The 62,237-nt window shown below is 41.7% G+C and overlaps 5 protein-coding genes and 1 long non-coding RNA gene across 6 annotated transcripts in view; 3 read left to right on the plus strand and 3 right to left on the minus strand.

Moving 5' to 3' along the window:
- The first annotated feature begins 3,608 nt into the window (after positions 1-3,608).
- On the plus strand, positions 3,609-7,431 carry vasna (vasorin a). Its single transcript, XM_062989572.1, has one exon. It carries the CDS (start codon positions 3,609-3,611, stop codon positions 5,649-5,651), a length of 2,043 nt encoding a protein of 680 aa, XP_062845642.1. The 3' UTR covers positions 5,652-7,431.
- A 16,250-nt stretch (positions 7,432-23,681) lies between these two features.
- dnaja3b (DnaJ heat shock protein family (Hsp40) member A3b) lies at positions 23,682-29,622 on the plus strand. The gene is made up of 12 exons (XM_062989489.1): positions 23,682-23,885; positions 24,711-24,850; positions 25,041-25,124; positions 25,287-25,490; positions 25,655-25,807; positions 26,159-26,306; positions 26,438-26,502; positions 26,578-26,706; positions 27,183-27,298; positions 28,084-28,181; positions 28,712-28,832; positions 29,265-29,622. The coding sequence occupies exons 1-11, from the start codon at positions 23,684-23,686 to the stop codon at positions 28,819-28,821; spliced, it is 1,449 nt and encodes a 482-aa protein (XP_062845559.1). The 5' UTR covers positions 23,682-23,683; the 3' UTR covers positions 28,822-28,832; positions 29,265-29,622.
- A 4,282-nt stretch (positions 29,623-33,904) lies between these two features.
- Positions 33,905-35,386, minus strand: LOC134303889 (beta-1,3-galactosyltransferase 2-like). The gene is made up of 2 exons (XM_062989344.1): positions 35,361-35,386; positions 33,905-34,907 (listed from the first exon to the last, which is right to left on the minus strand). The coding sequence occupies exons 1-2, from the start codon at positions 35,384-35,386 to the stop codon at positions 33,905-33,907; spliced, it is 1,029 nt and encodes a 342-aa protein (XP_062845414.1).
- A 597-nt stretch (positions 35,387-35,983) lies between these two features.
- Positions 35,984-58,228, plus strand: LOC134304367 (uncharacterized). The gene is made up of 6 exons (XR_010007834.1): positions 35,984-36,034; positions 37,066-37,151; positions 39,073-39,168; positions 56,450-56,620; positions 56,796-56,857; positions 58,013-58,228. It is a non-coding gene; the product is annotated as an uncharacterized LOC134304367 (long non-coding RNA).
- LOC134303821 (beta-1,3-galactosyltransferase 2-like) lies at positions 46,290-47,414 on the minus strand. The gene has a single exon (XM_062989244.1). The coding sequence runs from the start codon at positions 47,412-47,414 to the stop codon at positions 46,290-46,292; it is 1,125 nt and encodes a 374-aa protein (XP_062845314.1).
- A 3,186-nt stretch (positions 58,229-61,414) lies between the features above and the next one.
- glis2a (GLIS family zinc finger 2a) overlaps positions 61,415-62,237 on the minus strand; it is an 11,443-nt gene continuing 10,620 nt past the window's right edge. Inside the window, exon 7 of the mRNA XM_062989358.1 lies at positions 61,415-62,049. Coding sequence (XP_062845428.1) covers positions 61,553-62,049 — 497 coding nt within the window. The 3' untranslated portion in view covers positions 61,415-61,552. The remainder of the gene's footprint in view (positions 62,050-62,237) is intronic.

The raw sequence follows: 62,237 nt of genomic DNA on the forward strand, positions 1-62,237 counted from the left end.
TCACACATTATTTACATACACTATGTGTGTAGTGTTACTGTATGTGTGTGGTGTTACTGTGACACTGTTACACACTGTGTGTGTGTGTGTGTGTGTGTGTGTAAGAGCATGCACTTGTAATAACCTCTCTGAAGAATTTGGGAGGTTTGGTCAATGGAAGCACTAGAGGACTAAAACCAAGCCAAGAGTAACACTGCACACACACACACACACACACACACACACACACACTACACACTCACTCTCCCTACACACAGTACACACACTACACACACACACACTTACTACACATACTATACACACACTGCATTACACACTAGATATATTACAAGACAAACCCGACACATTCTACAATACACACTACACACATTACACACATTATACATACTACACAATACACACAACACATTTACTATACACGCTGTACTCTGTACACATTACACACACATACACACACACTGTACACAACTTTAAGTTTAGACCCTTGTTTGAGGGATGTAGGGTGTTTTGGTGTGTGAAACCAGGGGGGATCAGAAGCAGTTCTGGGATTTTATTAGCTGTAGGGCCACTAAGGGGCCACAGGTTGGGAAGATATCATGGTTCATCCTAAACAGCTCACCATCACTATTGAGTTCAGGACTGGTTACCCCTAACATACACTGGTCATAATTGAGGTTCATTTGAGGCTGTTAGTGACCCGGCTGGTCTGTATGATGTTTGTAAAAGGTTGTCTGGAGGTTCTTCTCTGGAGCTTCTTCTCTAAAGGTTCCTCTCTGGATGAAATGAGAGTGGGAGGTAAAGCTTGGTGGTGGGTCACCTCTCATTAGGTCTGGTTGATGGAAACAAGCAAACACAAACATTTGAGCGGGGGCCGAGGGGCCCCGAGGGGGGACAGGAGTGTGTTTCAGCTTGTCCACCGAGCGTCTTTTTAACACATCAAACATCTTCCTGTCGTTCCTCGTGTCCTCAGGGCTCGGAGCGGGCGAGTGTGAGTGTGTTTACAGTCGAGTGTGTTGTGTTACACACGTTCTCTTCAGTTTGTTGATGCCAGCACTTGATCAGAACATCAATCATTTCTTCTGCTCAGGTTCTGACTGCTGTGGGTTCTTACCCTGAATGGTTTCTGTGTAAACAAATCCATTCCGATAACACAAATTTCTTTGAGGCATTCACATTATTTAAGAATCGTAGCTGCTTGTATTGTTTGTTTTATGGAACACACTAGTTGTTTATTGTAAATATCTTCTGTGACTCCCTGACCACAAGGTTGAGAGTCGTTGATTTAGTGTGTGTGTGTGTGTGTGTGTGTGTTGGTTGCTCGACATTGTACTGACTGCAGTAGGTTATTATCTAAAGGGCAGAGAGACGAGGTTTAACAGGAAGAGCATAAAGAAAAAATATGTGACTGTATCGGATTCTTAACATACTTAAGTAGTGTGTTTGTGTGTGTGTGTGTGTGTGTGTGTGTGTGTGTGTGTGTGTGTAATCGACTAGGGTGGAGCGGAGTGTGTCGCTTCACAATGAGCTGCATTGTGTTTGGATGTGTCTAAGCCCTGAGGTGCCACCACACACACGCTGAACATACGCCACCTCTGAGTCATGATATGATTAGAACCGGCTCGGACCCCTGAGATCCTCCACAGAACCAGAACCAGAACCTTCTTCTCTTTCAGCTTCTCCTTGTACTGCTGGAGTTTGTACTTTTGCACCACCATCACAATCTAATCATCAGCAGCTCTTTGTACTGTGGGAGGAAACCGGAGCACCCAGAGGAAACCTACACATAAAGGACCCGGAGAATCGAACCCAGGCCCTTCTTACTGGGAGGCATCAGCCCCACCCAGAGTGCCCCCCGTGCCACCTCTTAGAACCTGACCTGGTCCCCCAAATTAATTCCAGGTTGTTAAGTTTGTCTTAATGAAGCTTTAAACCCAGAGCCGCTGAACCATGGTGGGTCCAGATCTGAATAAATCTCCCCAGTCTCAGCCTGACCATGCCCACTTTTATCATGGTGACCAGAACAACAGCAGGTGACCAGAATGCCGAGCGTTTCCCTCCTGCTGTGTGGTGAGATGAGACTTTATTAAACTGAGAGATGAAGGAATAGCTGAGTGTTATGAGAGTCTTATGAGGTTTAGTTCCTGTCAGCGCTGCAGCGCTACAGCTGGCACCGTGCCCACTCACCGAGCTCACAGCCATCATCTGGGTGGGTCAGATTCCACAAACATACCAAACGAACACTGGAACACACACGTGTCAGAAAAAAGGAGTCAGAGAGAGAGAGGAAGAGGGCGAGTCTTTCACCTGAGGAACTGTTTATGGAACCAGACACATACCAGCAACTGGGTTCCGTCCTCGCCTCAGCTCAGGGTCTGTGTGGAGTTTGGTATGTTCTCCACACATCTGCATAGATTTTAGTTGATAGCCCAAAGCTCCACCCACTAGGCTCTTACTGTTCCAGGAGTCTTCGATCTGTGGTGCAGAATCAGGGATGGTTGGTGCTGGACTGATGGTCCTTCTAGTTTCTGGTACTAAAAGTTTCAACACTTGATGTTTGGAGTGATCAGGATGAGCTGTTCTATACTTCAGGTTCAGGTTCTAAATATTAAATGTTCCTATAGATTTAGAATGGATCGGTAACATAACTGTGGGAGCACTAAACATCTAGGTCTCACACATCATCACTGAGTTTCCATGTGGAGGTAGAGCGATACTGCTCATGATACACGCCCCACTGCTAATGGGTTTATTTATCCAGGTCTCTTGGCATTACGGAGCCCAGTTGTGTGTGTTTGGGTGGGCGGTGAGATGGTGGGTGGGCCTGACTGATGCAGTCTCATTGCCAGGGTTCTAAACCTCGCCTCATGTCTTCTGTAAACAAACAGTGAAATCTATGAGACCGTGTGTGTGTGTTACCCGGTCAAGTCAACAGTCCAGCAACAGTCCAGTATTTACCAGAACAGGATAGTATGGGGTGCTGGGGTGCCAGCAAACCCAGAAGGGAAACGTCCAGTCAGGTCTTCCAGCTTTTCTGTCCGACGCCACACAGATCTCCTGCGCTGGACTGGAGAGCTCGAAGCAACTGCAGCTGTAACAATAAGAGCGTGCAGGGTTTTATTGATTATGGTCCGAAGCCAAACGTGTCTCAAAATTCCATTGTGTGTGTTTACATCAGAGGAAGCTTCAGAACGAGCTGTGAAGGTCTGGAAGAAACATTAGTTACTGTCAGTGTGTTTCTTTAGTTTTTAATGATGCTGCCAACTGACGTATTAATTAGTTGCATAAAAAAGTAATTTCATTTATTACTGTTAACAGAACCTGCCCTACCTAACCAATCCTAAGTTTGCTCTAGAGATTATTTCTACATGATTTTTAGGTGATTAACTACATGATTACTAGGTCATCACTATATGATTACTTGGTGATTACTAGGTGGTTCTGTTATGATAACTAGATGATTACTAGGTGATACGTACATGATCACTAGGTGATTACTAGGTGATACCTACATGATTACTGCATGATTACTACGTCATTATCAGGTGTAACGTAGTTCCATGTCACTCACATTGTTGTGTCCCATCCTGCAGGTCTGTGCTGTTGGAACAATGTCTCTGTGGACCTTCTCTTGGAAGCTTGCTCTGCTCTCCTTGCTGTTATTACCGGAGATATTCTGCAGGGTCTGTCCCCAGCACTGCTCCTGCTCCATCACCAACTCCATCTTCTGCACCCAGAGGCGGGCCACCTCCATGCCTCTCAACCTGCCAGTCTCCACCCGCCAGTTGTACGTCTTCCAGAACGGAATTACTTCCCTGCAGCAGCACGACATCCTGGGTCTAGTGGATCTGGTGGATTTGGATCTCAGCCAGAACGAACTCAAGATGGTTCCAGATGGGGTCTTTAGTTCCCTCAGCTCCCTACAAAACCTGGACCTGTCCTCAAACCACATCACCCACATCTCCAAGGACAGCTTTGCTGGACTGCTGAACCTGGAGAGGTTGTACTTGCACAACAACCGCATCCAGAGGATTCACCCGGAGGCTTTCACAGGTTTGGAGCAGCTGCTGGAGCTGAAGCTGCACGGAAACCAGATTGATGTGCTTCCTGCGCTAAAGCTACCAAGATTGCTCCTGCTGGACATTAGCAACAACAGAATGGCTTTACCTGGACCCAAAGACCTGCAGACATCACACCTGGAGTCTCTAAAGGTGGCTGGGCTGGGGCTAACAACCTTGGATGAGGGATTAATAAGAAGTCTGGGGAACCTTCATGATTTAGACGTATCCCAGAACAAGTTAACTGAGCTGCCACCTGTACTGAGATCAGCGAAAGGTTTGATTGGCCTAAACCTTGCAGGTAACCCTCTGGGCCCGCTCTCGCAGGAGGACTTTAAGAACCTGGTGGGACTGCAGAAGCTGGATCTGAGCAGCCTAAATCTGCAGGGCTTTCCTGTGGGGTTTTTACAGATGTTCCCCAGGTTGAATCAGCTAACAGCTGCAGAGAACCCTTTTAACTGCGTTTGTCCGTTAGCATCGTTTCTCAACTGGCTCAAGGACATGAATGTAGAACTTGGTCGAAAAGAGGAGACGCGTTGCCACTTCCCTCCTGTTAATGCAGGCAAGATTCTTGCTGAACTGGAACACAAAGACTTTGGTTGCCCCACCACCATTACCGAACTTTCTGATGTATTTACTACCATCAGAATGGAAATGACCCCAGAGCCCACTACTGCTGTGGGTACCACTCTTTCTACCCCTGTTTTTCTGTCCACTAAGGAACCACTGGTTGACTTTAACCAGTATGTTCCTCAGGAGAAGGATGCTGCTGCATCCTCCAGTACTGTGGAACATGAGGAGCACATGTGCCCAGTAAGCATCTGCCTTAATGGTGGAACATGTAGGTTTGACCAGGGAGGGCAAATAGATTGCCTCTGCCCTCCAGAAACATCTGGAAAATATTGTGAAAACCAGGAGGAGCCTCAACCTTCTCCAGTGGCTCCAAGAAAGGCAGTGATGACAGTTCCAGTGGTACAACCAGACAGCATTAGCTCCCACCATGTGACCAGCACATCCATCTCTCTAGACCTGCACCGTTACATAGAGTCACGTCCCAACATCCGCGGGATTCGTCTGACTTACCGCAATCTGTCTGGTCCTGACCGCAGACCTCTTCAGCTCAACGTCCCGCCCTCGTATCCGGAGTACACGCTCCGAGGCCTGCAGCCAAACTGTACGTACTTTGTATGCGCGAGTCCTTTGGGAGAACCAGTAGAGGAAGAGATGGGTTCCTGCATGGAGGCTCGGACATCTGGAGTCTTTTATCCGCCACCCGAGAACAAGCCGGAACCTTTCTTCCTGCTCGTTCCCATACTGGTGGCGGTGGCTGCCGTCATGGCAGTCATGATAGTCACCTTGGTGGTGGTGGTTTTGTGCAAGCGAATTACTAAAACTCCAAAGCACTTAGACCTAGCTGATCCAACTCCTTTTGAGCTGGAAGGAGTGAAGACATGTTTAGAGAACGGGACTGCGTCTCAGAAACGTCCTGAGCGCTTACCGCTACCTCAGAACCACACGGATTACGAGACCCTACTGATCCAAGAACAGTTTACTTCTAACAACAACACCAACGAGAGGTTACCCTCATATTTCTGAATATGTGCTGCCTTTGTCGGTAGGCGTGTTGTTCTGTCTGACTGACAAAAGTATTTAAACCAAGTGCAATAACCAGACGAGGTATTCCGCGGTACTCTGTAATGAACGCTTCATGGACGGCCAAGTCACTGGGGAACAGGGGCACTAGGGGTGTACAGATCTAGTGGTGCCAAAGACTTCAACTCCAGTCAGACTGTGAACAGACAGAATCTTTAATCGGACTAAACGAAGGTTCTTGCTGAATATCTGTCTTTGCATATCACCTATGAAACCCTGGGACTAACCACAATGTGACTGCTCCTCCAGGACTACCAAGGGCATCTATGCTCCTCAACTTGCACTGACCTTGTTTATGAGTCAGCAAACTATTTCTGCACTGATTTGTCCTTCAAAAGGGCTACGTTAGCGAACACGGAGCGCTTCTTCATCCGCTGTTCCTTCATGCTGCAGCTTCAAACCCACCTCATTCCTTTCTCTTGAACCCGTGTTCATCCCTGCTCCCTCCCTCCCCAACCACATGTCCATGTGTGGAGGATGAAGAGACTGTTTACCTTTCTGTATAGTTTGTATTGTGTATGTGAAGGCTGTCGGACTGATGTGATATTTTATTATTATTTGTAGTTTTTTATACTCTGTCGTACATGAACCTGAGCCATAGATGTTTGTACGTAGGTCACGTTAACCTTGTGTTTCAGAGAATCGGTGTAGATAGAGATGACATTTTTGCACTTCAGGAATCAGTTTGTTGACTCTTTTTGACCAGATTTAGCTGGTAATTTTACCCCCACATAAAGATTGAGTTATTAAGAATAATGTTTTTAACCTGCGGACTCGACACTTCAAATGTGAAACTTCTTGCCTCTTTTTGCAGAATCAGTCTAAACACAAAACAAAAAGCACGTTTTTTACTGATGCCACATTTTCAGTAGCTCAAAATGACATATTTCGGATTTGGAACCCTTGGGTTATTTCCACTAAAGGAACCGGTGCTGCTTGATTTCTGGGCCCAAGGCAACTGCAGCGAACAATACAGAGCATGAAAGTTCAGATTCACACGACATGTTTCAAAAGATTCAAGAGCAAACGAACTGAAAGAATTTATTGCTGAAGTACAAAAACATTACAGTAATTTGTTTACCTCCGGCGTTTACAGAATGGAGGGACCTTGGAGGCGTTTCTGCATTTTGACTGATTTAAACAGAACCACCTGGTACACATTCTATTCAGGGACTCCAAACTTTTTGTGATTAATTTGCAGCCTTAATTTCCAAACCAACTAAAAAACATCAACAGCTCTACAGTAGATGTGAAGGTTTCCAGTTCAGTACTAGTCTTAATCCTTTTCTGGAAAATCCCAGCATGTTTCTTAATCAGTACCAGTTCAGGATCAACACTCATCAAACTGGGTTCATAAAAAAGTAGTCCTGATCCAGTTCAAATCCGCTTACTGCACTGATGCTTCAGCATTAGCTTCAGTCCTGATGGATGTATCGGAACCTCTGCCTGCGCAGATGTTCTTGACACATCCAAACATTTAAACTGGAACGAGGCGTCACACAGCGTACAGGACCCCGAATATTTCAGACCTCCTTTAAACCCCTTTTAGGTCTCTCGTTTGCTTTTTTAGGAGGAGTAGGGAGGATTATTTTTCATTTGCCATGTTTTGTGTATAAACCAGAGCTCTTGTTTTATCAAACCTAAAGAAAACATGCTGGTGTGTGTGTGTGTGTGTGTGTGTGTGTGTGTGTGTGTGTGTGTGTTTAAGAAAATAAAACTGTAAAAACGCTTTTTTTGTGGTTGGCTCTTCTGTAAGCGTTTGTTTGGATTGTATGAACGTGGCAGGACTGTAAATCTTGCCGAGCCAGTCCGTGATTCACACAGATCAACCGCATCGGTTCAGCTGATCCAGGATCAGTTTCAGCTCCTCTAATGAGTCTGAAGGTTTTGCACACGGCTGAGCTCAGATCAGTTGAAAGGACGTGTATTACTGGAAATGTGAAGGATTAGCTGCAGTACGAGCGGTGCAAAGTTCAGTCTAAGCTCAGATGATGATGGATGAATGAGGAACCATCACATTTCTTATTAAGCTCTGAACGCTCCATCTGAATGTGCACAAACAGTCTTATTACATCTTAATCAACAATCAGAAGAGATGAGAACTGTAAGGAACCTTCTGGAAGTGCTCGATCAGGCACGCAGGGATCCTAAAAATAAGTCACGTTTAAAAAATTTGAGTAAAACCTCAAACCCAGCTGAGGACGTACGTTTTCCATACTGCCCAAAACAAACACACTAAATTTAATGTAAAAAGAAGAAAAGCATCAGATCTCATGATTGCACAGGTTTGTTTACTGTATTCTGGTGTAAACACGTCTCTTAAACCCATTCATTCTGACAGCAGAAGCAGCTTGTTTATTTACATATGTCGTCTTTTTGGATTAGGAACATCTGTACATGGTTTGACTGACACGTTGTTGGAAAGCTCAGTTCGAACAATCTGATCCGAGCACGTTTTGGGAGGGGAGCACTGAGAGATCGAAAGAATGAGTCGCCTTTATCGAGTGAAATCTGGTGTTAATAAAAGAGGGGAAGGTTATTCGGGGGTTGGAAGGGGGGTCGAATGGGGCGAGTCATTTGGGGGGTGAAATTTGAGTGGAAACCGATGGATGGTTTGATAATAACTTACAAAACGTCCCCCACAAAGTCCAAGTGCTGGCAGATATATGAGCAACCATCAGCCTCCCCAACCGGAGAGGAACGAGGGAGGAAAACGAGATGGAAAGTACGAGAGGGAACCGAATACAGAAAAAAATAAAAGTGGTTTAAATGTAATAATAATTATAGCAATAATAATCTTTCATTTCAGCTGAACCGTTTTTTCTGCTGTGATCTTTTACCTCGGAAATTCCCAAAAATGTTCTTTCCAACGAAAAGATTGTGGTTAAACTCAGGTAGTGCAAATCTGGCATCACTTCAAACCAGAACACACACACACACACGGTAGAGCCTCAGGGTGTGTACCCCACAGGACCTCTGAACACTGACCTTTAACCCCACAGGAATGGAGTATAATGATGCAGCCTGTCACATGTGTGTCCAGACACAACCGTGTACACGTGCTACACCCACAGCAGTGTGGCGCCGGGGTCCCAGATTCACTCAGTCACTCATTCATAACGTTCGCCAAACCTTTTTTATACAATCAGCGCAACTTATGCTCCAGGTTCCTTCTTAAGGGCCCAAAAATATCATATTCACAATGCTGTGGGCGCCTAAATATAAAAACCTTTTAATTAAAGTAGAAAACAGTGTTGGTGAAGGTTGGTGGTGTGTGGGCATCAGTCTGCAGAGGTTCTGTGATAAGGAGCCCAGTACGAATATTAGTGGTATAATCACTATTAGCTCCTTGCCCAACTGGCCACAGTACAAATGCTTACACCATGACCACCTCTTCCACTATCCAGAAGTATTGGGACGCCCCTTCTAATTATTGAATTCATGTGTTCCAGCCAATAGCAACAATCGCTAATGTATAATAAATCAATCATATAAAGGAAATGATATGCTGTCATCTTTTGACTGAATGAGCACAAATTCCCATACACAGAAACACTTCAAAGTGTTGTGAGAACCATCTCAGAAGCTTTTGGGTTGGATTAGGGTTGGGGGGCAATTATTTTTTTCACAGCAATGTAGTGATAGTAAATACCTGAGATTCTATGATAATGGAGGTTGTGAAGTGAATGGAACTGTGGTGGTGGGTGTAACATCCTCAGGCTTCAGTCATTCATTTGAACTCCACACACACTCTCACACACACACCCTGTAATGAGGGCCTGTCATGTCAAATAAAGAACCAGTTAACACAGACCTGGAGGTGTACCCTCCCCCAAACCTCCAGCCAAAGGTATATAGTTTGACTATAACCAGTTTGGATATGCTCAAATCCCCTGTACGCCCTGGCCTCTGTGTGTTGCTCAGCACATGCCCTCCTTCAACACGTGTGAAGCCGCTGACGACTAAAACGGATTAAAGTGTGAATCTGAGCTGAATCTGCATCAGTGTGGAATAAGCGCCAGATCCAGGGTTACAGCTCCATGTGTATCTGTGTTTATCTGGATTCTCCTCCCTGTTTCACTTTTAAACTTGTGTTACAGCTCCAGCTTCTGAGAAACGGTGAGAATCAGAATCAGCTTCTCTTAAGAGTCTAAAACGCTTCTGGTTCAGAATAAAGCTTAACGTGGTTTAATGTAGTAAAAGAAGGAGACAGGAGCACTAAACTTCTCTTCATTATTACTGCTCATAAGTTCCTCCACTAATCACATTCCTCACTCGCTGTTTTACTACAATAAGTCATGGTAAGCGTTGTTCGTACCGCCGCTTCTCATGTGAATGCTCCATGTTGAACTTGGGTGCTTGTGTGATGTTTTTTAGTGTATTAGACTGCTATGCCACCTGGTGCCCTTAAATGTTGTGGGTTTTATTCCCTGGTACCCTCAGGAACTCACAGTAAAGATCAGTGAGCTGATTCAGTGCTGTGTGAGTGCTCTGTTCATCCTAACAGCTTCAGTTATTCAGTTATTATAGTAAAATGCTACTGATAGCAGGAGAGCAGCTGAGACTTACTGCTACACTGAAATTATTCATTAATTATTCATTAAACATTCAGTAATGGTTTACAGTCAGTCAGGAGGCACTCAGAGAGTTCAGAGTTAGCTTTGGTTGCTAACAGTGACTGGAAAATGCTGAGGTAAAATATTAACACAATTCAATTTTTATAACTTTTTGTGCATGTAGAACCTGAATTAGTCCTTAAAGTTCATTTTGGTGACATTTAATTGTATTTTTGAAGCTGCAAAAACAAAGTAAGTGAATAAATTAGAAATGCTCAAGTTGTAGCTAAAATGCTAACTGATCATTTCTGACAGGAAAAAAACACTGAGCAGAAAGTTTGTGGCTCTGACTGAGGTGTTTATAGAACAGAATTATTTTATTATTTTATTTATTAGGATTTTAACGGCATGTTTTACACTTTGGTTCCATTCATGACAGGACAGGTCGTTACTGCTTACACAAGATTCATCAGTTCAAGTTTAATATCAAACACACTCATGAACTATTTATCTCCAATTCACCTCACTTACACGCCTTTGTACTGTGGAAGGAAACCGGAGCACCTGGAGGAAACCCACATAGACACGGGGAGAACATGCAAACTCCACACAGAAAGGACACACAATAATTTATGCACAATAAGCTGTTATAACAGTTCTGGTTCTCCTTGGTATCGGTTCTACAGAGTGTGGATCAGCTGTAGGGATCTGTTTTTGCTGATGGTGGTGGAACATACGTCTACATGCTGTTACTAATAACCTGAGATGGTGGAGGAACACCGCGTGTGTCGTCATCCTGGAAAAGACCAGTTCCATCAGGTAAGAAATGTTTCATTATGTTCATCACCTGATCTGTATTGCTTTGTATTAATTGTGTGTGTTCCACACACCTTTAATATACGACCAAAAGTATGTGGGCACCTCTCCTAATGATAAAATTTAAGTGTTTTAGCCACATTTATTATGCAAAATAGATTAGGACCACTGATTGATTAGTCATAATCCTATGATTAGGATACATAGAGGACCACTGTAAATTGAGATACTGATAGCAAGACAGACCTTCTCTGCTTTAATAAATGCTGTTTTAAATGAATTGGCACAAATTCCACAGATACATTTCAAAGTTTGGTGGAAAGCCTACGCAGAAGATAGAAGATCCGTTACAGTTATGAAGAGGAGTAACTCTACTGTAATACCCACTGTAATGCCCCTGGGTTTGGAATGGAACGGCCGACAAGCTCGTGATCAGGCATCTGTTTTTTTGTGGGGGTTTTTTTGGCCATGCAGTGTCCAAGATTGTGGTTGCTGATCACGAAAAATTCTCCACCCACTCGCCCGGCCAGCACTACATTAAAAACCGCTCTGGTTCATGCGCTGGCTGTTTCCTGATGGAAATAATTCAATCTGAAATGTTTTTCCAGTGTTTTCAGCAGCAGTGGTGGAACGGGTCAGTGTGAGATGTGGTGATGAGGAAAGTGTTGGAACAGAACGGAATTGAACATGAAAACAGATGTTTTCACACACACACACACACACACACACAGCATATATAGTGAAATATAAAATTGTTAAATGGGTTAAAACACTTTATAGATTGCGGGTGGTTTGGTGTCTGATTATAAATTATATTCATACGTATTTCTGTTGTTTTGTTTGTTTGTTTCAGCTCTTTCACAACCTGTTTGGACCAAGTTCCTTGTTTTGTAATAAATTTTTGTTTTTTTTGCAGCTGAATCTTACCCCCCAAGAGGTGCAAACTTTAGTCTAGATCTTGCAGAGTCTCCACTGTACGATTATACAAACGTCCTCCGCAGCACCACAGCCAACTCATGCGTGGTGTTTTTTCTTCAGTGGTGTTGAGTTTCTTTAGAATATCTGAAAACTCGTTCATCTCTCAAGTCTGAGTACTAAATTACCAGATCTGAAATCACTACTGTGTTCCAAACTGCCTCCAAACTGAAGGCAACATTAGCACAAAAGTTGATCAGGATTGTGATTGTTGATGTGTGTGTTTTTGTCGTAGAGCTGAAGCATAGGAGTCTTAGATTAGCATGTAGGATGTCTGGAGTGGTATAAAGCATACCCTGATTGGACTCCGTAGATGAATCATGCTTCACTAGTTGAGGATTGCTGGTCGTTTTGCTTGTGCTGCTGTTCTTCTTAATTCTACAGAATGCTAGGACCTTCTAGACTCCAGCTTTAAGGCAACAGTTTGGGGAATACCCTTTTCTAGTTCAGAATACTCCATCCAGCATCTTTAGGCTGAATGCTGACTGTGAGCCAGGCCTTGTTGTCCAACATCATTGGCTCACCGTGAATGACCTAACCGCTTATTATGCTCTTATAAGTTTATTGTAGTGAATCCCTGCAGTCATGTTGCAAAATCGTCTGTGTTACTGTACTGTGTGCTGTAGGACGTGCTGGTGTCTATAAACTTTTGGTTCTGTATAATCCACCTCCACACATTTAGTTTCACTAAAGCAGCGACATTTTATTTATAGAGAAAACACAGTTCAACTCAGACGTGAGTGTGTGTGTATGTGCCGAATGTGTGTACTGTGTGTATATATAAAAGTGTGTACTGTTGTGTATGTGTGCGTGTATTGTGTGGATTTTTCTGTGTGTGTGTGTGTGTTGTTTGTGTGTGTGTGTGTGTGTTCAGTGGATATGAAGCATGACTGGGTCTCCAGCGTGTTGGATTTCATCATCTTAATTAATCACAGACCCAAAACAACCAACCAACGCTTGTTACACACACACATTCCAAACACACACTCCAGCACACACTCCAGCACACACAGTACACACTCATATATTCCAGACACACACTACAGCACACGCATATGCACACACACACATTACAAACACACACACAATACACATTTTCCAAAATACACACACAGTACACACTCACACATTTCAAACACACACACACACACGCAGTGCTCTCACACACCTTTTTAGTTGTATGTGGTTTGAAATGTCAGTTTGATGTTGATGTGATAAACTTGTACAGGCTTCAGCCAATCAGAACGAGAATCTGGATATCACAAGCTTCTTCTGATGAACACAGAGAACGTCCATGTGAAGCTCAGATCTTCTGAATGATGGTGTAGAACATGGATATGAAATTTTCTGTAACTGAATATGAGTTGATGGATGTAGGAACCGTTCAGTGTGTTTTTATTGGAAGGTTCAGGCTGTTCTCCAAGAACTTTCTGCTGAAGCTCAGACCAAACAGATTAGAATGAAGCTCAGACAAGAAGCACGCTGAATCCATCCTGGACTTTTTTTCAGTACTGGTAATGATAAACTTGTGGTTAACTTGTGATACCACCCTGTCTTCACCCCTGACGCCCGGCTGATTCTGATGTTCCTCAGATTTTTTTGTATTATTATTAATTGTGAGAGCAGAAACTCAGTTCTACATGCAGCCACTGGGGACAAATAGACTGAAGGCCTCAGAGAAGAGTCATTTGGGTTTGATACCCCTCCATCACTCCAACATCCCTCCGTCTCACCCCTCCATCACTCCAACATCCCTCCGTCTCACCCCTCCATCACTGCAACATCCCTCCGTCTCACCCCTCTGTTACTCCAACATCATCTCCTCCACCTCATTAGAGGAAAATGGAGAAAATCTCAGAAATCTCAGAGCCTCCCTCATCCATCATGTCCTGAGTGTATAAATTTCAGCCGTGGTGCCGAAATCCTGTCGAGACGCCACGCATGAGTGATCCAGGAAATACAGCCGGGGGGGGGGGGGAGAGAAACACCAGAGAAATACCAGAGACACGGGGGGACCAAAACCAAAACATTACTACTCATTTAGTCACTCATTCATTCATTCACTCACCCACTCACTTACTCCTAAATTCTCTCACTCACTTGTTTCACTCACTCATTCATTCACTTACTTTTTAATTAATTCATAATTTACTCACTTATTAATGTATTAATTCACTTATTTATTCACTCCTACACACTCATTCATTCACTTACTCATTTATTTACTCACTTACTCTTACATTCATTCACTCACTGTCTCATTTTCATTCATTTATTTACATACTTGTAGTGTGATCTACATGTGTAGTAAACGTTATCATTCTGACCTGGTGTTTGTTGGTATTGGTTAGATTACCAGGATGTGTGTGGTGTTCTTGTGCAGCCAATTTTTCTCTGGTGGTTCTGGACCCTCTCTGTCCCTGACCAGCATGATGATGATTAAAACAGAATGATGTAAATGACTTCAGACTTTCATTTGGCTGAAATAAATAAACACGTCTTCATGATGATGTCACAAAGTCAGCGGGGTCAGGTTTTATTTAGCATGCAGTCGGTGACCTCTGAACCCTGACCCCACAGATGGGGTTAAACTGTGTTCTGCTCCGTTTCTCAGGAACCTACACAGTGTACAAACAGCAGGAATCATCTCAGTTCAGACCAGCAGCCAATCAAAACCTTCGTTTAGTGCTACATGAGACTCTACATGACCAAAAGTATGTGGACACCTGACCGTAGGTTTGTTGAGATTTTGGAGTTTGTGCCCATTCAGTTCCACTTAATCTCACTCTGCTTTATCACTTAGAAAACCTTTATACAGAAAGGTGTATGGAATTCACTTTCTTCATTTGCATGGATTGTCCAGTTTCTTATTTTGGCCACCCTCCTTATGTTGCTGTTGTCCTTTGTGGTGGTTATCCACAGTGTTGTTCCGCTTGGGTCTAGCTACCCGGTGCCTCAGTGGCAAGACGCGACCCCACCCCATTACATGTCCTTCTTTTTCTTATCTATGTTTATATCCATATGGACAGTGGTGGCCTAGTGGGTAGAGCTTTGAGCTATAAGTTGAAAGGTTGAGGGTTCAAATCCCAACTCTGTCATGCAGCCACTGTTGGGCTCTTGAGCAAGGCCCTTAATCCTCTCGGCTCGAGGGGCACTGTGCAATTGCAACCTGTGCTCTGACCCCAGCTTGGATACACAGGAAAATAATTTCACTGTACTGCACAAATGTAGACGAATATCTGACAAATAAAGGCGTTCTATTCTACATTATTTATAAATATGGGTTTCCATTATTTTGTCCATCAGCTGTGTGTGGTCCTGAGGTTCATGAACAGTCTGAAGGTCGTGACCTGAATATGAGCTCCATTCCACGCTTCAGAGTGACGGAGGTACTTCCTGTATCTCTCCCCCCTCTCCAAAAATAAAGCACTACTGGAGTTACAGTGTGGTAATGTGGAACAGTGAAGCGCTCTACACTTTGGGTGCTCTGACGGGGGGTGAGGTGGGGGGTGGGAATCATGCAGTATGAGTGCTGACCAGCAGAACCGCACTGTGTTTACGAGTTTTTTCAGAAGGGGATCTTCCCACGACCCTGTCTGAGACGAGCTGTTGCGTCCGGGAGCCGGAGGGAGGGAACAGGGGAGCGTTTAGGGACATGACTGAGGGGGATCCCAAACGCTTCCCAAAATATGTACGTGAGCGCACACATCCTTCAGCCATTCAAAACTATTAACTATCAACCGCTTTAGCCTGGTCAGGGTCACAGGGGGTCAGGCACAGGTAAACCGTGGGCACAAGGCAGGGGTACCTGGGTCAGGGTACAGGGGTGCCCAGGTCAGGGTGCAGGGGTTCAGTCCTCCTGTCATCCAATATTAGTTCCAGTCAGAAAACCACAGGAAGTGATGAGCTGAAGGTCTGAGATATTTCACAGTATATAAACAAACAGACTATAAACAAACAAGCTGCTCCTGTAGTTCTAGACACTGAGATAAAGTCGTTTATCTTTATTTTACTTAACGTTGTTGCTGTTTGTAATGTTGTTGACATTGACGTTGTTGATTTTTTTTTGTCATTGTTGTTTGTTGATTCTGTTGTTTTTTGATGTTGATAACGTTGGTGTTGTTTTTGATGCTGTAAATGTTTTTTTATTGTTTTTATGTTATTTTTTATGCTAACTGCTGTTCCACACACTGTGTGGTGAGTATCTGTGAGTCATTGTGGTTCAGGGTGGAACCATCAGCTCCAGTTCTGCTCCAGTTTCTCTCCTGTAAGACTCAGCACATCAGAATAAGTTCAGAACGTACAGTATGTACCCTCAGTCAAAACTGATCCTCGTCTGTGTGTTTGGGAGACAGTTTGGAGGTTCTTGGTAAGAGACCACAGTTCCATGTATCCTATGTTATGGTACCTCGGTTAGTTACGGTGTTTGGTGTGTTTGGTGAGAGCTCACACACGCTGTACACAGACTGACTGTTTCACCTCTGTGTGTTACAGGGATCAGATTCTAAACCTGTTTCTATTTACAAATTTTACCATGAAGTTGATTGGAGAAACACTGGGAATCTGTTCTTTCTACTTTTATCTGTTAAATAAAGGTTCAAGCCCCAGCACTGCCAGACATGGCCCTTAACTCTAAAGTGCTTGAATTGTATTGTCATAATTGTAAATGTCCACTAAATGTCCTTAATGTAAAAAATAATAATAAAAAATGATCTGCACATCCACTATCGTTATTTAAAACTGATTCTTTCCCTCTCACAGGAATGTTTGGACAGGAAATCTGATCCCTTCTGCTCAGTAAACAAACATCTGATTTGGTCTTTACTGTAAAAGCTCTCACATTATTTACTTTTCACAGTCTGCGCACACACACACACACACACACACACACACACACACCGGAGTGTGTACAGAGCAATCACACAGCATGTTCCTCATTCTACATAACCAGAACTCATCACATTTTCTCACCCATAAAAGTCCTCAAATAAAGAGTGTGTTTGTGTAAATGCTCAATAAAAGTGAGCCCGGACAGACAGGTCTGAAAGGTTTAGTGCTGATGAAAGGGGAACCGAGGGGACGTGTGAACAAACAGCAGCAGAGTTTGGGTATGGAGCAGGTCTCGGTGGGTAAACATCTACTGTGAGAATCCTTCATGGGAAAAGTGAAGTGTTCACCAGCTCCGACGTCCAGGTCCAGGACAGGAATGATCAGATTACCTTCAGATTCAGGTGGTTCATCGGAGATTAGATTATGGATTTAGTCCTAATGTAAACACGGCATCTTTACTGTGACCAGCGCTGGATTCAGGCTGAGAGTCTGGGCATGTATGGAGGACCACGCCTCTGTCTGGACTCTAATGTCCCTTATCCTGGTGCCATCAGTTAGCAACTGTTGTTATTGTTGTTGATTTTTTTGTTAACATTGTTGTTGATGTTGTTTTGTTGTTGTTATGTAAACTCGATAATCAGGAGGGGTGTCTACATACTTTTGGCAAACTGTGTACACAGTTTTACCGGACCTCTGATCTCAGGGCTTGATGCCGCGGTCGTGATTTGCTTCGGATTAAAGCGCGAAATGAACGAATGAACATGAATAAATGAGCGTAACGTAATAAACTCCACATCCTGCTGCACCTCCACATCTGGATCAGATCAGTCTTTCAGGAGGAACCTGGGGAACAGAGGCACCAGGCGTTTATCAGGATCTCAATCTGGATGGAGAATTACCAGCGCTTATAGTAATTTTCCCCAATTTCAGTCCCCGAGCGCCACCCCATCGTTTCACCGTGCATGTTCCTGTGCCTCCACATCTGGCTGGAACCCTACAGGGTGTGTCGGGGTGCAGGAGTTGAGGAACGTTTATGTGATCCTCAGCATTCTCTGATATTTGGGTCGGTTTCTAGAGAGACGTGATTGGTTGACGCTGGTTGGTGAGATCAGACTTGCACATCTGGAAGTGGCTCGTACTGTAGATTGGATCCAGATGTGCTAATCAAGCGGGATGTGAGTGAGCTTTAAATGCTGAACTTGCAGTGTGGAACCCAACCCCTCAGGTCTGATTTATTAAATAAGGTTTGGGCGTCGCCTTTGTCTAGAAGCACTCGTGCATTACAGCAGTTTTCTCTTCTCTGTCCTCTAATATACAGTTTATTTATTTCTTTATTTATTCTTCATCAGTAATTTCAGGGTCATGGTCAGGGTTGTGGTGAATCCACAGCCTATCCCCAAAACACTGGATACATCCTGCACACACACCAAACTTTATCCTGAACTGATGACAGCAAACAAACAGCAGCATCAAAGTGGAACAGTGGGTGCCGACAGGAACCCCTAAAGTAGCTCAGAGATACCAAAGATACCCACAGAACTAAACAAACACCTCTCAGTCTCAACAAAACGCTGCCTGGTGGAACTTCACAAAGCCACAGTTAATAAGGAACTTTAGACGCTTCTCTTCAGTTCTGTAGTTACAGTTCAAGCTACTGACGATCAGAGGGCCTTGCTAAAGGGCCCGACAGTGGGGTTTTACCCTGCAACCTTTTGAGTACTAGTCCAGGGCCTTAGCCTTTGACCTATCACTGTCCACATTCATAGCAGCATTATAATTTAGCTCTAATATAGAGTTGTGTAAAGAGCACACAACCTGGACCCATGAGCAATAATGAAGTCAGTTGTCTTTAAAGATTTAAACTCCCTCCGTGGAGACACGCTGTAGTTCCTGTGTTCCTCTGAGCTGACGGCTCTGTGGACTGTGTTGATGCTGATGTTTTATCTCCATCAGTTGAGGAGAACCATCAGATCTTCCTGGATGTTGAGGTGTTTTCTGAGATCTGATTGGTGTTGGTGGATCGTGTTTTTGAGAGAGATGTTACTAGTGCTGGTAAACAGGTTTAGACATTGTTTTCATGGAACTTGGGTTGAATATTTTGGTTTCTTGTGGGCTGAATATTGTCGATGCAATAACAGACTTTGCTCCGAGTTCCTGACATTAGTGGTGAAGTGTTTCTAATCCTGGTGTTTGTAGAACATTCCGTCTTTTTCTTCAGTTTTCCTGCAGGTCTGATTTTAGTTTCTAATCCATCTACACTCACTCATGTCCACATTTAATCAGAAAGCATCTCCGGTTTTAAACTTTATTCTTTTCAGACCCTGTAGAGGAAGTGTGACCACGTTTCTCCATCATTCCTTTCTAAATTTGCTCCTCCTCGATTTCCCGTCTGATCAGAAACTCATTACCATTTGTTTATGCAGCATCAGGTGGAAAATGTTAAAAGCAGGTGAACATTTAGGGCTGTTTTTTTGGGGTGTGGTGGGGGGGTGAATACTCGAATATATTTTAAAGGGGGCCGCTGTTTGTCTTTGAGTGCCCATTTCCATGAGAACCCTCTTCCATGAGTCCTCCGTCTCCCAGCGTGGAATCTCACACGACCGCTCAGTATTTACTCACAGTAAACACGGCCGAGATCAGCCCGAGTAAACAGGTACTAAAGTACCAGGTGCCGCTCGGGATTGTGGGTATGTTTTCACCGAGGTGTCCCACAGTGAACCGCAACACTTCACGTTCCTCCGAACATGGGTTCTAATCAATGAATGAGGTTAGGGACACAAGCAAACACAAACTGATTTGTTCACATCATCATTCATGACTTATCAATACTGCACTGATGCTTTAAATTTAAACATGCAGTGATGGATCAAACTAATCTACCTATTTTAATGTGTTTTCTCTCCATTTTTCCTCCCAGTTTAGTCATATCCAATTCCCTGATTGGATTTCACCTACTGCTGCAGACCTCCTCTCCTGTGCAGCACCATCGATCAGCCAGCAGAGGGCGTAATTGCAGCACTTATAAGGAATCCCTCCAGCCCTTCCTCCCTCGGACCAGCCAATTATGTCTGTATCGGCACCCGGCCGGCTGATAGCAGAGCTGAGATTAGAACTTGTGATGTTTTAGCGTTGTGTCACCTGAGCGACCATCACTAAACATTGATTTTCCTTCCACAGCATCAGTCTGATAACAGAACAGAACAGGTTACCGTCATGCTAGCGGAATGTTTTTGTACCTTTAGTTGATTTACACTGAATCTTATTTACAGTTTAATTTCTCTAGGTTACAGCACCTGTGGCTGCGTCCCAATCCACATCATACTGTACTAAGTACATGACAAAACACTGTCGTTACTACCAGACAAGCTTGCTTGACTGCAGACAGTATCGCCTACGTTCTAGCAGCATCTCATTTATGACAGACCTGTTTTTTTTTGCTAGTTCTTGGATTGTATCTGATCAGCAGGACCTGTTTTGTCCCAGCATAAAGTGACTGTTTAGGGTTTTACGAGGAATTATGAGGTTGTGCTACAAAGCTGAACGTCCAGTCAGAAGAACCCACATCAGATTCTGCGAGTGATCTGGAACCCGCCGCTCTGGGGTGTATGTAAACTTCTGAGCTTCAGCTGTGTGGATCTGAAACCATGATTGAAGCAGAAAACGTTTCCGGGTTCGTGGGGGGATGAATTATTGTGTCACTTCACACTGTAGGGCGGCGACTGTGACCCCCTGACCCCTGTACCGCTACATTTCAGCGTAATTACTCCTCTAATCTGCACAAATAACAGAGCTACAAGCACCAGGTCATGTTAGCCAGAACACCACGGATCTGGATTTGACTGAGCGCTCCGTCCTCGTTCTTGGCAGGTTCACTCGGTTCTGGAATGATGGGCTGAATTAGAACCACTGAAATGCATCTGGAAATCTGATCTGCTCGTCCCAGAGGTGCAGAACCCGCCAAAAAACCTACATCAGATTTAGCAATGCACGTATCCGTCCAACCAACCCGCGTGTTGTTGCGACACAATGTCTGAGCGCTCCAGCTCCACATGTGGATTTAATTCTGGATCGGCAGCTCTGCCAGGACCCGACCCGACACACCTGGTCCCGCTCCAATCATACACGCCCGAACCGGTCCGCTGAGACGCTGGATTAGTCAGCCGTGGGTCTGGTTCCTGAACTCGGCGAGGGAGAAACCTGGTGTGGTGATGAGACCCAGCGTACTCCACCCAGCTACAATGAAAACAACAGCTCTCATTTCCACATTCTTCCACTGGATCTGTGAGGAACGTCAGGTTAGATTAGAGCTGGAGCTTCCACACGTTCTCCTCAGATTTTCTTCTGGTGCAGAGCCCGTCCACACATGAACTCGGGGAAGATGGAATGAAGAGCGTACAGGAAATCCAACACTGATTTATTTAATATAAACAAATTCTTCATCCAATGGAACTTAGTAATGAAGAACAATCCACAGTAGTTAGTTAGTTTATAATCCTAACATTAGGATTATTACTTCTTTAAATTAAACATACCCACTTCCCTCTGAACTCAGCGCTCCTGAAAGCAGTTTATTTTAAACCTGATTAATAGCGGTGTGACTTTAATTTTAATTCTAAAATACCTCAAAAATGGTAACAGGCAGCAAATGGCACGCAGGACGTAGTTTGGAAATCCCTGGTCTAAACCTAAGCCTTGGTTTCATGTTGCATTCACTATGTGTCCAAAAGTATGTGGACAGCTCATATTATGAAGTATAATATAAAGTTCTTCCACCCCCTTCAGTCCTAACCAACCCCCCCCCCACCACCACCACCACAACACGTATGACTTATCAGTCTTTAGAACATGAACTACATCAGTTATAACAGAGCAGCACAGGGTCCAGCAAGTAGGAGCTCTAGAACCTGGGTTTGATCCTCTTCTTCTGATCACTGTATGTGGAGTTTAATATTTTTTGTTGTCTCTGTTTACTTTTTACCTCTCATAGACATGCAAAAGGTGGATTGGCTGATCTTGGTTGCAGAGCAGTTAATAGTTGAGTGAACAGATGAATGGCTGAATGAGTGGGTCAGTGTGTGTGTGTGGGGGGGGGGGGGGGGTAGCCTTAGCTAACCTGTACATCGCAGTCGGTCAGTAAATGAGCTGAGATCAGAACCAGGTGTGATGGGGTCGTGTATGGTGACGTCCGGATGGATCTGATCTATAAACAGCAGGTCTGATGGGTCACACAGAACTGAGGTCAATTCTACAAAATGAGCAACATCCTCTCGACCTCTGGAACCTGGTTCAGCTCGGCCTGCATGTGGCAGCCATCAAAGCCAATCAGAGGGCAGGAAGACTGACGGCTAATGAGGTAATGGAACCCAGATACAGAGAGAGGCAGGGAGAGAGAGTGGGGGTGGTGGGGGGTTCTGGGGACCTGGGTTCAAATCTGTTCTACAGCCACTGTGGGTGAGACGATTCTCCTGTTCTACTACAGCTGCAGCACAGCCTCCTTCAGTTAGAATGAAAAGTTATGAACTGCGACTTTCTAAATATTTATTATAACAGTTTTAATCCAAGATTTCCACACAGTTTTATCTCTTGATAAGTGATCAGAGGAGAAAGGGAAGAAATTAGACTTTATCTTTGTTGTTGCTCCTGCACTGAACCTTCCTCACTGTGAACATCAGAGTAGACCTCAACACAAGAACTTTTACTGCCCACCTCGGTCAACCACATCATCATGGCATCACCCACACTCGGCTCAGAACGATGCCCACAGTACCACTCACATCTTGACCTCTTATTATCCTACCTCTGATGCTCCTGCAGGGAAAAACACTGCTGATGGGAAGTGTTGGAGAACGTTTGGGAAAGTCCTGGATGTGATGTTAGAAGAACAGCGCCTCCTCAGAGCTCAGCTGAGTGGAAAATCCCTGAGTGGGTCCAGAATTCCTCCAGCATCAGAACTGAACGAGTGGAGAAGAGAAGAAACAACACAGACACATGAGCAGGGAGTCCTCAACAGAACCAGCAGCTCAACTCACTTAAACTAGTGCTTAAAGTTCTTAACTGGCTTTGCTTTAGGGCCCAACATCTGTACAGAGTTTAGAATAGAATAGAATCTTTATTGTCACTATTCACAGGTACAATGAAATTTCACGTGGCATCTCTCCAGTAGAGGTATTAGCAGCAGAACAGAAAAATATATAGGAAAAATTATTCACATTACAAAAAATTTTTAAATTTTTACTCTGATTAAGTAAATTTACATTGTAGTTTTAAATATTAAATACTGAACATGTGTGCGAATGCTGCATGGTTTGTGTGTGAGCCGTGTTGTTGTGTGTATGTGTGCTTAGTCTTTTTTCCGAATTTGGTATGTTCTCTCCATGTCTATAGTCCAGTTTAATATCACAGGTAAGTGGGGTGGAATTTTGAGTGGTTTTAGGATAAACTACAGCAGCAGGTGTGTGCTGTTTCCTGGAACCACAGTACAAGATGTTCACCATTTAGCACAGGAGTCTGACATGATTTTATTTGTGAGTAATAAAGATCGTCATGGAGTGAAAGCCTCCTGTCTAAAACATCAATACCAACTTTTATTAGTAGTAGTCTTAAGTGAAATGTTTTTGGTTTTCAATATTTTCACTATATTTATAATTAAACTAATACATTTAAACGCATTAATCAGGTTTTAATACTGTAGCGCTAATGTTTGTGATCACACAGCGACATCTGGTGGCTGAATAACGCAACTACACGTCTAAATAGTGTCGTTCCACACATGCGCAGTAGTGCACCGGTCAGGTAAACATGGCCGTCTCTACAGTCCTCAGCTCAGCTCGCTGTTTATGTAACACTTTATCCCGGGTTAATCTGAGTTATTTACCCGGTACATGTATTAGATATAAAAATATCCCGGGCTGGAGGGTTTTATCATGTCGCTATTATGTTTCTGTACTGGATGTGAGCCGGAGGAGAGAGAAGAGCGGAGTGACATTGAGGCTAAGTGCAGGTAATAGGCCGTATACTAAACCGCTTTATACATACTACACTAGTGCACTACTGACTTTAGATTATAACGGTGCTTAGGTCACTACCTAGGGTACTACATGTTTGAGTAAGCGCTATTTGTAATTCGGCCTTCGTTACAACCTCAGTCAAGTAATTCAGTAAATTTACCGTGTTTATTTAATTTTTATTTTAATTCTAAAGTAATCGTGTTTTAATTGAAATGACAAATGTTGAAAGTTAATTATTTTAATAACATTTTTACAGTGTGCAACTTTTTACATTTATGTATTTTAAAATGTCACATAATTTAATAAGACTTACATACTACACACGAGTCTTTTATATTTAAAAACTATTACAGTTATTTCAACATAAACTGTAATTATAAAAAGTGCAGGTCATTGTAAAATATGTCGTTTATAATGTGTACGCTGTTATAAGATCTTTTCTAAAACCATTAATAGAAAGAGCCAGAAAAACAGGACCGATGACGTCACTGTGCCTTAATCATGCAGTGCCAGAGTTCAGAGGTGACTAAATCATGGATGCAGCACAAACCAGTCCAGTGGTTCTCAAACATCTTAAAATAAAAGTAACCCACAGACACAGATGTTTAAAGAGTTAAGGACACTTTGTCATGCTTTTAATAAGGTTATAACAGGTTATAACAGTTTCTCTTTAGTAATGTGAAGCACCTCATGAGTCTGACCTGTAATTCACAGAGTCACTCATGTTTAGCAGGAGGGAGGAATTAGGCCAGTTTTATCACTGGTGCTGCACATCATCACACTAAATGTTCTGTTACCTTTGTGTGTGTGTGTTCCAGGTTCTAACAGTGGTGTGTGTATATCCGGTACACACTGGTTCCACAGCAGTGCGGCTCGTAATGCTGAGAAGGATTTCTACAGTGTTTTGGGGGTTCCTCGTACCGCCAGCCAGAGAGAAATCAAAAAAGCTTATTATCAGGTCAGAAGCACATCAGATCTCCACCTAAACATCACATACGTCCTGAACACAACACACAACCTGAACACTTAAACCGTCTGTTACATGGCATCTGTTACTAAATAATAAGTTTACACAGTTGTTTAGAGGATGTGGTTCGTAATTTGGATATTTTATTCATTAGTTTATGTTTGTGGTTGTTTTTCCTCAGATGGCTAAGAAGTACCATCCTGATACCAACCCCGATGACCCGCAGGCTAAAGAGAAATTCTCAGAATTGGCTGAAGCTTATGAGGTGGGTCAGAACATGGAAACACAGAGCACTATTTAAACAAGCTTTAGGATGGTTCCATTGTTAAGGGCACGTCAGCCAGGATCCGAAGCGCTGAATCGTCCCCTAAACCTTCATGATTTTGGTTTAGTCACGTGTTCTGTGTGTGTGTGTGTGTGTGTGTAGGTTCTGAGTGATGAAGTAAAGAGGAAGCAGTACGACACGTACGGAACGGCAGGACCGGGTCCGAGTCCTGGCGGGGCAGGGCAGCAGTACTGGAGCGGCAGAGCTACTGTGGACCCAGAGGAGCTGTTCAGGAAGATTTTTGGTGAATTTGCAGGAGCGCAGGGGTTCGGAGATTTCAGCTCCATATTCGAACAGCCACTCGAGGTTTGATCTGCTGCAATCAATAAACCATCACAGTCTAGAATTACATTTATATATACACACAACGTGGCCAAAAGTATTTGGACACCTGATCTTGTGGGACGTCCCTTTTCAAAAACAAACAGTATTAAAACTGTCTGTGTGTGTGTGTGTGTGTGTGTGTACAGTACGTGATGGAGCTGACGTTTACTCAGGCAGCTAAAGGAGTAAATAAGGAGATTACAGTGAACATAGAGGACGACTGTCCACGCTGTGATGGTAAAGGTCATGAACCGGGCACCAAGGTCACACACTGCCACTACTGTAACGGCACGGGCACGGTGAGGAACCTCTGCATCTCCTACACACACACACACACACACACACACACACACGCATGTTTACCCTTCTACCACCTCACCATCAAAAACACACCCGCCTGAGGCCATAACCAGTACATTACCAGTACTCAACTAGTATATTCTGGGTACATTACTGGTACACAACCAGTACATAACCAGTACATTACAGGTACATTATTGGTACATAACCAGTACAGTACTAGTTCTTTACCAGTACATTACTAGTACTTTACTGGTACAGTACTTGTACATTACAGTGCTTTGTAAGTAAAACAGACTTTTATCATGGCTTATTCTTGTGTGTGTGTGTGTGTGTGTGTGTGTGTGTAGGAGTCGATCAGTACAGGTCCGTTTATGATGCGCTCGACATGCCGACGCTGTGGTGGGCGGGGCTTCATCACTATCACGCCCTGTATAAACTGCAGAGGAACGGGTCACACCAAGCAGAAGAAGAGTTTGGTGGTGCCCGTACCCGCAGGTCTGCTCACTCACACACGAGAATTCATCCTGATTATAAACGTGTCTACAGATAAATGTGATTCATTAACTGTGTGTGTGTGTGTGTGTGTGTGTGTGTGTGTGTGTGTGTGTGTGTGTGTGTGTGTGTAGGAGTGGAAGATGGACAGACTGTTCGGATGCCGCTGGGAAATAAACAGATCTACATCACATTCAGAGTGAGTTTCTTTAAACATGGATCTTTTATGGATGGAGTGGAGGTGGAGTGATAGAGCCATTATTGTGTGTATCAGGTTCAGAGGAGTCCTCTGTTTCGGAGGGATGGAGCTGATATCCACTCGGATGTGATGATCTCAGTAGCTCAGGCCGTGTTGGGAGGAAGCGCTCGAGCTCAGGGTCTGTACGGAACCGTCGACATCCCGGTGAGATTCGGCTTTACCTCACCTGGTTTCTCATGGTGCTTCCACACTCACGTTCTTCACTTCACTACAGTGTTTACATTTAATATTCCTCAAGTAGTTTTATTGTTTTTTTTATTATTACATTTTATTATAGATTAGAAACGTAATCAAGCTCGAGCCAAACATCAAAGTCTGAGTGAAATAAGAATAGAAAATGACGTTCACTGATTTCAGCTTTATTAACTATTAACACAGGGATTCAAACCTGCTGCTCCGAGTCCCCCGTCTTACAGGCACCAAACCAGCTGTGTATTTCAATAAATATTCACTTTCTCTTTTGGAGTTTAGACTCTTGGCTGAATTTTCTGATCAGAATCAGTTTTTATTTGAATGTTTGACGTTTGAACTTGATTTTAAGACTTTTATTTATTTATAACTAAACATTCAGTCTGTATCTTCTTTAGAACCTTGTTTCCTTATTTCTCTGTGACTTTCAGATCCCGTCTGGAGTTCAGACTGACCAGAAGATCCGTCTGGGTGGTAAAGGAATCGCCCGCATCAACGGATACGGCTACGGAGATCACTACGTCCATCTCAAAGTCAAAGTGCCCAGGTAATGAACGTCCACGGCAGCTTCACACACCAACCGCCACACACACGTCACACGCAACCTCGTTTTCATTAAAAAAAAATCCTCATATAAATCATTAGAATAAAGACAGTCAGTGGTAAGAATCTCACACAGCATCAGAACCGCCTGCTCAGAAATCAGATCATGTGGGAGCTTTCATTCATTTAAAAATTCCTTCATGATCTTGTTCCACAGTACCTCAGTAAATATGGTTATTAGGTCCCGTCAGATCAGCCCACAGGAACATACTGGCCGTACTGGTCACTCAGCACAGAAGTGGAAAATGGCCCTAATCTATGGAACGTTGGATCTGAGGGCTCTAGATGGCCTTGGCATGAGAGGAGGGTTAAGATCCACCTGTTTAGATTAGCTTTTAATTCATGTTGTTTTTTTATTATTAATATAAAGCTTATTATTGGTATAATATTATTATTATGTTGTTGTTGTTCCTCACTTTAAGAAGGAACTTTAAGAGTGTTAGGAGCTTCATCTCTGCAGCTGGAGAATTAAATGAACTGTCCACTAGAGGGCAGAACAGCACCGAATTTCACTTTTTATATTTTTATCATTTAGCAGACTTACAGTATTGTGATAGTATACTGTCTAAGCAATTGAGGGTTAAGGGCCCAACAGTGGCAACCTTTGTTTCTCTAAATGTGTCCATCCATCCTATTGCCGACCGTCCTCTTCCTCTTTTACCTCCAACTCTTCCAAGCATCATTAATTGTGTAATGCTGTTTGTAATAAGTGAAGCCTCCTCCTGACAGGAAGTTAAGTCGGAGACAGAGGGAGCTGATGCTGAGTTATGCTGAGGAGGAGACGGATGTAGAAGGAACCGTTAATGCAGTCACCAGATCAGAATCAGGTACTGAGATCCATCCACACCAAACGTCTTCATAGAACTTACATGTTACATGTTACGTGTTCATAATGTATATGTGTATGTATTGCAGTGTATATTTATGTGAATGAGCACATGTAAGTGTAAGATCGATTTGCTCAGGTAAAGTTCTTTAGAGCAGCTCTCAGTAGAGGGACTCTAGGGGAGTTGGGTGTGTCTAAATTTAGACAATGCATAAGGCAGGGCTGCAGTCACACAGGCCAAACACTCCAGCCTCATGGTTTTATAAAGCTTTCAGATCAAAAGTGCAAGTGTGAAAACACTTGAAAATCCGCTAACCTTCTGTTCTACTGTGTGTGTGTTTGTGTGTATGTGTATGTGTGTGTGTGTGTGTGTGTATGTGTGTATGTGTGTGTGTTTGTGTTTGTATGTGTGTGTGTGTGTGTGTGTTTGTTTGTGTGTATGTGTGTGTGTGTGTGTGTGTTTGTGTGTATGTGTGTGTGTTTGTGTGTATGTGTGTGTGTTTGTGTTTGTATGTTTGTGTGTATGTGTAGTGAGCTCTGAGCAATCACAGAAGGGATCTGGAGTGGATGAGGTGAGTGAGGAGAAACAACCTGAGGAGGAAGGAGGATTCTTTTCCAAACTGAAGCGGATGTTCTCCTGAAGAAGCAGCAGGTAGGAACCTTCAGTACAGTCACATACTCTTCATGATTAAATGTCAGGGTGCATTTATGTTATAAGGGGCAAGAAAGCTCTCTTACAGTACAAAGACGTGTACGTGAGGTGAACTGGAGATACAAAATTAGCCATGAAGGTGTTTGATATTAAACTTGAACTGATGAATCATGGGTAACCTGTAACTATCAGTCCTGTCATGGATGGAACCTATATGAAAACATCACCTTACAGTCATAATATAACAAAACAAACCCTCTGTACACACGTGTGGTACATCTCACCCATTGGTAATACCACAAGGTGGCACTATAATGAGGTACTGTAGGTTTTGACCTGTCCACATGCTCATGACTTTCTTGGGTTCCTCTAGATCTAAGAGAATTGACCGCTGTGTGTGAATTGTGTTCCTCTCTGACCCTCTCTCTATAGGTGAAGCACCTTCATGGTGTTAATGAGGGTTCAGATGTTCTTCACCCAGCTTATCTAAACCAGTCGAGGATGAGAAGAGACGGAACATTACCCATCAGCCACTGGGGCTCCACAGTCGCTCCATGAACACCCATCAGAACAGCGGGATTAATTCTGTGTGTTAATCCCATGTGATGAGGAGCGGCTGATGTGATCAGGCTCGTTATTCTCCTGTTTCGTGCTCTTTTGATGGACGTAAGGAGGCTCAGTTGTGTATTTTTGGGTGGAGCTGCTGGACCGTGAGTAGAAGCTGAAGACGTTGATCTGTGTATTTTTATTATAGAAATAATAAATAATAAAAAATTCAACTAGAAATGAATCTGAGTTAAAGCTGCATCATTTCTGCATGTGTTTGTGACCTGAGCTCTTGTTTTTAAGTGGATAAATAAATAGCAGCAGCTTCTAATTGATAGCTTTTTGTTTGTCCTTTCAGAATAATGATCCTAGTGCTATTCATATGGGCACAGAGAAACAATCAAATGTAATTATCATTAATGAGGAATTATGAGGCCATACCGTAAAGTTACATGATGTTATAGAACTTTCTACACCATCAAAATAATCATCTGAGCTTCTGTCTGGATATTTTTACCCAGTAGATTTTAAACCAACTCACAATAAACTTCTGATTTCTTTTGGTCAGGAAAGTTTGTGTTCCGTTCATTCAGTCACAGAAAAAGAACAGTAGCAGAATTTGTTAAAATCTCATAAAGTGCATGTTTGTTATCCAGACATCGAGTGTCACGCTGTCTAAAGTAAACCTGGTGTTTGTTTTATTTGTTTGGTGTTTAAATGAGGTGTTTAAAACTGCTCCTACCTTCTGTAATCACTGTCATAAATCTGGCAACCCTGTGAGGAACCGTGAGAGTGATTTCCTGTTGAAGTAACTCATGAGTTCATGTGTGGTCAGAAAGCTCATGTAAATGTTCACCTGGTGCTTCCCAGGACACCTCATTCACCTCACCTCAGGAACACAGAGGAACGTCATTTACGAGGTCTAAAGATCAAAGCAGGTTCATGAAAAGAGAAGGAAAGTATTCCTCACTTTGTACCACTTGGAGAAAGTGGCACACATAAAAGGCCGAGACACGAAGCTCAGCATGCAAATCAGTGCAGTTTGCATTTGCAAAACATTTAACCATGTTGAAAGATTTAGTGCTGCAGAATGAACTCTTCATTTTTAAATGGACAGGAAGTCAAACTACATCAAAGCATCAGAAATAATGGGACAGTAATTTTACATACTCCATTCTTCATGATGTCAGTAGAAATGAAGGTTTAATTTTAGATGTAAAACTGATTTGCATCGGTCAAACTGCCCCCATCCTCCCCTCCATCTGGGTAAAGCTGCAGAAATGGGAGTGTGGGGCGGTGGGGGTAGATTTGGTTGCGGCAATAAAGTTTTTATCAAATCTACGTGTAGAAGAACAAGAAGAAGTAAAGGTAAGTGGTGGCATGAGTGCTGGAGGGATGCGGAGAGAGGAGCGCTGTCCTCCGTACGCACTGAGACTCTCTGTAAGATTCCACTACTCACTGCGGCGCTCCTTAACCAGTAATGGTTGCCAGAGAGCACAGGAAGATTTAGCATATCCAAAATTGGGAGCAAACAGAGGAACAAGCAATCCACCACCACACACACAATGAATTCATGGTCTATATGTTGTATTTCTGGTTAAGCGACCCCCCACACGTACGTTTGATGAACACATGAAGTACCTCCTACTATTCAAATTTCCGCTGTTTGTTTCAGACGCACTTCTGAGAAAGCATGTCTCAGGTCTCGTACACACAGGACTGGATTTACTGTCCATTTTAATAATAAACACAGAGAACCAAACTCACACCGAAACTATACAGACGAGGAAAAGTTCTGCAGGTCAGAGTGGACAGAACGAAGTTAATGAGGAGTAAAAGTTGTGTGTTGAGCCTCGGTGAGATCCACCCTTCAGGGTTTGGGTGTTGGAGAACGTTGAGGTTAAAGCAGTTCTGGAACTTTGCAGAGCAAATGAATGCAAAGCAGATCATTAAGTAAAACCAATCCTCAGTGAAACACCGGCAGGGTGCTCGAGTCAGAGCAGAGTGAATCCAGGCCACCGTTTACATCCAGATGAGCCTCAGTACTTTTAAAAGTGGTCTCAAACAGGTCCTGTATGGTTTTGTGGTGGGTGCTGGAGTTGCTCTAGAGCTTTAAAAAGGTGGGGATCTACGTGACCGTTATCATTCCAGAAGTTACGAAGCATTTATGATGATCCAAGTATTCATCAACCCCTTTTTAAATACTAGCAGTTTGTATGGGGGGGTTGTTTGCACCATAGGGTGCACCTAATCCAAAAAAAGCTTTTTATTTGCCAGTAAAGTGATCATTGTGGGCTGGTTGGAAACCCAAACCCAACATGGGAACATGGGACAGACACAATCTGACCTCACACAGAGAGTAAACAGAGGAGAGAATCAAACCTGAAACTGTGATTAACTGTTCATTATTTATATTTCTTTTAAATTCATTCATTTACCACCACTGGTCAGGGTCGTGGTGGGAGTGGCAAAAAGTAAATGCAGTCTTGCATCACATGAACACTGGAAGATATAGCACATCTGGAGCAGTGGTTTTCCTTCAGGTCTGATGTGCTTAGGGTAATTTGACCTGTTTGGTGACACTTTACTTGTAAATCAGACCACAGAGGTTAGTTTCTAATCCCTGTTGTTTATTCAGTATTTACTTATATAACCAATAACCAATAATGCTGTCAGGAGGAACACGGCTGGGCATCATCTGCATGGATCAAGAGTCACCTGAACAGTGACAGTCCAAGCAGTCCAGGCACTATTAACATGCTTCAGTAGGACCCACATTCTTCTCCCATATCACTGTGTTCAGTAACAGCTGAAGATTTAGATGTTCCACCAGCAGCCTCGTCCAAACAGCTGCTCATGTGAACATGGCTGTAACATCATCCCGATTGGAACTCATAATCTTGTCATACTATTCACTAGTTCACAGTTTCTGTTTTCTGAACCTGTGTTCATTACTCCATAATTGTGAGGATAGGAATGGTCACAGGGTGTCCCAAATACTAAATTCCACTAAATAAACGTTCTTCAGGAATGGTGTCGTCAGTACAGGGTTGTTTGCATTCAATACCCCTGAGGCCGAATCACTTTCCTGCATTGCTGTGTTAGGGCTTCAAACTAAAACGGTTGCATTCATGTTGACAGCGAGCAGCATGGTGCGGTCGCTCGGTTTTCCTCCGGCTGGTTGTCCTGAATCCCCGCTATTACCAGTGCTGTAGTCTTCCACACAGTCTCTGTACACTGGTGCACCAGTTATATCATTTAATAATCTACCATCATTCAGATATAGACTTTATTATTCAGATTAAACACCTTTTTACTCTCGTACAAATCTACACCAATGTAGGAACACAGATCTGCTTGAACCCTGTTAGAACATGACGTAGGTGGAACAGGATATTTTAGCATTGGTAAGTCAATGGTTAGTTCTCAGTACTTGGTGAATAAGTTAATTAGTATTGATGGTTATCAGGGCAGAACATGCAGCTGTTCAAACAGTCAGTACAGAAAAAAGCTTTAGGACCAGAGAGACTTGAAAGGTATGAGGAACAGGGTGATGTTTGATAAGCTTTGTTCACCAGTTTCACGCCCAGCTATTACATCAAATCCTGAAATTCCGGACAGGGAACAACGCTCATTCAGTATCAGTATCTCATGTTATTATATAGGGTTAATGTGGGTGTATATAGTAGGCACTGTATGGATTTTACAACAGGTGTGTTCTGCATGGGAAAGCATGGGAAAGGTGGACCTGACTGAGACAGTAAACACCAGCAGCTTCATACAATTAAGCTCGAAATAATCTCAGATTACCACCAGTCACTCAACAGCTCATGTTTCCTCTAAATACATCATTTATTATCATAATGTATTCTGTCTATACATCACTAATGTGTTCCATCTATACATCACTAATGTATGAAGATAAATAAAACCCTCATTCAGTAAAAATTCTAATAGATTTTTTACTCATTTGTTCAAAACTTAATGCATACACATTCATATATGTTTAAACATTTATATACATTTAAACATTTATACACTTTTAAATCATTTAAATACGTACATTCATATACGTATGTTCCTAAGATCATTTTCAAAGTCTTCAAGTCAGATTCTTCATCAGATTGAGGCCTGATCTGATAGATTTTTGACATTCTAGCACATTGAGGTGAGTTGGTGTGTGGGTTGGTGTTGCTCAGTGATGGACTCTTCTATCCAGTACGTATTCTTGCCCCTTACCCAGTGTTTCTGGGTGGTGCAGTTGTATCCGTTGAGTGCCTGGCCAGGCTGGTGGCACTACCAGGACTCAGAACTCAGGTTTGAAGACATGGCGGTGGTGGGCTGGTGTATTAGACTGCCATCCGACCCTTGTACCATAAATTTCCTCTGTAGTGTATCTAGGGTTAGGGTAAGTGTTGTGAGCACATCCTTAACAAGGAACTATGTGTCACATTAAACATTTCATCAGCATTTCACTCTACAGTCTCTATATTTCAGTCACTTGTAAATTCAGTGAAATTCAGATGTTAACATTGTGGTCCTGGTTTGTGAAGATCAGTCCAGTACGATATCAGTTCATCAGGATTGTACGTAATTACAGCTATGAGACTGGCGTAGTAGCAGCGGTTGTATGTTCCAGGTGGCTTGACTACAAACCGGGCAGGGATGGGAGGGCTTATCGGATATATCTGGAGTTGTTGGAGGCACATCCCGATATACGCATCCTCTATAAAAATGGGTTTGATTTTTTTTGACATCTGCAGGATCTTTTCCGGCAGGTCCATTGAAATGATGTAGCACATTCCTAATGGATATGGTGGGTACACAGAGTCAGCGTAGACTTCTGGAGGAATGTAGAACTTGTTATAAGGGTCTCTGATCACAACATTTTCATACGATATCAGTCCAGTGATGTAGTTCTTCTGAGGTGTTACGGAATCCTGAAGCATTTTGATCATTGCCGTGATGTTAAGCAGCATGTCTGCATCCACCTTGGCAGCGTACTTGACCTGGGCACAGCGATCTTTCAGCCACTCCAGCATTATCATGGTTTTAATGGTTAGATTCCTGTAGGAGTCAATAAAGTCACTCTGCAGAATATCCTGGTGCTGTAGGTTCTCCAGTTCTATGCGCTTCTGGTCTGTTTTAGAATCGTTTTCACTTGGTAAGCCCAGAAGAAACAAAACCAGGACTTGTCCGTCTCGGACGGCGCTGTCGTTTCCCCATGTTTTCCTAATGGCAATACGTTGTTCAGTTTGGTGAGGCGCCACTGGAACCATTACCACCATGAAGGGTTTGTGCTGACTGCACTTGTCCGGGTGATCCAATATGAAATTGTATTGATGTGGGTATGACACATAGTACGATTCTAGATTCTCAAACCTCCACGGCCCAGATTCTGGATACCCCTGGAGCTGAGTTCTTATGAACTGATGAGTAAAAATCACTGTGACCACCAGGAGGAAAAAGACCAGAACACACTTCCAACTGGCCTTGCCCCTTGTGGGTACAGTCTGAGGCTTTTGGGTGCTAAAGAAGAAAATAAATGAAAATTACAAGACTGAATAATATGGGGTGTTAAAATGTATGATTATAGATCATTTTATGGATATTAGAACACAACCACACTATCGTAAATATCATCATTAATAAAATGAAAGAAATTTTAAATACCTGGACTTCTTTAATCTTTATATTGCAGCAGAGATTCAGAGATGAATTACAACAGGCTCATTTTTTCCTTTTAACTGTGGAGATAATTGAGCCTGTGCCCACTGTAGACTCAGATTTTTTGTGCTTGGACTGGAGTGTGATGTGGTGCTGTGGTAGCCCATCCAGCTCTAGGTTTAATATATTGTGCCCACCACTGGTGTACAGCATTTTTTAGTTACTGTGGCATTTCTGTCAGTGGAAACCAGACTGGCCATTCTCTTTTGACCTTTATTGAAAGGTTTATAATGGTGTTTTCGCCCGCAAACTGACCATAAGTGAATGGACGGCTTATACATTGTGCTGCCGATAATTAATTGTAAACTTACATGATTAAGTAGTTGTACAGGTGTTCCTAATAAAGTGGTTGTTGAGTGTATGTTTTTTCTCAATTGCTTTATACTGGTATGGGTCGTGACAGGTCTGGTTTCACTGGGGAACACTGGACAGGGTTCCAGTCCACCACAGGACTTTGTTATATTGTTCTCAGACCAACAAAAGAAAACATATGAATATATATTATTCATATATCTTATTCATATGGATAAATATATGAATATGGATTTACAATGGCAAGAACTGCATTTTCTGAAAGAAGTACAAGTGTGCGTATATTTTTGGCCTTAGCTCTATGTATGTGTAGGTAAGAGAGGTTTATATTTTTCATATTAGTGTAGTTTAATGTAATTCTATTTTTAAGTTTTATTTTTAATTTACAGATAAAAGAAACTCAGGTATTTTAATTTGTCACCTTCGGCTTTCCTTAAATTTGAGAAGGCGGGAATAAATTAGGCTGCGTTTAAAACAAACACTGGTTGACTGAGTAGTGTACACTATCTAGTGCATTGCAGTCCTATTCTCCCTCCCTATGTAGCGGTTAGTGTGTGATTTGGAACACAGCTTCATTTACCTCAGAGTTCAAACCCTGACTGAAACAGCTAACTGAGGTAGGAATAATATTATGCCGTTAAAATGATTATTTCTCAATATTATTCGACTTATAACACATTAAATTAATAATAAATTATGTATTTTTGTAATCTGTGTGCGTTATATCTGTTCGAAATAATGAGTTTTAAAATACCTGTCAGTTTGAGTGAACTGACTGAATGTTTGGTGCAGCTTCATCCAGTCAGAACTCACAAAGAAATCTGTTATTCATTTATATATTAGGCAAAAAGTAAGTCCTGGTCGAATTAATATTAATAAATAATGTTAAATATGCCCTAATGAGTATATAACCAGTGTTTAAAAGTTGTTTTCCTTTAGTTTGATAATTTCACTTATTTTAGTATAAAATTTTTTTTTACCCTTATGTTAAATCATATTTTATATATCATCTGTAAGTGTACTTTAAGCCTGCCACAGCAGTTGTTGTTTTTTTATTTCAATGAAATAAATAGTAAAAATCATTATAATCACTGAGGTCATTTAAAGTTGCAGTCCACATTCCCATTCATCCCATAGATGTTTATTGATATTGAAGTCAGAACTGTACAGGCCAGTGGTGTTTTTACACACTGAACATCTTAGGGAAGGCCCTTTTTTCCAAACTGATGCCACATATAATTTTAACAATAAAAACACCTTAATTAGAAGAGTGTTCTTATTTTGGTCATATAGTGTCGGTAAAACAAATAATGAATTAAGTAAACTGTAAGTAAACTGCTTTAACACAGTGTAAGTTTTGTTTATTGTTCGTGTCAATAATTGTGTGTTTTATAAAGTGTATTGTGAGTATGGTAGATTATCACTATGTGATGATAAAGTATTCATTATAACATACGGCCTTGAGTGTTTATTGCTTTTATATAACAGTTTCTCAAAGTGCAAAAGGTTTTTTTTGGGAATAAATACGATTATTCCACCAAAAAATAAACTCTCGATTTTATAAAGAATTATTATTATCGAGACATGTACGTAAGCAACTTTGGTATAAGGTAATGATAATGTATGTTTTTTATTCTTAATTATGCAGGTAGAAGCTGTGAGGGAGTCTGGGGTGTCCTGTATAAAGCCCAGATGAGGTGGACGTTGCAGCATTTTGAGCCAATAATATTTCAGGTAACCTTTCACATCCACCAATCAACAGCAAATAATAATAATAATAATAATAATATTCTTTCCATTTTAATATTAAACCAATAGACCACTGAAGTCGTGTCGTCATTCTGTAGGCCACACCATGTTGTTATGCCCATATTTGGTAACCCGGGTCTAAGAGAAATGTTGAATGGGAAATATGAATGGAGATTTAGAAAATTGTCTCTCTCGCATCCTGTAGTCATAAAAAATGTTCCAAAGCTCTTAGGTTTTGTTTTATGGAGATTCTTCTGTCTATTATCGCTGGATCCTCTGAATTATGAAGTCGTTAAAGAGTCAAAATATGAATAGTGCTACATGTAAGCTAATGCTACTGCGCACTGAACTGACGTCACTAAACTGGAAGCCTCTTAATGTTTTCTTTTTTTTTTCTTTTATAAGCCTCTTAAATAAGCGCACGAAGCAGCACGATTCACCGGGGTAACAGTGCAGTGATATTCACAAGTTTTAGTTGATATTTTTAGTAGGTAGCTACATTAAAGTAGAGAGCGAGGACGGTCGGGTGTTACGCCGTTGGTTGTACTCAACAAAAGCGAGCCGCTCGTTCCGTCGATTTGATTGGTGTAGTTCAGTGACGTCTAATTAATGTGCAGTAGCGTTAGCTTTCGTGTAGCATTATCAGTATTACGACCCTTTAACAACCTCGTAATTCAGAGGATCCGGTGATGTACAGGAGAAAAATTTACACAGGACAAAACGTACAGGGTTCTGAACATGTTTATTCAGCACAGGATGCGTTAGAGTTGATTTTTTGAAACAAGCTTTTCCCATAGGAAATCTGACTTAGACCCGGGTCTCCAAATATGGGCATAACGAGGACTACAGAATGACGCACGACTTCAGTGGTCTATATTATTCTGAATGTTTATTTTAACATTTGACTTGACACTAAAAACATGTCATGCCACCAGCCACAAAGGAGGCACCTAAAGATTGATGCCCATGTGTTTTGTATAACAACACGTTTTTAATCAGTCGGACTGTGTGGTCAGAACTAGCTGTTATATAATTATTATTAATAAACTAATAGTATACTAATAACTGATATATAATTAGGCACACTGATATGACTGCACACTAATTATCCAGTGCAGAACCTGTAAAGCACCAGATTCCTGGGATGCCTCTCAGACAAGCAGTTATACTGTCAAAGCTCAGACCTCATTACTGCTGCTATTGTAGCTTTAATACCATAAAAACAATAAGGTCTGTCTGCACACCTCCATACCGGGCTGTTTTTAGGATTGGGTTCAATGGTTTAAAAAGGTGTTGATGAATCAGTGCTGAATACACAGTGCTAAATATATTCAACACTACTGTTTTATCTGCTCTCCCAAGTATTTTGCATCAGGTTTGTTCCAGTCTCAGCGTTAATGGATAACGCTATGTATTACTGTTATAGAACACAGAATAGAATTGTCCACTTTAACCGACTTTATTTACATAATAAATATTTAAGTATGAAATATTACGGTATGAAGGTGGCACATTGTTGCAGCTTGGTGGGTTTCAAACGTTTAAAATGATCTGTTACTGGGAACTTGGGTGACATACATTCAGACACTTCACAGATACGGTTGGCAGTGTCTAAAAGAGGGAAGATCTGATGGACTTTTACTATCTGAATTGAATTTGTCATAAAACATGGATGATTTCTGATATATTTAAAACACACACACACACACACACACACACACATGCACAGAGCGTGTTTGCCTAAATTCAGCTGAGCAAACAGAGCCAACAGAAGCAGCATGTTGCTATTTAATCTCCAAATACTTTCTTTCCGAGAGAATTTATGTATTAATACCAACTGCACTATTACATTCCTGATGCCACTAGGATGTTATGCTAACTCCTACTTACCTCATGTCCTCCTTAGTGCCAGCTGATGCCGTTTCTGGTGTTCTCACACATCAGTCTGTGTCTGCCAGCGTGTGTCCGCCGTATACCATCACTTCACAAGCTACCAGGACAGGTAGGCGAGCCACTCTCCTAACAAAATACTTAATACCCACAGATCTGTGCTTCAGTGTTGGTGCCGTTCCCAATTACAATTATAGGAAGCTTTCTTTCTCTTAAATGCAAACAATAGGATGGGTTGGTATTGGTAGGTAAATGGTCCCTGCATGCCCCACCTCTACCAGCTCACCTGCTGTCTTTGTGTTCAACACACCCATGTTCATCCCTTGTTCAATTCTTACATACAAAACAGCGGCATTACAAATAAATCCTATAATAGAATCTTTTTAAAAACGTCTTAACGTGTCAACAAAATTGTTTACAGATCCTAACATTCCTCCACAATGTTAAAAAGCTCAGAAGTATGTGGACAGCACTCCTATTAATCAAGTTCAGGTGTTATTGCAAACAAGAGTTTAATAATAAATATATTAATATTATTAACTTTGCAGCATATTTACGGAAGGTCAGAAAGACGTCAGGCTCCACACTAATTCCTCTTAAAAACTAACTGAAGCGCACTGTCTGTATCAAAAATCCACCTGCCCCTGCCTAAAGTTATCAACATGTCAAATAAAGTCTTAATCTAACATTAACAAATGTGGACTTCATTAATAACAATAATATTTAAATGCAAAATTATCTATTTATTTTGACACTTAAACCCATGGTTATGGAACAGGAATTCCAATAAGCTTAGAGTCAGGTGTCCACATATTCTTGGACATACAATGTGTGACCTGTATTATCATTTTACATCCATGTGCCCCCTGGTCTCAGTCCTGTGTGTGTTTAACACTAATGTATGTGTGTTTTTCTGGAAGAGCCTCACTGTATGCTGACCAGTGATGGCTTAGTTACCTTGAAAAAGTAATCTGATTACTGATTACTCCTTTAAAAAGTAACTTAGTTACTTTATGGATTACTTGATTTTAAAAGTAACTAAGTTAGATTACAAGTTACTTTATTAGTTATATAATGCGGTCCGCTAATGTATCCCATAACGCAACTGGAGCTGCGATTGAAGCGGAATAAGAAACAAGAAAGACGTGGAAAACGGCGTCCTCTGTTCACAAGTGTAAATAAGATCAATAAAATAACATTTTTAAAGACAAATAAATAACAAAAAGACGATAAATATCCTACATTTTGGCGAGTGGGATTTGTAATGAGGGCCAGTGGTAGCTCAGTGGTTAAGGTACTGGACTAGTAAGCAGAAGGTTGCCGGTTCAAGCCCCGCCACCACCAAGTTGCCACTGTTGGGTCCCTGAGCAAGGCCCTCAATTGCTCATTGTGTTCCACTCATTGTGTAAGTCGCTTTGGATAAAAGCTTCTGCTAAATGCTGAAAATGTAAAATGTAATGAGTCTGTAACCATGGTGATAATAGAGTAGTGCACACTTCCTCCAATCTAGTGCACACTCTGTAAGTAACCGATTCCGGACGCAGCCCTTGACTTAACTGTCGCATAGGCCAGACGTCACTCCCCGAGACGCAAGAAGAAAGCAAATATACAGTATATCTTTTTACTAAGGAAAATGACAAAAATAGTAACGCACAGTAACTTGGATAAGTAACTTTCATCTGATTACTGGATTGGAAATAGTAACGCGTTAGATTACTCGTTACTGAAAAATGCGGTCAGATGATGCTGACGTAAACTCATTGCTTTAACTCAGTGCCCTTAACTGCTGGAGCAGTTTGTTTGCATATGTTCTTTAGTGTTTAGAGTGTGTGTTAAAGGGTGTGTGTGTAATGGTCTGCACATGTCTGTTCTTGTTTCTTGGCTGGAATTCCTCCTTGTCTGGTATTTTATTGTTTATGGTGATTAAAAGCTGGCGTACACGGGTGTTACATGATGCCCGAGGCTCTTTTCTTTTTAAAATGCTGTGTACACACAAGTATCAAAGAGATTTCTCATGAATTACAGTACATGACCAAAAGTATATGTACCCTTGATAAGAGGCTTGTTAGATATTCTATTTAAAAAGCATTGCTATTGATATAAGGACGGTGCCTTGTTCCTGCTTACGGAGTTTGAACTTGTTGTGATTGTCTGCTGTAACTCATCCGTCCTCATGTCTGATGCAGGGATGCCAACGTTGGAAGTCAAGGTGGGTTAGTAAAGTGAAATATTGACACATCCAAACAGTAATATAGTGAGTGTTTAATACTGTTCATTTTAATATTTTATTAGATAAATAATCAATAAACAAGTGCAGCTGTGTAACTGTGCAGCCTGCATTCCGTTTATAATAAAAAAATGATGGTGTTATAAATGTGCCCCATCTGTACTTTAGTGTAGGACAGACGTATCAGCAGCCCATCATAATAATAATAATAATACATTTTATTTATATAGCGCTTTTCAAGATACTCAAAGACGCTTTACATAAGACAAATAATCAAAACAAATACGTACATACACCATACAAATCATAGTACAAAATCAAAATAGTACATCAACATCAAGAATAATTAAGATAAAAACAAAGAGAGCAGCATAAGACAGTTCATTAAAAATTAGCTAAATTATGAGAGAGAACAACAAATATAGAACAATTTCTTAAAATTAGACAGAAACAGGACAGATTCACATGCAATCAGGAAACTGAAAACTTTACAAGTTTTAGGATCTAGGACTTCACATTTCTGTCGTGATCTAAGTATAAAAACTATTAAAAAGAATAGCAAAAATAAAAGCATTTATTTCGTGTTGTTACAAGTTAAATGCCATTTTGAATAGATGAGTTTTGAGAAGTGACTTGAATTTGGACAGGTCAGGACAATCTCGTAGGTGTTTGGGGAGAGCATTCCATAAAGATGGAGCAGCTATGGAAAAGGCCCTGTCACCCCAGGTCCGGTGCTTCATTAATTAATCATGGTTAATAATTGAATTATTTTACATAAATCAGTGCAACTCCACACTTTTAAAGCCTGGGTGTCAAAAATGGGTCGCAGAGAAAGATAGTAATAATTAAATGAACGAATTTTAAGAGGCATGTTAACTCAAAATGAACTTGTACATGAATGCCCCCTTGTGGAGACTTTACGTTGCATTTTGTAAACCACAGTGTAACCAGATTGGCGTTATTTTAATTAAATAATTATGTTTAGTTTTGATGCATTGTTTGTGTTGTTTGGGTGGTGATATAAATCATGGACAACATGTTGGTCGTTTGAGAAAAAATTTGACAAACACCCTCACAGCCACACAAACTCCACCCTTATCTGTAATCCTTAAACACAAACCGACACCCACTTTGATTTTTAAAGCCTGAACCTGTTATTCAGCCATGATAAGAGCTGCAGCAGCTCACATGCTGTTAAATAAATCTGCTAGTCACACAGGTGATCAGTATGTGTATATGTATTTAAACTTTTTTTATTAACTGTTTACAGGAACTAACTCTCCCTGCTACATTAAAATAGCTCTAAACATCATAAAGATACTGACAACACCAACATTGTAATTTTATTTCATAGTAAAATAAAATAAATCATGAATAACATAACAGTAACATTGTTTGTTCTCGGCTGCAGGTTTGAACAGTAAAGCGAGAGAATATTAGTCCTCATTCATACTGCATGTTTTGTAAGAGTTGATTTCTTTTACATGCACCAGAGATCTGAACCATGACTGTGGTACAGTGGTAGTGTAGGTGCTGTACAGTTACATGTAGAGGAGTTTGGTATGTTCTCTCTGTGTCTGTGTGGGGTTCTATTAGGATCTCCTTCCTCACAAAAACAATATGTAACAGCAGACTGTACTGATGTAGTGATCACTTATGAGGGATCTATGAGATGTTGATCTGATCAGGTGTCTCAGCGGGTCAGAGCTGGGAGGGTGGTCCTAATGTTTTGACTCATTTGTGTATATAATAATTTATAACATAGAATAATAATGAGAATAAAGTTACTTATATAATAATTAAAACTAAAACCTGGTGCACATCCTTCATGCAGCAGTTTGATCAGAGCTCGGTCACTACCAGCAGTAATAGCTCAGTCATTAAGGTACTGGACTAGTGATCAGAAGGTTGTAACTGGTTGCAACTGGTGGGCCCCTGAACAAGGCCCTTAATCCTCAAGTGCTTGAATTGTAAGACGCTTTTAGTAAAAGCACCTGGTAAATGTCATAAATGTTAATGCCCACCTAAATTCAGCAGCACTGACCTCAAAGCAATTAATCAAGTTTGTACTTTCACTGCCTTAAAAATTAAAAACAAAACATGTATTTCTGTAAACGTCTTCAAACTAAAATATAACAAGTTTATGAGTAAACGTGCAGCTAAACGCTGCTCAGCATGAGGTGACCTTTGATTTGTACATCAGTTACACCTGTTGGGATTATAAAACTGTCTCCACCAGCTATACAGGTTCTTCTCAAAAAATTAGCATATTGTGATAAAGTTCATTATTTTCCATAATGTAATGATAAAAATTAAACTTTCATATATTTTAGATTCATTGCACACCAACTGAAATATTTCAGGTCTTTTATTGTTTTAATACTGATGATTTTGGCATACAGCTCATGAAAACCCTCAAAAAATCTCAAAAAATTAGCATATTTCATCCGACCAATAAAAGAAAAGTGTTTTTAATACAAAAAAAGTCAACCTTCAAATAATTATGTTCAGTTATGCACTCAATACTTGGTCGGGAATCCTTTTGCAGAAATGACTGCTTCAATGCGGCGTGGCATGGAGGCAATCAGCCTGTGGCACTGCTGAGGTGTTATGGAGGCCCAGGATGCTTCGATAGCGGCCTTAAGCTCATCCAGAGTGTTGGGTCTTGTGTCTCTCAACTTTCTCTTCACAATATCCCACAGATTCTCTATGGGGTTCAGGTCAGGAGAGTTGGCAGGCCAATTGAGCACAGTAATACCATGGTCAGTAAACCATTCACCAGTGGTTTTGGCACTGTGAGCAGGTGCCAGGTCGTGCTGAAAAATGAAATCTTCATCTCCATAAAGCTTTTCAGCAGATGGAAGCATGAAGTGCTCCAAAATCTCCTGATAGCTAGCTGCATTGACCCTGCCCTTGATAAAACACAGTGGACCAACACCAGCAGCTGACATGGCACCCCAGACCATCACTGACTGTGGGTACTTGACACTGGACTTCAGGCATTTTGGCATTTCCTTCTCCCCAGTCTTCCTCCAGACTCTGGCACCTTGATTTCCGAAAACAGTACTTTGGACCACTGAGCAACAGTCCAGTGCTGCTTCTCTGTAGCCCAGGTCAGGCGCTTCTGCCGCTGTTTCTGGTTCAAAAGTGGCTTGACCTGGGGAATGCGGCACCTGTAGCCCATTTCCTGCACACGCCTGTGCACGGTGGCTCTGGATGTTTCTACTCCAGACTCAGTCCACTGCTTCCGCAGGTCCCCCAAGGTCTGGAATCGGCCCTTCTCCACAATCTTCCTCAGGGTCCGGTCACCTCTTCTCGTTGTGCAGCGTTTTCTGCCACACTTTTTCCTTCCCACAGACTTCCCACTGAGGTGCCTTGATACAGCACTCTGGGAACAGCCTATTCGTTCAGAAATTTCTTTCTGTGTCTTACCCTCTTGCTTGAGGGTGTCAATGATGGCCTTCTGGACAGCAGTCAGGTCGGCAGTCAGGTCGGCAGTCTTACCCATGATTGCAGTTTTGAGTAATGAACCAGGCTGGGAGTTTTTAAAAGCCTCAGGAATCTTTTGCAGGTGTTTAGAGTTAATTCGTTGATTCAGATGATTAGGTTAATAGCTTGTTTAGAGAACCTTTTCATGATATGCTAATTTTTTGAGATAGGAATTTGGGGTTTTCATGAGCTGTATGCCAAAATCAGTATTAAAACAATAAAAGACCTGAAATATTTCAGTTGGTGTGCAATGAATCTAAAATATATGAAAGTTTAATTTTTATCATTACATTATGGAAAATAATGAACTTGATCACAATATGCAAATTTTTTGAGAAGGACCTGTATGTCATGTAAATAAGTGGCATAAATAGCTGGTAGTGTGGGTGGCACGCAGCAGTGATGAACCTGAGGTGAACAATAGCTCTGTTCTTGCTGCTTTCTGCTCGTCTCCTGAGTCTGAGAGTAGCTTGTCAGACTGGTTCTCACAAGCTGAACTTTGTGCTGGTGGATAATGTGAGCGACTCTGGAGCTTTTGGTTCCATTGTTTTGTTCCTGAGAACTTCAGGAAGCTCCTTCGAGTTTCGATCACAGCGTCTTTTAGAATCACACTAGGTACATTCATACATGTAACATAGTGTCCCGTTTTATGAGTGTAATAAATACTCAGATTTTCCATATAAAACCAGTTATGTGGATAAAAGGTTCTTGATTAAAAATAAGGTTGTTTTGTTCTTCATGCTGTCAGTGTCACATCTACACCATGTGTAGAAAAGTATGCAGACACTAATTATTAAGTTTAGATGTTTCAGGTGCAGAGGAACCTCGATTTAACAGACTAAAGCTGGAAAGCTGAATGTCCGGTCTGATTATTTCAAATTCCTGTGAGAATTGTCCCAAGACCAGTAGTTCAGTAATTGTCCACTAGCCGGCGCTCGTCTCTCTGTTTACATGAGTGAGGTGCTTTATTTGTTGGGATGCTCGCTCTTTTGAGCATGTTTAGCCTTAGTGCTGTGTTATCGTATATCTTCGCACCTCCTAAAAAAAACCAAAAAAAAAACCTTACTGTTTCCGACAATCGCATTTTTTACGGACCAGTGCTCCCCACGTTTAGTTCGTTAAGTCGAAATTCCTCCGTATTTTAAATCTCTTATAATAAATAAATAAATAAAGTCTCCATGCTTGTGTTAAGTGGTCTATAAAGACGTAGTTTGGTGTAAAAGAGCTCCAGTGGCCTACACAGAGCCCTGACTTCAGATTTTAGTACATGCAAACCCCTTTTTTTCATCTAGCATCAGTTCCTGACCTTATAAATGCTCTTTTAACTAATTGGGCAAAAAATCCCACAGACACTTGTTAGAAGTCTTCTTAGAAGATTGAGGAAAGTTCTAGGTTCAAATGGAGCAAATCGACCCCTTATTAATACCCAACAAACTGACGATCACATTCCTTTGGCCATAAAGTATATACAAGGTCATATGAGGTCTTCTTCATCCATTCAGCTTTTCTTGGTCCGTTTACATTAATTTGGGGTTCTTCAGGTTCTGCCAGTACATCACTAACTGCTCTGGTGAGCTGAGGATGGTGGTGATCACCCAGGTGAATGTATCTCGGTTAAACGGTCCTCTGTGATAAGCTTTGAACCTTGACGGTTCGGGTGGCGAGGACGGCGAGACTCCTAATTCCTTCAGACACGCGCCCACGTAGGCGTCCTCTATAGGAAACGGTTTGATGAATTTGGAGACCCTGACGAGCCTCTCGGGCAGATTGTTGGAGAAGACGTAACCCATGCCCAGTAGATACGTCGGGTACTGGTCGTCGGGGTGGTCCTCCTTGGATACGTACCATTTGGAGTGGATGTTTCTCACGACCATCCGGTTCGACATGACCATTCCGGTGATGTAGTTCATTTTGGGAGTGTCTGGTGCCAGGAGCAAGCTCATGAGGTTCTCCAGGTTTAGGAACATATCTGAGTCGATCTTCATGGCGTAGGATGCCTGCGGGCAGCGTGTAGCCAGCCAGTCCATCATCACCATGGTCTTGATGGTCAGGTTCCTGTAGCTATCCAGGAAGGAGCTCTGGATCAGATCGTGGTGCTGCTCGCTCTCCGTCCTCAGCTCCTCCTGCATTTTTTCTGCTCCTTTTCCTCCATACAGTCCCAGTACGAACACCATGGAGATGGATTTCCCCTGCACCAAGCTTTCGTTTCCCCACGTGCTCCGTATGGCATCGCGAGCCTTCAGTTGTTGAGGAGCTACTGGCACCATCAGGACCAGGAACGGATTCTCTTGTTGGCACTTGTCTGGCTCGTCTATAATGAACTGGTAATTGTGTGGATACGCTTCATGGTCAAGGACACCACGCTCAGTGGTCAGTACCTCCAGTTCATTTGTGCTTGGTGTAGCAGTTGGTGCGTCTGAAGTGCGGAACGTCCACCACTGGTTATTTTCTGATGGAAGTGTGTGTGATGTCAGCTTTAGATGGTTGTGTGTTTGGTTCCATATTAAACTGTAGATGTTGTGCCTAAATGTGAACAACTGCTGGAAGAAGTCCTGCTGATGGAGTACGATGATTCCACAGAACGTCATGAGGAGCAGTAAGATGAAGAAGCTCTTAGAGTTGCACTGGCTCATCACTGCCATCTTCTGAAAAAATATATATATATATATATATATACGTATATATACCGTATATGTGTGTGTATATATACAGTGGTGCTTGAAAGTTTGTGAACCCTTTAGAATTTTCTATATTTCTGCATAAATATGACCTAAAACATCATCAGATTTTCACACAAGTCCTAAAAGTAGATAAAGAGAACCCAGTTAAACAAATGAGACAAAAATATTATACTTGGTCATTAATTTATTGAGGAAAATGATCCATTATTACATATTTGTGAGTGGCAAAAGTATGTGAACCTTTGCTTTCAGTATCTGGTGTGACCCCCCCCCCCCCCCTGCAGCAATAACTGCAACTAAACGTTTCCGGTAACTGTTGATCAGTCCTGCACACCGGCTTGGAGGAATTTTAGCTCATTCCTCTGTACAGAACAGCTTCAACTCTGGGATGTTGGTGGGTTTCCTCACATTAACTGCTCGCTTCAGGTCCTTCCACAACATTTCCATTGGATTAACGTCAGGACTATGACTTGGCCATTCCAAAACATGAACTTTATTCTTCTTTAACCATTCTTTGTAGATCGACTTGTGTGCTTAGGGTCGTTGTCTTGCTGCATGACCCACCTTCTCATGAGATTCAGTTCATGGACAGATTTCCTGACATTTCCCTTTAGAATTCTCTGATATAATTCAGAATTCATTGTTCCATCAATGATGGCGAGCCGTCCTGGCCCAGATGCAGCAAAACAGGCCCAAACCATGATACTACCACCACCATGTTTCACAGATGGGATAAGGTTCTTATGCTGGAATGCAGTGTTTTCCTTTCTCCAAACATTACGCTTTTCATTTCAACCAAAAAGTTCTATTTTGGTCTCATCCGTCCACAAAACATTCTTCCAGTAGCCTTCTGGCTCATCCACGTGATCTGTAGCAAACTGCAGACGAGCAGCAATGTTCTTTTTGGAGAGCAGTGGCTTTCTCCTTGCAACCCTGCCATGCACACCATTGTTGTTCAGTGTTCTCCTGATGGTGGACTCATGAACATTAACATTAGCCAATGTGAGAGAGGCCTTCAGTTGCTTAGAAGTTACCCTGGGGTCCTTTGTGACCTCGCCGACTATCACACGCCTTACTCTTGAAGTGATCTTTGTTGGTCGGCCACTCCTGGGGAGGGTAACAATGGTCTTGAATTTCCTCCATTTGTACACAATCTGTCTGACTGTGGATTGGTGGAGTCCAAACTCTTTAGAGATGGTTTTGTAACCTTTTCCAGCCTGATGAGCATCAACAACTCTTTTTCTGAGGTCCTCAGAAATCTCCTTTGTTCGTGCCATGATACACTTCCACAAACACGTGTTGTGAAGAGCAGACTTTGCTAGATCCCTGTTCTTTAAATAAAACAGGGTGCCACTCACACCTGATTGTCGTCCCATTGCATGAAAACACCTGACTCTAATTTCACCTTCAAATTAACTGCGAATCCTAGAGGTTCACATACTTTTGCCACTCACAAATATGTAATATTGGATCATTTTCCTCAATAAATTAATGACCAAGTATAATATTTTTGTCTCATTTGTTTAACTGGGTTCTCTTTATCTACTTTTAGGACTTGTGTGAAAATCTGATGATGTTTTAGGTCATATTTATGCAGAAATATAAAAAATTCTAAAGGGTTCACAAACTTTCAAGCACCACAGTATATAAAAGGAGAATGATCAGAATTTAAATCAAGTTCTATACAAGTACACACTGAAACTCCGGGATCAGGGTGCAGCACAGAACACAAGTGCAAAACAATATAATATACACAGCAGATTTATTAAAAACATTTTATTAAGAAGTTTTTGGTTGTTTTTACTGAGCGAAACTGAGCTGCTGGTGTGTACGTGCGCACCGTTTTGCTTATAAAAGGTTCAACCCGAGATTAAGTGGCTCATTTTTTTTTCTGTTCTTACTAAACACACTTCCTGCTGATGGCGTTTAAATAAATCATTTATTTTATTTGACCAGGAACTGTTTTTTTTTCGTATGAACGCAGCCCAGAGCTGAAATAATCCAGGATCAGGGAAGCACTTTATTTGTTCTTTATTACTTAATATATGCTAAACCCTTCTGAGTATAAAGAAATGATCTTAGAATACATTTATTCAGCCGTCATCTTTTAAAAACATTTCAGGAAGTTCTTAAAAACCAACAGAGCACTTCTGCACTAATCCTCAGTAAAATCAGACTCATGTTTCAGCTCTGTGGATTTTTTTTATATTAAACATTTTTGTTCTGTAGAAACCAGGACACGTTAAGCAGTGTGTGCTGGAAAAATACAGTGGGGCCAAAAAGTATTTAGTCAGCCACTGATTGTGCAGGTTCTCCTACTTAGAAAGATGAGAGAGGTCTGTAATTTTCATCATAGCTACACTTCAACTATGAGAGACAAAATGAGAAAAAAAAATCCAGGAAATCACATTGTAGGATTTTTACAGAATTTATTTGTAAATTATGGTGGAAAATAAGTATTTGGTCAATAACAAAAGTTCAACTCAATACTTTGTAACATGACCTTTGTTGGCAATGACAGAGGTGAAACGTTTCCTGTAAGTCTTCACCAGGTCTGCACACACTGTAGCTGCTATTTTGGCCCATTCCTCCATGCAGATCTCCTCTAGAGCAGTGATGGTTTGGGGCTGTCGCTGGGCAACACGGACTCCACACATTTTCTATGGGGTTGAGGTCTGGAGACTGGCTAGGCCACTCCAGGACCTTGAAATGCTTTTTACGGAGCCACTCCTTCGTCGCCCGAGCGGTGTGTTTGGGATCATTGTCATGCTGGAAGACCCAGCCACGTTCCATCTTCAATGCTCTCACTGATGGAAGGAGGTTTTGGCTTAAAATCTCACGATACATGGCCCCGTTCATTCTTCCCTTAACACGGATCAGTCGTCCTGTCCCCTTTGCAGAAAAACAGCCCCAAAGCATGATGTTTCCACCCCCATGCTTCACAGTAGGTATGGTGTTCTTGGGTTCTTCTTCCTCCAAACACGACAAGTTGAGTTTTTACCAAAAAGTTCCATTTTGGTTTCATCTGACCACATGATATTCTCCCAATCCTCTTCTGGATCATCCATATGCTCTCTGGCAAACTTCAGACGGGCCTGGACATGTACTGGCTTAAGCAGGGGGACACGCCTGGCACTGCAGGATTTGAGTCCCTCTCGGCGTAGTGTGTTACTGATGGTAGCCTTTGTTACTTTGGTCCCAGCTCTCTGCAGGTCATTCATCAGGTCCCTCCGTGTAGTTCTGGGATTTTTGCTCACCGTTCTCATGATCATTTTGACCCCACGGGATGAGATCTTGACCCCAAGGGAGATTATCAATGGTCTTGTATGTCTTCCATTTTCTTACAATTGCTCCCACAGTTGATTTATTCACACCAACCTGCTTGCCTATTGTAGATTCACTCTTCCCAGCCTGGTGCAGGTCTACAATTTTCTTCCTGGTGTCCTTCGACAGCTCTTTGGTCTTGGCCATGGTTGAGTTTGGAGTCTGACTGTTTGAGGCTGTGGACAGGTGTCTTTTATACAGATAACGAGGTCAAACAGGTGCCATTAATACAGGTAACGAGTGGAGGACAGAAGAGCTTCTTAAAGAAGAAGTTACAGGTCTGTGAGAGCCAGAAATCTTGCTTGTTTGTTATTGACCAAATACTTATTTTCCACCATAATTTACAAATAAATTCTTTAAAAATGCTACAATGTGATTTCCTGGATTTTTTTTTCTCATTTTGTCTCTCATAGTTGAAGTGTAGCTATGATGAAAATTACAGACCTCTCTCATCTTTCTAAGTAGGAGAACCTGCACAATCAGTGGCTGACTAAATACTTTTTGACCCCACTGTATTTACACTCTCTTTACTGTACTTATACTGTACTTATTTACTTATACTCTCTTTACTAGGTTACTGTATAGATGAACAGTTTCACTTTCTGATTTTACTGTCTACTTGTGGATTAATATTTTCATTCTGATTCTGTCTGAACTGTGTAATGTTTGTTTGTAGTGGAAACAGCTATAGGTGCATTAACGTCATACCAAGTAATTCCAAAGGTCGCTCACAAGGTTCCTGCTTTATGACGTAATACAGTTAAACCTTGTACTGTCTGACTTTTCCCCTACAGAGGGGGAGGAACACACTGCTATCGCTGCGTTCACACCAGCAGCGTGTGGCCGTCAGTCATTTTTCCGCTGGCAGGAGGCAGCGCAAGTGTTAGCGACGCAAAGTGGGCGGAGTCTGCGACACGGAATTGTTAGACAAAGTTCAACTTTATGCAAATTAGGCGTAAAGCAAAGTGGCGATTAACCAATAGGAATGGAGCATAAAGCAGAGCGGTACAAGCTTTATCTCCACCACTGTGAAACGCTACGATCACAAAGAACAAACACAGTTTTACTGTCATGACTGTACAGTCAGTGATGGTTTACACAGGGATGAAATTGCTCTCCCAGATTGATATTTTATCCGATTTGTTTTTTTAGACGCTCTGTAAATACGAGCCAGTAAAGAACGCTGTACCGCCGTGGTGTTTGCTCTTTCTGTTTGTTTGTTTGGGCAGTGAGGTGAAAAGTTGCTGCCTGTGTGAACGCAGGGTAAAATATGTGAAGCCACACCCATCATTAACAGAACCATTACATGTAATTATGTGCATAATTGATGATTTGTGGTACACAAGCAGCTACTTTAGGGCCCTTGCGTGAGGCTCTTAAATCTCCTGACTCCCCCACACATCACCCCAGGTTCCAAAAAATACCTGAACTCACTGAGCACTTTACTGAACTTTTTGTGGGTATACAGTTACTGAGTGCTCTGGACACTTTTTCACCCCCTGTACCCCATTTATCAATCAAAGGGGACTCCATTCAGGCCCCCACTGACCTGATGAGGTTTGTGTGGTGAAGTCCACATACTTTTGATCATATAATGTACATTTGGGTCATTTCTAATTTATTTGTTAAAGGTGATGCACCCCAGTCTTACTACAGGGGTTATTTGCAGTGTAGATTATTTATGCTCCCAATGTTCCCAGTATAGAGTTGGTCAGAAAACAAATGAATAGGTACAAAGTATTTCGACACCACAGATTGTTTGGCCTTTGTTGTTGTTTTTGGCCTTGTACATCTGTCTATAACTGTTTGCTTTTTGCAGCATTGTGGTTCATACTTGATTAATTCTTGCTGGCAAACCATCTTCACCAGGGTCCCTCTGATCAGCACACAATTTTAAAATTATTAGTAAAACTGATCAGGAGATCAGCTGGATCACGCAGCTTCTTCTATAGGATCCAGTCCTGGGTCACCTTGTTAAAACGTCCAGATGTCATTTCTAGATGAGATTAAATTCTCCTCTAACGTGTCCTGATACTTTCACTTCATTCACGTTTCATTCCATGATGTGTAACACAGAGAAGCAGCTCCATGTCGTGATTCTCCCACCTCGTGTACCTTATATGAATCATGTGCTGGTGTAGTTCTATAGGATCATTTAACTTTGACCTCCTGGTTCCTCGTTACTGAATCTGATTGACCAGAGCTGCTGACCGCACTATGTGACTAAACATCTCAATGTAAACACAGGAACCAGAGTTAAAGCAAAACTCTGAGGTATGGACAGTGAAGAGGAAAGGTGCTAGCATTGTTCCCTGGGGTGCACCAGTATTGCAGATCACAGACTCCGAAACACAGACGGGTGGAATGACCTTCCTCAAACCCGGACCTCAATCCTATCAGAAATATGTGGACTGTACTGTAAAATCAAGCTGTGTTTATGCAGCTCGGGGAGAAAGCTTCATTATTTCAAGTCAATCAAGTTTGGGAACCAGAACAGTCTCTGTGCTGCGTCAGTGGAAAAGGGTGTTGAACAAAGGATGTAGAATTTACTGCTAGGATACACCCACACACACACACTTCAACTACTCTTAATCTGTGAATATGAATAAAAGAAATAATAAAAAGATCTAAATAATGCAACTGAAACTGAAAAAAATTATAAGTTTATGTTTTTTATTTTATAGAATAAACATTTGACATTTTAAAGGTGCACAAGCAAAATTAAATAATAATAAGAATAATAGTAATAATAGTTATTATTATAATAGTAATACAATAACAGTGATAATGATGATAAATTTAATATTAATAATAAGTAAAAATAAAAATAATATACATTAACAGAACTGTAAATGTGCTGCTCATTGTAAAATGTAAAATGATAATATATTTGAATAATAATATAAAATATTTAAAGGTTTGTAGCCATAAACTTGTGGACTGGATCCTACTGGACATCCAGTTTAAATGCAATGACCATTAATTTGTAGTCCGCTCTTTAAATAAATAGTAAAAATTTATATTGTATTTATGATTTTAAAAACATCCTCTGGATCTTGCTGTGTATTTTTTGTATTTAAACATTAACAAAACATGCAGCCAGTATAAACGTATAAACGTTACTGAATGACTCTGTTGCTGCAGATTCAGAGTGTTTCTGATGATCAAGAAATCCAGGCTACACCTGTAATAAGAGCGAGCACGTTTAGCTAACCAGTAACTAGCACACGTGATGATAAAATAAAATAAAAGGAACATCAGTTTGGTATGATTAAGAAGTATTTCCATAACGATGAGTAAATATTGAGATATGGAAGCAGTGAGTATGAGCTGTATGATCATTACTGTCAGCAGTAACACATGGAACTGCAGCAGAATAAAAGATAAAGAACTATAAATAAAGAAGCTGCTCACCTGTCAGAATGCTTCCAGCTCTGTGCTTCCTACACGAAGTACCCGAGGAAACGATCTGCTCTGGTTTTCACCATCAGTAATGATCCCAGTGAGATCCTCACCTAATGGAACAGGTGAACTCTTGTTTTATTTCAGGTGTGGTGGAGGGGGTGGAGCTGAAGGAGGGTGACCGGTACAGAAAACACAGTGACATGGCACCTAGTGTTTATCACCACACACGTTCACCTTCAGGGGTATAAAGTAAACCGGAGTAATTTGTGATTGTTCACTCTAAACCAATCAGCTTTCTGCTTTTGGGTCCAAACTCAACTGCTGAAAATGTCTATGAGAATCTGCTGCTGGTTTATAATTTATTAATAATTATCTAACACAATATATAAACATTATTATTATTATTATTATTGTTATTATAATTAAAGTAGTGATGTGGAATCAGACTCCTGCTGATCATGTGAATAGTGTTTCTACACACCGTCCTGTCTACATTGTTCCTCTAACTTATGATTTGGTAACTTGTTGATTTAATAAGAGTGAAAAGTTGATGGAATGTTGAAGTTCCACTGTTTGAGGTTCCACAGTGAGCATCATGATCGGGTATAAAAGGATCCACCAAAGGATCAGTCTGTACAAGCAATGATGGCTCGTGGCTCACCACCGTGTTCCAAACTTCATCAGAGGATCAATCAGTTCGAAAAGAACGTCACTCAAAGCAAGATTGCAAGTCATTCAGGTCTTTTACCATCTACTGTACAGCTCAGTGTCAGTGATCTACATACCTTTGGCCATATAGTGTATACTAATTTTATTTATATTTTGTATCTAGTTCTGTAGAGTTGAAGGTAAACGTGGTCGGCTTTAACAAGCAGGGACTTGTTTTTCCTAAGGGGATTCGACCCCCCCAGTGCATGGAGTATGGTTCATTTCTGTAAGCAGGTGAGCTCATTACTGTAATTGAGGTGTTCAGATCAGAGCTGGTACTCGACGCCCCCCCACACTGCTTCCACCTTAATTCACTGTGTTTGATAGGGGCTCTGCGGAGCTGCAGGGCGGAGTCCCTCCCCATCCAGACTAGCCGTCCTGATGATGATCAGCAGTAAATCGTCATTAGTAGTAGCCTGATTATAGAGTTTATTTCATGCCTGAAGTATTAAATGCAGACAAAATAGAAATAAACGAAATGAAATGATCAAAACTATGGAGCTTCTCAGTTGTAGCATGTTGATATTTTCGTGTGCTGGTGGGAGAAGGAGTGAACTGTTTATCTGCTGCTGAGAGGGTCGCTCACATTACAAAAGCACTTTTAGGTTTTTTTACACTTTTGCAAACCTTAGTCCGTGATTTGTGAATTCTGTGTTTTAACGAAAACAAAAGATCAGTATATATGCGTGTGTATACATACACATGCAGTGCGTGTAGAAAGTTTACACACCCCTGTTACAATAGCAGGTTTTTCTAATGTTAGAAAGATCAGACCAAGATAATGTGACCTTTAATGTTTTCTATAATCTGCTTAAATCAGTTAAAAATTAAAAAAGTAAATTAAAAAAATTTAGCACGTCCAATTTTTCATTAGTGCGAATTCCTGCTCCTGATTGGGGCTGACGAGGCCGTTCCACGCCTCCTCCGAAACGTGCACAGCCAATCGACCGTCTTATCACCCACACTCGACGAGTGTAGCGTGGCAGAGTACTGTGCACGGAGGATCACACACTTCGCCGCACCCCCTCCCATCTCCATACAGGTGCCACCAACCAGCCAGCAGAGGGCGCGACCGCCCCGTTCCTGAGAGAGCATCCCCTACGGTCTCAAGTCCCGCCCCCCACCCGGACAACAGGCCAATCGTTGTCCATAGCCGCCCAGCCTCGACCGTGAAGGCAGAGCTGGATTCGAAACGACGCTCCTTCGAAATCCAGCTCTGGTTGCAGCGCATGTCTTTTACCGCTGCGCCACCTGAGCGGCTCAATAACATCTTTTTTAATGTGGTTGCATAAATATTCACCCCCTTTAACACAGTTAAAGCAGCTTTTGATTTAATGACAGTGTTCAGTCTTTTTGGGTCGGAGTCTGTCAGCATGGCGCATCTTGACTTGGTGATCTCTGCCCACGGTTCCTTACCAAAGTGCCCCAAATCTGTCAGTGTGTGAGTGTGTAACGGCAGAGTCCTGAAGGATTTGTGCCAGAATTGCAGGTGGGGGTGTCACTTGTTTATCTGTGGGGACATTATTAACGCTGGACACTATCATGTTTATTTCAACAAGGCATCACCAAGCCACCTTCTGCACATGTTGCAACAGCATGGCCGTGTAATCCAAGAGTGCTATTGGGTGCTAGACTAAACTGCCTGCAGGACAGACCTGTCCTAATGGTTCCTCAGCTGAAGAAACATCAAAAATTCCACTTTCAGACCTGGATCAGTCATGGAACATGAGGTAAGTATCATCCTGTCCCAGCTTTCTTACAAGCAACAATATTTAATTAAAAATAATGTACAAACAGTGGATGTAAAAAGTTTACACCCCCGTTATAGTGGCGGGTTTTTGTCATGTAAAATTATCAAAGACAAATAATTTCGAATTTTTTCCACCTTTAATGTGACCTGTACAGATTATGACCTTCATTATCTGAAAGGTCAACTCCTAAGACCATAGCACATCAGTACCTTTCAGGTGAGATCCAGAAACATGGAGAACTCAGTGGCGGTTGTGGACGTTGTTGATGTTTGGCTTTTACTGTACCTTGCTTTTAAAGATGCAGTAACCAGCATTTTTTATCTGATTTAATTTGGTTCTGTTATCATTCTGGTGGTGATCTGTAGCGTTCTGGTAATCCTGGTGCTGCTCAGCAGTACAGTAGTGGTGTGCTTGGGTGTGGTGATCTGAAGCAGTTCTAGATGAAGTGCTGTAACCAGGCTCGAAGCAGAGCTGAGCTGTTGTTGCTCCCGATTTGAGGAGCAGAAAGCTGATATCCACATGCAGCTCGGGTTCATGCACTTGCTGTAGGCTTGATGGCGTCACATTTGACTGAATTTCTCTTCTTTGAGGGGAGTTTGTTAGTAAAATGAATTTATCCGGCCATTTGTTAAGTGTAAGAAAACAAGCAAATGCACACGACGCATAAACAAAACGCCTGTTTCAGAAAAGTCAGGACAGTTTGTAAGGTACAGTAGAAAGAAGAATCATTTTTGATTTACTGGATCTTGGGTGTGGTCGGTCCTCCAACCTGTTTGACCAGAGTTCTTTGGTGTCCAGTTCCTGAACAACCAACACTTACGGTCACCACCAGACCTAAACAAATTTTAATCTATTATATAAAACATTTCCTCACTTCAAATTACTGCATCAGTAAATATTTCCTTATATGGATTGCTCAGAACCCTGTGCTGTTTTAGATATCATGTATTATTTGTGGTGGTGAATTCCAAAATTACACTATAATGAGACACTTAGAGTCAGAGCTGAAGTTAGTAAGAAGATGATAGTTTATTCTCTGCAGAGGATCCAAACAGCAAAGCGTATGCAGGCTGAAGGACAAATTTTCGTTCCTTGCAATGCTTCTTTATAGATAGAGGTTCAACCCCATATAGATAAGAGGAATGATGTTGTTAAACTGTTAACTTGCTATCAAGCAGAAGTGGAATATTCTGTTCTAGTACATCGTGTTCATTTCACATATTCTGTAGCTTAAACAGTATAAACAAAACCCTTATTCAAGGTTCGAGTTTTCAGTGACAGACAATTAAATTTTTCTTCCACAACACGATATTTTATTATCGTAGTCAGTTTGTCCTCCTTTAATTAATTCACCTAATTGAATGTTTTAAGACTGTTGCAGGAAACCCACACAGACACATGCAAATTACACTCAGTAAAGAACCCGGACCACTCCACCTGAGAATGGAACCCAGGACCTTCTTGCTGTGAGGTGAGGTGAACTGACAGAACTAGAAAGAAAAGACTTTTAATGTTAAATTAGAACCACAATGCTGCAAAACTGTTGTTATGTATCATGCACGTCTCAATACAGTGTAGAACTCAGAATTCTGTCCACATCTGTTTATTATTAAGTGCAGTAGAGCACCAGGGATGTTCGTGTTTTTACATTCTTAAATGTTTTAATGCAGTTATTCTGTTCACTGAAACAAAGACGTGTGTGTGGGTGTTGCAGAATGTTTTCAGTAGTGTAGCTACTGTGTACTGTACCTGTAATCAGGTGTACTCCACAGTAAATCTACAGGACGTGTGTGGAGCTGTGGGTGTGTCAGACTGAGTCTGGATTACTTCCAGAAGTTTCACGGCTGGATGTTTCGCTACATATTACCAGTTTTTAATGCGGTTGGTAATTTATACATATATGTAAACAATGGGATTAGTGTTTGGTGTTCATCAGGATTAAACATGTTATTTGGAGTCGCTGTTGCAGCATTAAGGTGTTAATTCCTGATGTGACCTTACGTCCCTTTGCTGAGACTAGCACATTAAACCCCTGCTCCACCTGAGGGGCCCCCAAGCTTAATATTTAACACTGAACACGTTTTAATGCATTTTCCTTCCTATTTTCATCCTATTTATTATAGTTGTATCCAATTCCCAGATTGTATTTCACCTCCACTCCTGATCGAGGAGGGTCGTGACTAACACACGTCCTCTTCAACATGTGTGCAGTACCACACTCTTCTTTTCACCGACACCAGGGTTCATACAGAGATCTGTATAGTGCATAGAGAGTCACACATCATCCCCCGTCTCTGTGGTCGCCCGGTTGGCTGGTAGCAGTGCTGAGATTTGAGCTGCTTAGTTTAAAAGAAGAAAAGAAGTAAGGACAGAAGCATCAGACCAGTTAAAACCTGTTTAAAGGTGGAAAAATTTAAGTATTTTTAAATCATGATGCTAGAACAGTAAGATCAGTAACAGGAGCTGTAAAATCACTTCAGCACCCAATAATACAACAGAACAATTAGATTAGATTTTTATTAGACACAGTCAGCCATCATCATAATCGTAACACATTCTTCATGCTCAGAATTAGAACACATGTCTTAAAAATACTGATGCTGCCATCCCACCTACCTCCTAAGTGGACCGGTTAAATCTAAACCTGTGAAAAACAAAAAGAGACTGGACAATATTTGGGACGTTTAGTAAAAGGCAGTAAAAAGAAGAATGTGTGACGTGTTTCATTCTCCTCGATTTTTATTTAACTGATAAAAGTAGAAATAAAAGATTTCCAATGTTTCACTGATCAACTTCATTCTAGTTTGTAAATAGAAACACGACTAGAATTTGATCCCTGTTACACACTCAAGTTTAAATAACACATCACAGGTTCTTCTTTTTACTGCCTTTTACTAAACGTCCCAACTTTTCTGCAAAAAAAAAAACGTGGCTTTACATCATTCATTATTCAGCCAGTATTTGCAGTGCGGTGTGATTGAGTTCGGCTCTGTAACATCCTGGTCTGTTTCTTTACTCGGGAACCTTAAACAAATTTGTTCAGTTTATTCTTTCAGTAAACAAAACGTGTGAAACCAATAATCTTCTTCCTGGTAAAGTAACCGAGTAGTTTTACATGTTCTTTCACCTGCTCTGTTTAACCATGTTGGCAAATATTGTCTCTTCATCAGATAATAGTGAACGTGATCCAGATGTGGATCAGAATCAGAACAATAGCAGGAGAACAACGAGGAGAACTGTACCCCGGTGGGAATCAGACGAGGCTGTGTGATACCGTCTGGCCCATAGTACTAGAAAAGGTGAAGCTGTGTGTTCCACCTGACCCGTAGTTTAAGGATAAACAGTAAAGACGTCTGGGACGCATGTCTATGTAAGACAGAGATATCACAATGGACGAAATCGCTATATGAGCGTCAGTGTGTGGCAGTAGAACTGGAACTACTGGTACTACTGGTACTACTGGTACTACTGGTACTACTGGTGACGACCGGTAGTATAAGTTACTTGGTCTGCTGTCAGTCTGTGAGATAGTCTTAGTATTTAGTACTGTAATCTCCCCATTAATATGTATAATTAATCCCTTATAATAACGTGTATCTCTCTTGTTTTAATTTCATATTCTCTAAACTGTAGTGTATATTTTACTATATTTTCTTTTAGTTTTCATGTTCTTAGTTGCTTATCTCTCTTGTTTTAAATTCATATTTCCTAAACTGTAGGGTATATTTTACAGTATTTCCTTTTAATTTTTCATGTTCTTAATGTTTTATCTCTCTTGTTTGCATTTCATGCTCTCTTAATTGTAACTAAATGTTTGCAAGAAGTCTTTCTGAGGTTCTAGATCTCAGGAATGTTTTAATGCTTTAAATTTTTTCTTATGTAAAGCACTTTGAATTTCCACTGTGTATGAAAGGCGCTATACAGATACATTTGCCTTGCCTTGTTCTCTGGAATGTTCTCAGTCTGGTTTCTGGAGCTCCTCAGAAGACTGAAGGTAGGAAATGTAACTCTATTCAGTTCCACATCACAATCTTCTGGTGCACAGAGGAGAGCACGGACGTTTAGTTTAATACTGTACAGTGGTTTTTCTTTTATATTTTACTACAGGAGCCGTGAGACGTGGGTAGGTGCAGTCTGATGCAAAAGTATTTAACCCCCCGGTTAAATAAACCCAAGGCTGAAGTAAGTGAACATGTTCTTCACAGTGAACACACCTCTGCACATTTAAGGCCCAATTACTGCTGTTTTACTGAATTTAATATATTTTATGATTCATTATTTCCATAAAATATACTAAGTTCAGTTTATTAACAGTAACTGTGGATTGATTGAAGAATGAACCCTGAAGTTTGTACATTTGTCGGCTGTTTAGATCAGCTTTAGTCAGAATTTTACTACTTTCTAGTCTGACACCACTTGCATGCAGCATCTGTCCAAAAATATAAAATACATCATTATTATTTTAAAATAGGATATAAAAATATAAAGTTTTAAAAGTGCCGAAGTGACAGAGCTCATTCAACACCAGTCGTTTAGAGTTACACAACGTTCTCAAGAAGAGTAAAAACACATGACGTTTCAGGTTTGTGTCTGAAGGCTGATACTCATATACTTTCCAGTACACAGTTGGCTGTGCCTGAGGGAGGGAGGTCAACTGGGTTCTTTAATCTGTATGCCACACTGCTCTCAGTGAGAGAGAAGAAGTGGTGAGGACCTGCTCTCCTCTGTCAGGGCAGGAGTGGTGCACCCACACGTGACCTTCAAACTTTTGGTTCATATTGTAGTTTTTTTAAATAAACAGCCTTCAGATACAAAAAGAAAAAATAAAGACATTTAATCTTCGTACCAGACGTAGATCATGTGGCTAATCACATGACCCGTGTTTATCTGACCAATCCTGTGTCAGCATGGTCATGCCCAGTGGGACAGAAACACCCAGGATGGAGCTGTGAACCTTGCATTAATCTCCCCACCCTCCTCATTATCATCTCCATCTTTTACAGCCCTGTGCCTGAGTGTGGGAAGCAGAACCGGGTGAAGGAGGGTCGTCCTGCCCCGCCCGTGACCCCCTGCTGGCCGTACGTGCATGGACAGGTCAAGAGGAGATGCAGCAGCAGCGTGGGTGTGCAGGAGTGCCAGCGCCGCCCCGGGGAGCAGAGGAGTGGAGAGTGGAGATGAAGGTTCCGCTCCTGCCATGTGCCGCTCCGGCCCCGGTGAGACGGCCTGGTGCCCGTGTGCTTTGATGTGTTTGCGGAGGGAGCTGGGGTCGGTGTAGCGTTTGGGACAGCCGGTCATTTTGCAGCAGTAGGGTCGATCCTCGTAGTGTGTGCGTGTGTGTTTGAAGCGGTCGCTGGAGTTGGAGTAGCGCTTCCCACAGCCCTCGTACGGACACACGTACGGCTTCTCTCCTGAATTAGAGAGGGGTACAGAGGAAGTTTGGGTTTGGAAACGTCTGGACTGAAGTATTGGGAGTGATACTGATGCATGAGCTCGTGCTGGAACGTTCTATCGTCCAGTCTGCATATAACGAGACCCTTATAACAACGTAAAACCAGTTCTACATCCAGGTTCAAGTGAAGCAGCACTGTGTGGGACT

Source organism: Trichomycterus rosablanca, chromosome 27 (genome assembly GCF_030014385.1).
Source record: "Trichomycterus rosablanca isolate fTriRos1 chromosome 27, fTriRos1.hap1, whole genome shotgun sequence".
Lineage (NCBI taxonomy): Eukaryota > Metazoa > Chordata > Actinopteri > Siluriformes > Trichomycteridae > Trichomycterus > Trichomycterus rosablanca.

Coding starts and splice junctions, on each gene's coding strand:
- LOC134303889 (XM_062989344.1), bottom strand. CDS start 35,386: ATGTATAAGCCGTCCATTCACTTATG. Junction 34,908..35,360: donor AAGCCGTCCATTCACTTATG/GTCAGTTTGCGG, acceptor TTTCTTCTTTAG/CACCCAAAAGCCTCAGACTG.
- LOC134303821 (XM_062989244.1), bottom strand. CDS start 47,414: ATGGCAGTGATGAGCCAGTGCAACTCTAAGAGCTTCTTCATCTTACTG.
- dnaja3b (XM_062989489.1), top strand. CDS start 23,684: ATGGCCGTCTCTACAGTCCTCAGCTCAGCTCGCTGTTTATGTAACACT. Junction 23,886..24,710: donor GACATTGAGGCTAAGTGCAG/GTAATAGGCCGT, acceptor TGTGTGTTCCAG/GTTCTAACAGTGGTGTGTGT. Junction 27,299..28,083: donor CTCAAAGTCAAAGTGCCCAG/GTAATGAACGTC, acceptor TCCTCCTGACAG/GAAGTTAAGTCGGAGACAGA.
- vasna (XM_062989572.1), top strand. CDS start 3,609: ATGTCTCTGTGGACCTTCTCTTGGAAGCTTGCTCTGCTCTCCTTGCTG.